The sequence below is a fragment of the Schistocerca serialis genome, chromosome 1, assembly GCF_023864345.2.
Source record: "Schistocerca serialis cubense isolate TAMUIC-IGC-003099 chromosome 1, iqSchSeri2.2, whole genome shotgun sequence".
NCBI lineage: Eukaryota > Metazoa > Arthropoda > Insecta > Orthoptera > Acrididae > Schistocerca > Schistocerca serialis.
The window spans coordinates 547,837,403-547,909,491 of NC_064638.1; the positions used below are offsets into that span (position 1 = coordinate 547,837,403).

At 42.1% G+C, this 72,089-nt stretch overlaps 1 protein-coding gene and 1 non-coding gene across 2 annotated transcripts; one reads left to right on the plus strand and one right to left on the minus strand.

Annotated features, from left to right (window-relative positions):
• The first annotated feature begins 6,952 nt into the window (after positions 1 to 6,952).
• On the plus strand, positions 6,953 to 21,093 carry LOC126413107 (odorant receptor 2a-like). The gene is made up of 3 exons (XM_050083035.1): positions 6,953 to 7,008; positions 10,668 to 10,823; positions 21,034 to 21,093. Exons 1-3 carry the CDS (start codon positions 6,973 to 6,975, stop codon positions 21,091 to 21,093), a joined length of 252 nt encoding a protein of 83 aa, XP_049938992.1. The 5' UTR covers positions 6,953 to 6,972.
• Trnas-cga (transfer RNA serine (anticodon CGA)) lies at positions 11,630 to 11,704 on the minus strand. Its single transcript has one exon. It is a non-coding gene; the product is annotated as a tRNA-Ser (tRNA).
• Positions 21,094 to 72,089: the final 50,996 nt, after the last annotated feature.

Sequence of the window (72,089 nt, forward strand, 5' to 3'; positions counted from 1 at the left end):
AGCGATACTAAAAGAGTTTTCTGAAGAGCCCTGGGGATTTCCAAAGGCTCTCCGAGGGCTCCACAAAACAATATCAACTTAAAGAACAAAGTACATCTTGTCTTGTCATATAAAGAAAAAAGCAGCTCTTATAAATATCAGGTCGGTGTGGGTTGTATAAAGGTTATTTTTTTCTCGGTGCGACAAACACCACAATAAATCTCAATACCACTACACTACTAACAAAAGAATTTAGCTTGTACGAAAAGGTATGTGGTGACTTGATACACGTCACTATACATATTCTTTCTCTCTTTCTCTCTCTCTTCCTTGCTGGCAAGGCACATCTCTCGGCTAGAACAAGAATTCGTATTTAAACATTTGTACACAGACCCATCTCAGACTTCTAACCACGCCTGTGACGGTGTATGATTGTGCTGCTCTTGGTCTGTTCACTATAGCACTTCGTGTCTTAGAGAAGTACAGGGGTTATTACGCCAGTCAGTGATACCACATCAACTAGTTGGCGTGTTTAGTATATGTGTATCATTATTGTGAGACATAAACAGCAGAAATGAACGAAACCATTAATGCTCGGAACGTTTTAAATACTGGGGCCTCCAAGTTAACAAGACGGTATCCGAAGAAAGACGATGTAGGACAGGATTATGTCACATTCGCAATGTTTTCAGTGGCTCTGGTTATTCAGAAACAAGAATATCCATTTGAATGCTCAACCGAAGTTAACATTGGGCAGGATAATGGACGAAGAAAATGGCTTTATAGGCGTTAAATCGGTTAATACTGTTTGAGATTGTAGTGCTAACAGCAGTGGCGGAAACAGTACTCTTCGAAGAGATGTTAACAGATCTGGTGACTATGAACTTCACCAGAAAATAAACCTAATACTAGTATTTTAACAAAATTTTCGGAAGAACGTATTGAACGTATATGTGACGATTATCATACACCTTCACTTAAAGTTGCATTCTACAGCTATTTATTGGAGAGGAATATAAAAAAAGGAATATATAAAAAATATATAACAAGGAAAACCGAATGTCAAAGGGTATTGGATTATGTTTAGGAAAAATGACGTAATGAAAATCCATTTCGAGGGAAAAAGGCAATCAAAATGCGTCCATTAATGGCACCTGAAATTCTGGGCAAATCAAACAGCAAGAGAAACTGGGCACACAGAATTTAAATGTTCCGCAGCTTTCATCTGAAGAAAGAGTGCAGAATGTGTCGTAGATTCATCACAGCTCTCATGACAGAGAGAAATATACAGGAATATCAAGATATTCGCCAGTCGGGGGCTCTTTATGCCGAAGAAGAAATCCAGAAGGCTGCAACTTTTCAGATACAGCCACAGTGCACTCGGAACACTGATCAGAGTGGACTCAATTACAAACTATCTTCTGGTGCGATACTACATAAGAAAGGGAAAAAGTCAACAGTTACCCTGGTCCACTCTGCACGCAATAGAACTCGCAGTTATACGATAGACGTTGAACTTTCAGTGCGTAGACACGTTACAAAAACTGTATATTTGTTTTCAGGAAAAATTTGTGGCCGAAAGTTAAAAACGTTATTGAAGACAATCCTGCACCAAACATAAGTTTGGAGGCTAGCACAAATCGAAATGTCAAAGGGTTATTTAAAATCCTTTCTCACGAATGCTGTTAATGACAGTGTCGCAAATAACCACGAGAGTATACTACTTTGTAATTCTTGGAGTGCTCACAAGGACACAACAATACTAAATGATTCATTTACGGGAAAAGACATAGAATGCATGATCATTCCGTCAAAAACAACTAAGCAATTACAACTTTTGGATGTAGATTTCTTCCTGCAATATGAAATGTATCCAACAATAACAACAGACTTTATGCGGTGACTTCGAAACTAAATTAAGGAATAGTATTTTCGTAATGAAATTGAATTCCATTTTTCCTAACCAGGTGCCTGCTCCAGTGTATCATCCTATGGTTCAATGTTCCTGGCAAGCGGATAGATACAATACTCCCACACATTGATGGTGGAAAGAATGTGATTGAAGTGACACTGGATTTTGTAGCTCAAGAATGTTATTCTGAAGATTATCCAGATACTGCTTTCGCCAAATGTACCTGCTACGATCTTGCATATTTTTCGTGCATAGCCCGATAGTGGGCAAATGGAGGGTAGCAAAATCGAGTGCTTTCACCGTCCTAATGTCGGTGGTACGTGAAGCATCTAATAGAATGAGAACACCGAATTCCTATCCGAGACGAGACGCGTTCCATTACGGTCTCCTCTCCATCTCTCTCTGATCCACATACACCCCGAACCATATCGAAGGAATTTGTCGCTTCACTATCTATGCTGTACTGCCAGAGGCTATATAATGCAGGGCAGCACAGCACAGAGTACAGTTCCTACTGAATTTTGCGATTCAAAGTCCAGTTTGGCAAAGCGAAACCGCGTACTGCGCTTACAACAGAGTATATTTATTCGTGTTTCATACTGACTACAGTTGTAACATTCAATATTTAGTTCTGATAATATTTAACGTTTATCATATTTAGCTGTTAATTTTAAAGGGTGTTCTTGTTGTTGCGGTCTTCAGTCCCGAGACTAGTTTGATGCAGCTCTCCATGCTACTCTATCCTCTGCAAGCTTCTTCATCTCCCAGTACCTACTGCAGCCTACATCCTTCTGAATCTGCTTAGTGTATTCATCTCTTGGTCTCCCTCTACGATTTTTACCCTCCACGCTGCCCTCCAATACTAAATTGGTGATCCCTCGATGTCTCAGAACATGTCCTACCAACCGATCCCTTCTTCTAGTCAAGTTGTGCCACAAGCTCCTCTTCTCCCCAATTCTATTCAATACCTCCTCATTAGTTATGTGATCTACCCATCTAATCTTCAGCATTCTTCTGTAGCACCACATTTCGAAAGCTTCTATTCTCTTCTTGTCTAAACTATTTATCGTCCACGTTTCACTTCCATACATGGCTACACTCCATACAAATACTTTCAGAAACGACTTCCTGACATTTAAATCTATACTCGATGTTAACAAATTTTTCTTCTTCAGAAACGCTTTTCTTGCCATCGCCAGTCTACATTTTATATCCTCTCTACTTCGACCATCGTTAGTTATTTTGCTCCCCTAATAGCAAAACTCCTTTACTACTTTAAGTTTCTCATTTCCTAATCTAATTCCCTCAGCATCACCCGACTTAATTCGGCTACATTCCATTATCCTCGTTTTGCTTTTGTTGATGTTCATCTTATACCCACCTTTCAAGACACTGTTCATTCCGTTCAACTGCTCTTCCAAGTCCTTTGCTGTCTCCGACAGAATTACAATGTCATCGGCGAACCTCAAAGTTTTTATTTCTTCTCCATGGATTTTAATCCCTATTCCGAACTTTTCTTTTGTTTCCTTTATTGCTTGCTCAATATACAGATTGAACAATATAGGGGATAGGCTACAACCCTGTCTCACTCCCTTCCCAAACACTGCTTCCCTTTCATGCCCCTCGACTCTTATAACTGCCATCTGCTTTCTGTACAAATTGTAAATAGCCTTTCGCTCCCTGTATTTTACCCCTGCCACCTTCAGAATTTGAAAGAGAGTATTCCAATCAACATTGTCAAAAGCTTTCTCTAAGTCTACAAATGCTAGAAACGTAGGTTTGCCTTTCCTTAAACTTTCTTGTAAGGTAAGTCGTAGGGTCAGTATTGCCTCACGTGCTCCAACATTTCTACGGAATCCAAACTGATCTTCCCCGAGGTCGGCTTCTATCAGTTTTTCCATTCGTCTGTAGGGAATTCGCGTAAGTATTTTGCAGCTGTGACTTATTAAACTGATAGTTCGGTAATTTTCACATCTGTCAACACCTGCTTTCTTTGGGATTGGAATTATTATATTCTTCTTGAAGTCTGAGGGTATTTCGCCTGTCTCATACATCTTGCTCACCAGATGGTAGAGTTTTGTCAGGAGTGGCTCTCCCAAGGCTGTCAGTAGTTCCAATGGAATGTTGTCTACTCCGGGGGCCTTGTTTCGACTCAAGTCTTTCAGTGCTCTGTCAAACCCTTTACGCAGTATCATATCTCCCATTTCATCTTCATCTACATCCTCTTCCATTTCCATAATATTGTCCTCAAGTACGTCGCCCTTGTATAGACCCTACCCCTAGTGAGATAAGCCTCTACATTCTTACATTTGTCCTTTAGCCATCCCTGCTTAGCCGTTTTGCACTTCCTGTCGATCTCATTTTTGAGACGTTTGTATTCCTTTTTGCCTGTTTCATTTACTGCATTTTTATATATTCTCCTTTCGTCAACTAAATTCTATATTTCTTCTGTTACCCAAGGGTTTCTACTAGCCCTCGTCTTTTTACCTATTTGATCCTCTGCTGCCCTCACTATTTCATCCCTCAAAGCTACCCATTCTTCTTCTACTGTATTTTTCCCCCCATTCCTGTCAATTGTTCCCTTCTGATCTCCCTGAGACTATGTACAACCTCTGGTTCTTTCAGTTTATCCAGGTCCCATCTCCTTAAATTCACACCTTTTTGCAGTTTCTTCAGTTTTAATCTACAGTTCATAAACCTGATTCCTAAATCTCTGTCTTACCATTATATAATCTATCTGATACCTTTTAGTATCTCCAAGGTTCTTCCATCTATACAACCTTCTTTCATGATTCTTGAACCAAGTGCTAGCTATGATTAAGTTATGCTCTGTGCAAAATTCTACCAGACGGCTTCCTCTTTCATTTCTTAGACCCAATCCATGTTCACTACTATGTTTCCTTCTCTCCCTTTTCCTACTGACGAATTCCAGTCACCCATGACTATTAAATTTTCGTCTCCATTCACTACCTGAATAATTTCTTTTATCTCATCATATATTTCATCAATTTCTTCGTCATGTGCAGAGATAGTTGGCATATAAACTTGTACTACTGTAGTAGGCGTGGGCTTTGTGTCTATCTTGGCCACAATAATGCGTTCACTATGCTGTTTGTAGTAGCTTACCCGCACTCCTATGTTTTTATTTATTATTAAACCTTCTCCTGCATTACCCCTATTTGCTTTTGTATTTATGACCCTGTATTCACCTGACCAAAAGTCTTGTTCCTCCTGCCACCGAACTTTACTAATTCCCACTATATCTAACTTTAACCTATCCATTTCCCATTTTAAATTTTCTAACCTACCTGCCCGATTAAGGGATCTGACATTCCACGCTCCGATCCGTAGAACACCAGTTTTCTTTCTCCTGATAACGACGTCCTCTTGGGTAGTCCCCGCCCGGAGATCCGAATGGGGGACTATTTTACCTCCGGAATATTTTACCCAAGGATAGTATGGAGAATTGCCTTAATGATGTTCGCCCTCAAGATGCGGCATCAAACCGTTGCATCACGACTATGAGGTTCGGGAAGGTGATGTAACGATTTCAAGCTCCATGGATTCAAATAGTAAGATATCTGACAAGTCCCTAAAGGTGAAAATGGAAAGTAAGATCAGTTTTACTTCATTAGAGTTTTACAAATGTTGACCCAAATATTTGGGTCAATATTTGTAAAAAGTGTAGAATGCAAAGCTGACTATTTTCGAGGGAGATATCGCCTGGTGCGACAATTAGCCCGCCACCCCCCCCCCCCCCCTTGGGGTGGGGCAGGAGGCAACTTTAAAATTTAAAATGGGAACACCCATTTTTATTGCTGAATCAGATTGTATATAAAAAACTACGTTCATTTTGTCTTAAACATTTGTTTTGATTCTTGGTAGTTGGTGCTGTAATTCAAGAAAATCCATGTTCCCATTTTTTCGTGGAAAATGGTTAAGGATAAATAAAAAATGAGTTCACTCGTTAGTAAGTAGGATGTTTGGTTAGTTAGTAGCTATCCAGATGATTTGTTTAATAATTAATAGTTGTGTGGCCTCATGACCACGAAACAAACAAAACTTATCCGAATCTGCGGAAAAAATAATATTTGGGTCAACATTTGAAAAATTGTAATTCGTTTCTCTCAAACCCCACCCTATGGAGACAGAGGGAGAGTTTTAATTATAGCGAATAAAAATTTGCGAAGTAAATAAATATTTTTTGTTTATCCGTAAACATTTACCACGCAAAAATGAGAACATGGGTTTTCTTGAATTACAGTGCCCACTACCAAGGATCAAAACAAATGTTTAAGACAAAATGCGAGTAGTTTTTTATGTATAATCTGATTCTGAAATAAAAAATGGGCGTTCCCATTTGAAATTTTAAAGTTGCCTCCCGCCCCACCCCCAGGGGGCTAGGGTGGCGTGATAATTTTAGCACCAGCAGATGTCCCCCTCGAAAATAATTCACTTTGGATTCTACATTTTTTCGTGTGAAACTTATTTTTCGAGTTATTCAGGTTTTTCAACTTAAAATTTGCACCCTGTATATTTCCCCAAGTATTTCAATGATTCTGTGCAAATGCGGCTGAATTTCTTGCTTTAGGAATTAAAGAACGTGTTTTCTCCAGTTTTAAATTCTGATCACTATGGATACGTAAAACTTTTGAAGTTTCCATCCTAGTTATTATTTCCTCAGTATGTCTTACATTTATAGTTCGTGTGGATACGATAGACGTTCAGAACTGGGCAGGCTGAACCGTTTCACTTTAGAGTGAGAGCATTTGAAGAAGACCTCTCAATAATACCTTTACAGGCATTATTAACCATTTCAGCTGTTGCATCCTTTAAAGTAGATTTTATTTCATGGCAGTGTAAAATTTCCTACCCTTACGTATGCAACTGTGTATTGCATCATTAAGAACCTATTATTGTATTTGATACCATTTATTATTGCGTTTGCGTGAGAGTGAATTACTGTAAACCTACTAATACTGTGATATTTGTCGCACTGACAGCTGTTACAGAGAGACGGAAACCTTTCAAAAGCTTCGAAAACGCTTCTGACGATACCTCCTCTCCTGTGCGAAACTGGAATGTTTTGCATATTTGGCCATGCCTTAACCGATCAGGTGAGTAGCTTATAGTAATTGTCGACAGTGGGGAAATACTACCCTGTCACCATCGTTAGCTCTAGATCGAGCTACTTTCACATCATTTTACTTGCGAAAACAGTCCTATTTATTCATAAGAAATAATGTATTTTGGGAATTCATATGCTGTCAGGTTTGCGGGAGAGGATGTGAAAGGGAAGTACTAATAAGCACTTCTTGCTAGTTTCTGCTTCTACATGTAGTCATTTTTCATGTTGGCTACTACGCCTAATTACCACATCACCATTTAAAACATTACACCACTGAAAAGGTAATGCCTCGAACAATTCGAAACGCAGACTTGAACTTCGATCCCTCACATTTTCTTCCAGAATGCACAGCGTAATCTAGACTGAAACCTTCCTACTGCGAGTTCGCTAGTTGCTGGGGTTCAACTACAAACCATGCAACCTGGAAGTCACCGGTCACAAAGACATTAGACATAATTATTATAGCTGAATAGCACTCTAACTCAAGTCCCATTAATAATTTGTTAATAGTTAGCTCATTACGCTCTCAAATGCAGCCCCACTGTCAGGCTGAGATGAATATGCGTCCGCCTCCGTAGCCGATCGGTAAACATCTCTGACTGCTCTGCGGTGGATCAAGATTCAACACCCAGTTGTGCCAGTAGTTCTTGATCGATGAAAAGGTGCACTCAGGATTGTGAGGCGAACTCATAAGCTACTTGAATGAGAAGTAGCGGCTGTAAGGACTTGAAGACTGACAAAGGCTGCGAGAACAGTTTGTTAACTCCAGTCCGCAGCTTGTGGTCGTGCGGTAGCGTTCTCGCTTCCCACGCCATGGTTCGCGGGTTCGATTCCCGGCGGGGTCAGGGATTTTCTCTGCCTCGTGATGACTGGGTGTTGTTTGCTGTCCTTAGGTTAATTAGGTTTAAGTAGTTTTAAGTTCTAGGGGACTGATGACCATATCTGTTAAGTCCCATAGTGCTCAGAGTCATTTGAACCATTTGTTAACTCCATTCCCCTCCGCACGGTATCCAAATGACGCCATTGGGCGGGTATGGACGTGCTATCAACATATATTCGTCGTCTGGGTATGATCTCGACGCTGTGTTTTGTCATTTGTATTCCAAGCACACAGCGATGGAATTTTTGGTTCAGTGATTATTATTTCGGGTTCTTTCCAAACCGTTTCCTCTGGAGAGCTGTCAGAGGACATTTAAACACTACAGTTATGTAAACGTCATGCGCATCTCCGGAGGATTTCGTGAAATATAGACCGGTAAGAAAGCTTCAGCGTACGTCTGAAGCGCTTAGGTCGAGTCCACGTGCATCAGATGGAAGAGCACAGCAGGTTTCCCCGCACGATACACATTTGTGACGTCTCAGTATCTCGCCTCGTTTAATGTGGCAGAAGGATCCAGATCCTTCTTGACAAACTTGCCCTTTCTCTACCTTCCCATTCAATTTACGCTAAGCTCATAACACATCAGTTATCGTACTATAATAGGAGCTCACTATCTCATAAACGTTGGCTCCTTTTGCTGAGGATACCTTCCAGCCTCTGCGCAAAAATGAGCTATATATTCGAGTTACTTTATTTGTCATATGACGTTTCGTTTCTTAAACTTGTGTCAAGAGCTCTAAGGCTTTCTATGACCAAGTGAATTATGTACCAGCAATAAAACAATCGTGGCAATATATTCTAGTTGTCTTTTCTCTGATTATCTGATTTATATCCTTTACTGCAATTTGGGCGTACCATGTAGACAGTGAGGATATCAAGCTGTTCTTCTCTATTCCTATCGAACCATTTTTAATATTATTTGATAATATCCTTATTTGCAATGTTACTTATAATCCGTATTAATTGCAAACATGTCACATGTGACGCAGCATGTGTGGAACGGTTACACCTGTAACCGACATTGCAGATCTGAAGATGGTTCTAGAGGAACCGAAACCGATCATGCGAATAAACATTTTTACAATCTAGACGGATTATAAGTAACATTGTATAACCAGTGATTGCTGTGTGCCATCTGACATTATGTCTGTTTTTGCAAATTCCCCTTATTTACTACAATTTAATATTTCTCCTGTATCGTACGGTCATAAATTTTCTTTGATTCTATAAAATTAAAGGAAAATCATTTTGTTTCTCCTTAGGATATGTGAGATATACCAGAGTTGTCCCCTGAATACCTACACTCTATTTATCAAACGACCTCTAACTACCTCGAAACGGGTAATAATGGCATGCCTCTCGAAACCGCTACGTGTAGCAGCCCTTTCTCTGTTTTCGCTTTTTCGTCTAATAAGTGAAAGTTTGATTTTATTTTTTACACATTGACTGTCATTGAAGGCTTTTACTTTAATTTAATATTGTCACGGCTAAGCAACAGTTTGATTACTTTTAAAACCCAATGTTAAACGTGGGTCACTACACGTATAGTCTTCCCAACTCTGAGAGAAAAAAATCTTTAGTAGCTTTACTACCAATGTTTACAGACGACGATACTTTAACATTTCCTTCAATTGTTTTAGTTACGAATCCCTAGTTTGTTCTAGGCATAGATAAAAAAAATGGTTCAAATGGCTCTGAGCACTATGGGACTCAACTGCTGTGGTCATTAGTCCCCTAGAACTTAGAACTTCTTAAACCTAACTAACCTAAGGACATCACACGCATCCATGCCCGAGGCAGGATTCGAACCTGCGACCGTAGCGGTCACGCGGTTCCATACTGTAGCGCCTAGAACCGCTCGGCCACTCCGGCCGGCGGATCATTTATAGGGGGTATCATAGGACTTCAGACTTTTTATAACAAAAACCATTTGAAACAAGATTCTACGAAATAAAAGAGAGATGGGATGCATTCCTGGGGAATGAGAATCGACAGAACAACAGTGATTGCTTGAGAATCGTGACGAAAAAGATAATGATCAATAAATCTTGAGACAAGTGCGATGTGTGACAGGCGAGACAGTGGTAAGGGTCGATGTTCGAAGGAGCTTTGCAAATTCATCATATAAGGCAATGCATTTTTCTGCTAAAATTTGCTTGGCTGTGGAATTCCGGCTCATAACTGACTGTTTGCCATCAACAGAATGGAACCGAGTTCAGGTGTTGTATCATAATTGGCCTTTGTCCCAAAAGGCGCTCAATAATGCTTGTTTGTAGATTGCAGTTACCACGATACAATTATGCAGTAAGCACTAATAGTTGAGGTTGAAGCGGCATTCCTCCGACAACATGACCTTCTGCCCATCGATTCATTCAGTCATTCATCTGAATAGTGCAGCTTTGGAAATGTCAGTGTATTTCTGCTCCGCACTATGTACGAACGACGTGACTCCGTATGATGCCACATACTAACACGAAAAAAAAAAGAAATGTTCGTCTCGTCGTTGGAAACATTGCAGGTGACTTTAATAAAGTCAAGAAAATGAACCCTAGGTAATGTGGATGAGAACTCTCTAAATACGATCGCACTCATTTGCGATATTAGAAACTAATTTCTACTAGTACTCGTTTAACACGAGCGAAATTATGAATATGAAATGTGACTCTATGAACCTGATTAGTTTAGAGAACCTTTAACTTCACGAGGAAGTTATTAGTTCTGACAAGGAAGCTCTTGCACTCCACAACAGTCAAATGTCCGTGTTTCAGAGCGAGAAGCTGATGCAGTCGGCTTTCAGCTGTGGCTGGACAGAGAGCGACGTCCGCTTCAGACGCAGCCTGCTGACCTTCATGACGGCGTTGGTTCGACCGGTCGAGATTACAGTGGGCAAGACGACCAAGCTGTCTAAGGAGACGCTGGTCCAGGTCGGTATTCATCCATCCCCGTACTAGAATAAAGACGGTCCCATTCTACTTAACAGTCATTGTACTTGTGTGTTGAAACTTAGGAAACAGCTTTCCTAAAGGTGTAGAGTTGCCATCGGTCAATCGGAGAACAGCACACTGGCTCAGTTAGTGAAAAATGTGCTGCCCGACTCTAATTATTGAGCTTTCTTCCGTCTTACATATAGTCTACATGGCATCATCTGCCTAGCAACACTTACTGAACCAGTAGCATCAACATATAGCTATTGAAATACCTCAATGGACCACGGAACCTTTTTCTGTTCTGTTGAAGTTATATGAATACTTCGAGGCGCCCAGCAGAGGCAGTGTCGCGCAGTGTTGGAAAGCGCATCCTCATCATCGCCCTATGAAAGGCATATGACACTGTCTTGAAGTCACTGAACATCTTCCATTTTCAGAATGAGATTATCACTCTGCAGCGGAGTGTGCGCTGATATGAAACTTCCTGGCAGATTAAAACTGTGTGCCCGACCGAGACTCGAACTCGGGACCTTGGCCTTTCGCGGGCAAGTGCTCTACGAACTGAGCTACCGAAGCACGACTCACGTCCGGTGCTCACAGCTTTACTTCCGCCAGTACCTCGTCTCCTACCTTCCAAACTTTACAGAAGCTCTCCTGCGAACCTTGCAGAACTAGCACTCCTGAAAGAAAGGATATTGCGGAGACATGGCTTAGCCACAGCCTGGGGGATGTTTCCAGAATGAGATTTTCACTCTGCAGCGGAGTGTGCGCTGATATGAAACTTCCTGGCAGATTAAAACTGTGTGCCCGACCGAGACTCGAACTCGGGACCTTTGCCTTTCGGGGGCAAGTGCTCTACCAACTGAGCTACCGAAGCACGACTCACGTCCGGTGCTCACAGCTTTACTTCCGCCAGTACCTCGTCTCCTACCTTCCAAACTTCACAGAAGCTCTTCTGCGAAACTTGCAGAACTAGCACTCCTGAAAGAAAGGATATTGCGGAGACATGGCTTAGCCACAGCCTGGGGGGTGTTTCCAGAATGAGATTTTCACTCTGCAGCGGAGTGTGCGCTGATATGAAACTTCCTGGCAGATTAAAACTGTGTGCCCGACCGAGACTCGAACTCGGGGACCTTTGCCTTTCGCGGGCAAGTGCTCTACCAGCTGAGCTACCGAAGCACGACTCACGTCCGGTGCTCACAGCTTTACTTCCGCCAGTACCTCGTCTCCTACCTTCCAAACTTTACAGAAGCTCTTCTGCGAAACTTGCAGAACTAGCACTCCTGAAAGAAAGGATATTGCGGAGACATGGCTTAGCCACAGCCTGGGGGATGTTTCCAGAATGAGATTTTCACTCTGCAGCGGAGTGTGCGCTGATATGAAACTTCCTGGCAGATTAAAACTGTGTGCCCGACCGAGACTCGAACTCGGGACCTTTGCCTTTCGCGGGCAAGTGCTCTACCAACTGAGCTACCGAAGCGCGAAGAGCTTCTGTAAAGTTTGGAAGGTAGGAGACGAGGTACTGGCGGAAGTAAAGCTGTGAGCACCGGACGTGAGTCGTGCTTCGGTAGCTCAGTTGGTCACTTGCCCGCGAAAGGCAAAGGTCCCGAGTTCGAGTCTCGGTCGGGCACACAGTTTCAATCTGCCAGGAAGTTTCATATTAGCGCACACTCCGCTGCAGAGTGAAAATCTCATTCTGGAAACATCCCCCAGGCTGTGGCTAAGCCATGTCTCCGCAATATCCTTTCTTTCAGGAGTGCTAGTTCTGCAAGTTTCGCAGAAGAGCTTCTGTAAAGTTTGGAAGGTAGGAGACGAGGTACTGGCGGAAGTAAAGCTGTGAGCACCAGACGTGAGTCGTGCTTCGGTAGCTCAGTTGGACAGTCTGCGTTCGGCAGGGCAGCAGTGCGCACCGCGCTCGGCCGTCCACGCCGCTGCGCGCGCGGAGTGTTTTGTTTACTTCCTCGTCACAGCGCTTCTCAGTCGAACAAGCTGTAATGGCCAACTCTTACAGGAAGAACACTCTTAAGTTCACCTTCTCAAACGAATACGCACGACCCAAAGCACTGGCCGTCGAACGCTTCCTACGCGAAGACGTGAAGATCCCGCGTGACGAACTCATCGGCATACACCTATCGATCATTAGCAGCGTCGTTTATGTTAAGATGACTTCCGACGCTGCCTGCAACGAGATCATTCAAAGGACGCGACATGGACTAAAATTCCGGCACTCCGACGGAAACGTCGGGCCTGTGGATGTCGACCATGCAGGACTTGGCCTTCGGACGATCCGTGTATTCGAACTGCCTTTCGAGGTGACTGAAGATGAAGTCATCGCGGCGCTAAGTCCGTTCGGAAAAGTCCAGAGCCACGTAGCCGAGACATGGGCACAGTTTACGACGTATCCGGTGCTTAATGGTGTGAGACAAGTCCGAATCGATCTCAAACGGCACGTTCCATCGTACATTTCTATCGGCGGCTGCCATGCGGTGGTCATTTACGACGGACAACCTCGAACACGTTCCGGTTGTGGCCAAGAAGGCCACGTCCGTAATGAATGCCTGCAACGCCGCATCACACAACTAAGGCCCGACGATACGAACACCGACAGAACCGTGACCACCCTTCCAGTCACCTATGCGGCGACACTGCACGTCCAGCCCTCACAAGGCGCCGTTCACGAGCGTCTCTCTGGTCCGATACACCCGGAGGCGTCCCAGCACCTTGACACCGGCGATGCCGCCCGTGAACATGTCCAACAGCCGGACACACCCACGCTAGAAGATCACAAGGATACCAATGAGAGTGTTCTGGAGAATGAAGACCGCATCATAGCACCCGCGGCTTTTGTACCGGAACGACGTGAATCTCTTCCTTCCTCAGACACCGAAACTCATTGCCGAAAGCAGAAGTCGCCCAAACGACGAAAAAAACGCCGCAAGACATCAGACTCGACCATTGAGCCCCCTCCGCAGGACGAAGAGATGCCACATCACTCCGACGGAGAACACGATAACACCTCTTCCTCTGCCACGGAGACACGTCATCCACAAGACGGTGAACCGTCCAACGGAGATCGTGCGCAAGCCCCGCGCCCAGAAGCCATGGAACATAGCACGCCTGTTGTCACCGACGCCATTGAGCCGACTCGGCCAGCGCTGCCACCTCTCGCCGATGTCAAACCTGTCGGACACCTTTCATGGGCGGATGACACGGATTTCCCACCCCCATCTGATGCGGAAATGAGATCTGTTTCTCCGTTAGACCAAAACTAAAATGGGGGAAGTTTCTACGGCGAATCCTGCGACTTCTATGGACTTCCAGCATCCACAACAACAATCTTCACCAGCTACGACCCTATCAACAGCACGGATCTCCCATCAGGCGTACCGAATAGCTACTATCAATACTAATAATATCGGCTCCCATGCTAAACTTCAACTGCTCCGTGACACGCTAAGAGCAGCGGACATCGACATCGCCCTGTTACAAGAACTGAGGACAGCGACTTGGACTGGGTGTTATGGATATGAGACGTACGCCGCCCCTGCAGCTATGGAACACACAGGCGCATCCATCCTCCTCCGAGAAGGAATTGCAGTTTCCGATGTCGCATACCTCCCAACAGCGCGAGGGGTGGCCATAACAGTTGAAGGACTCAAAATCATAAATCTCTACGCCCCATCGGGCACTGATAAACGGAGGGATCGCTCCCAGTTCTACGCAGAAGATATCACGCCTTTATTCCTCGGTCGATACGATCATCTCATCGTAGGTGGAGATTTCAACTGTGTTCTCGAGCGCACAGACCAATACCCCCATTTCACCACATGTCCCGAACTTCGCTTCCTCGTCCGCCGCCTTCGTCTCCTCGACACTTGGCGAGTGATACACGGCGACCGCCCGGGGTATACACACATCACGAGCCACTCCGCCAGCCGACTTGATAGAATATACATCTCTAACGCTCTAAAATCAGTTGTCCTCGACGCGGAACGTTGGCCGTCTGCCTTTTCGGATCATGACATCTATATCTGTACCATGAACCTACGTCGACAATCTATATGGCGCAGTGCAGGACCTTGGAAACTCAATGTCGCGCTACTGCGGGACCCTGAATGTCGACAACAGGTCACCGACACGTGGCACACCTGTGTTCAACGCATTATGCGTTACGAGACCACACTGCAGTGGTGGTTGCTGTGCGCCAAACCGGCCATCCGACGCACATTGACATACTATGGCAGAGCAAAAGCCAGGTGGAATCACCATACAACTGATTTCTACTATAGCGCTCTACGTGAACTCATGGATCATCCTCCATCCCCGGATCGCCTCAAAGAAGCTCAACGCATCAAGGCAAAGATTCTATCCTTGACCAGATGCCGTCTAGAGGGAGCCATTGTACGATCCCGCAGCCAAGACAGGATTAATGGTGAAGAACCTTCTATGCATCATATTGTTCAAAATGTTCGTCGACGCCGACAGGCTTTAATGACAACTTTAGACTTACCTGATGGACGACGGCTGACTTCGCAAGCTACCATTGCGGATGCATTCACAACACACTATAGACTTTTCTATCAAGAAGTACCTGCCGGTGCAGAGACCATTGCTGAGGTTGCCCATGAGACACTTGGTACTCTAAACACAGCAGCTGCAACCCTCCTGACTGCTGAAGTGACCACCGACGACGTCCAAGGCGCTGTGGCCAAGGGGTCTCTGAATCGATCTCCCGGCCCGGATGGTTTACCTCTCGAATTTTACAGAACCTTCCAAGATTTGATGATGCCACGATGGAGGGACATGTACTGGGAACTTTTGTCCGGCGCGACGAACCCGCCACCAATGTTCATGGAAGGCTTACTTGTACCAGTCCCGAAACCCGCAGGAGGAACACGACTCGACAGTTAACGGCCGATCACGTTACTCAATTCGGACTTCAAGATTTTCACACGCCTTCTGGCAGTGCGACTCAAACATGTATTACGGGACATTGTCTCCCACGAACAAACATCCTTAGGCGGCGATCGTAATATACAGACGGCTCTCAGTGAATATCGAGATGTGATCGCTGTGGCAACACACTCGCGACTGCCAGGCGCTTTAATCTCCATCGACTTCAAACAAGCGTTTGACCGCGTCAATCATGCATTCCTCAACGCAGTGATGGACCGAATGGCAATTCCCCCGACGTTCACGCAAGGGATTATGCGGCTCCTTCGTGGAGCAACGTCCAGACTTCTCGTCAACGGCAGACTTACAGAACCTATACGGATTGAACGCTCAGTACGGCAGGGTTGCCCTTTGTCGACGGTACTTTATGCCATTGCGATGGAACCACTCATTTGCGGATTACGGCGACGTTTGACAGGTATTCCACTCCGGGATCATATGTTCCGCTGCCGAGCTTACGCGGACGACTTGGCCCTCGTCGTACGTTCAGCGGCTGAAGTACAAGCTGCGATGCAGTGGATTACCCGTTACAGTGCAGGGGCAGGGAGCGCTATGAACGTGGCAAAATCATGCGCCATGAAGATCGGCCGCGGCCTTCCCGCAGACAGCGTAGTTCCATTTCAACTGGTAGACACCATTCGTTGTCTCGGATTGGTGTACACGCGAGACATTCGCCGCACCTCGGCGATCAATTTTCGTGTGCTGCTGCAACGCATCCGGGCCAACATACAAAATCACATACTACGCCCGCTGAATATGTGCCAGAGAGTCACCTTCGTCAATACCCATCTGGCAGCTCGGATACCCCATATAGCGCAGATTATGCCCATCACTGCGACAATGGCGGCCAGGTTACAGGCGGCATTCGGCTATTTCATTTGTTCTGGACACATCTTCAAAGTCCAGTATGAAGCTCTCACCTTACCGAAGCGGGACGGTGGCCTCGATCTGGTTAATGTGAGAGCCAGGACAACGGCACTTTACACCAATACTATGCTCCGGTTATGGAAAAGCCAAAATGCTAGTTTTACTGGAATGTTGACCACCGAGCTCGCGCCTGTTTCGAGACGCCCACCGACGTCTTTGGCACACATCCCACCTCCGATGTCACATATCGGCCGTTTCTTTTTGGAGTACAGCTACATATGCACCGAGCTCCCCAGGACCAGGAAGACGACCACCCGCGACATCTACCGCCTTCTCCGAAAGTCTCCACCCCGCAACCCCGTCGAAACACGTCACCCCCAGGTTTCATGGCCTACAGTTTGGAAAACGATCCACCAACCATATCACACCACTGACACCACCTCTATGTGGTACCTTCTCGTCAACGGCAAGTGTACTACAAGACAGAAACTGCATCGCATCGCACTGGTGGACTCACCCCTGTGCCTCAAGTGCAATGTCGAAGATACAGATTTACATCGTTCTGAGTGTGGGCCAGCAGCAGCTGTCTGGACCCTCGTACAGAAGATTGTGGCTTTCTACCTCCGAGTACCACCACATCACGTTTCTCCCACTATGATGATATATCCCGACACGACCTACTTTCCATCGGCTAAGTGGCACGCCATCACATGGATCAGTGGCATGGCTGTCGACTACCTCTTCCGAGACGACATCGTCGATCCGGCGGACTTTTGGACACGCCTCCAAGTGTATCACCACACCCTTCGCCGGCATCGACACTATCGGGCCACTTTCGCGAACTATTTACAGAGCGTTTTCACCAACCCGCCTCAAAGCTGGAATCTCAACGAACCGTGCCAGCCAAGGCTGGACGATCCCACGTTCCCCTTCAATGGTCAATGATAGAATGCATTTTGTTCTGCTGGCGCGCCAAAGTGGAGCATGGCGCGGAAAGTATTCCTATTTTATTTCAGTTCTCTTTTCTCCTCCTCCCCAAAGTTTTTTTTTTTCTCCTTACACATGTTTATCCCTTTCACACATAGCTCTCTATCTGCAGCCTATTTGTTTTCTTTCTCTTGTGCTCAAAAAAAAAAAAAAAAATAAAAATAAAAATGCTGCTGATGGTGAGACTGTACACTCATTTATGTTACCAAACAACATACAAATACAAAAGAAGGCCGTTGCGGAAATATAGCTACCTTTTATGTTTTACGTTTTCAAAGGATATTGTGTTATTTATGAAGAACGTCGTCTTTTATTTTCATACCCAAGAGGTTTTTATTAAAAAAAAAAAAAAAAAGTTGGTAGAGCACTTGCCCGCGAAAGGCAAAGGTCCCGAGTTCGAGTCTCGGTCGGGCACACAGTTTTAATCTGCCAGGAAGTTTCATATCAGCGCACACTCCGCTGCAGAGTGAAAATCTCATTCTGGAAACATCCCCCAGGCTGTGGCTAAGCCATGTCTCCGCAATATCCTTTCTTTCAGGAGTGCTAGTTCTGCAAGTTTCGCAGAAGAGCTTCTGTAAAGTTTGGAAGGTAGGAGACGAGGTACTGGCGGAAGTAAAGCTGTGAGCACCGGACGTGAGTCGTGCTTCGGTAGCTCACTGGTAGAGCACTTGCCCGCGAAAGGCAAAGGTCCCGAGTTCGAGTCTCGGTCGGGCACACAGTTTTAATCTGCCAGGAAGTTTCATCCTCCATTTTGTTTTCGTTTCATTTCACGTAGTGTAAATTGTCGTTATAAAAGCTTTCGACGATGTAAGATGGTGTAAGATGTTCGAGATTCTGAGAAAAATAGGGGTAAGCTATAGGGTGGGGTTAAATACAATATGAAGAAAATTTAGGATGTGTTAGTTGACGATCAGTTTGACTTTAGGAAAGATAAAGGCACCAGGGAGGCAATTGATAATGGAAGCAAGACTAAAGGAAAATCAAAACACATTCATAGGGTTTGTCGACCTTGAAAAAGCGTTCTACGGTGTAAAATGGTGTGAGATGTTCGAAACTCTGATAAAAAGAGGCATAAGCTGTAGGGAGAAACGGGTAATATATAATATGTACAAGATCATATAGGAACTAATAAGAGTACATCACAAAGAACGGAGTGGTCGGATTCAAAAGGGTAAGACAGCGAAGTCATCTTTCGCCCCTGCTGATCAACCTGAACATCGAAAAAGCAATGGTGTAAATAAAAGGAAGATCCAAAAATGGAATTAAAATTCAAAGTTGAAGGATATCAGTCACATGATTCGCTGATGTCATTGCTATCCTGAGTGAAAGTTAAGAAGAATTACATGATCTGCTGAATGGAATGAATAGTCTAACAAGTACAGAATATGGACTGAGAGTAAATCGAAGAAACACGAAGGTAATGAGATGTAGCATAAATGAGAACAGCGAGAACCTTAACATCAGGATTGATTTCAAATGGTTCAAATGGCTCTGAGCACTATGGGACTCAACTGCTGTGGTCATAAGTCCCCTAGAACTTAGAACTACTTAAACCTAACTAACCTAAGGACAGCACACAACACCCAGCCATCACGAGGCAGGGAAAATCCCTGACCCCGCCGGGAATCGAACCCGGGAACCCGGGCGTGGGAAGCGAGAACGCTACCGCACGACCACGAGATGCGGGCGATTGATTTCACAAAGAAGATGAAGTTCAGGAATTTTACTACCTAGGCAGCAAAATAACCAATGACGGACGGACCAAGGAGGACAACAAAAACAGATAAGCACTGGCAAAAAGGGCATTCCTAACAGAGAGAAGTCTCCTAGTATGAAACAGAGGCCTCATTTTAAGGAAGTAGTTTCTGATAGTGTACGTTTGGAGCGCAGCATTGTATGGCAGTGGAACACGGACTGTGGGACAACTGGAAAGAGAGAGAATCGAAGGATTTGAGATGTGGTGCTACAGGCAAATATTGAAAATTATGGGGACTGATAGGATAAGGAATGAGGAGGTACTATGCAGAATCTGAGAGGAAATCAATGTGCAGAGAACACTGACAAGTAGGACAGGATGACAGGACATCAGTTAAGACATGAGGGAATGACCTTCATGGTACTAGAAAGGAGCTATAGAGGGCAAAACCTGTAGAGGAAGACTGAGATTGGAATACGTCCAGAAATTAAGAAAGAACGTAGATTGCATGAGCTACTCCGAGATGAAGAGATTGGCACAGGTGAGGAATTGGTGGCAGGGCGCATCAAACTCAGACGCCCAGTTTTGCTGTCACTAAGTGGACGTTGTCAACCACCTTGCTGTTCTTTTAATTTTTTGAGTGAAAGGGAAATAGACTAACTGGTCCTTCAGGCACCAGAAAGGTTTCTTGGGAGTATGAATCTTCCATTTATAGGGGTAGATCACAATTTAACAAAAAAATTTTCAACCTATCGTTTTGTTGCTGCGTTCAAAATCATCACAATTACGTGCAAATCGTGCAGCTTGTTCTTGTGGTCTTCAGTCCTGAGACTGGTTTGATGCAGCTCTCCATGATACTCTATTCTGTGCAAGCTTCTTCATCTCCCAGTACGTACTGCAGCCTACATCTTTCTGAATCTGCTTAGTGTATTCATCTCTTGGTCTCCCTCTACGGTTTTTACCCTCCACGCTGCAGCTATAGTCTAGATAAATGATAACGTCTATATAAGAGTGTGGTACAGTCAAACATGATTCCTTCAGTGCGGGTTCACGTAGGGTTTCGTTTTCGCTCATGGGAAAACAGGGCGCGCTGCAAAGTAGGGGCCGCCGTCGGAAAAATTTCCCTGAACATTGACTTCAGTAAAAGGACGATACACTAACACTGAAACATTTTTGACAAAAAGTGGTATAAAAGTATTTTGTGTTTTGCTCAAACAGGTAGAATCCCATTCCCATAACTGTTTTATAAACACGGTTGCTGTGGCACCATCTAAAAACGAAACGATGATGCGTTCAGGAGACATATTCTGGCAGTTACATGCGTGTTCGTAGAAGCAAAGATAAGCTAGTATGAGGAGCACTGACTTTGAGCAATTAAACTTAGGATGACATGTAAATGGCATTTGAAGTTTTAGTAAGAAATAGCGTATTATGTATATGTACTTGATATGTTATTGTCAGTATATGGTGCTTAACTGTTTGAAACTTCTGTTCCTTTCTAATTCAAATAAATAGATCAATGTTTAACCATCCTACTTTTGCAGAAATCTGAGGCAGACGTTAGAATATCTATTACAAGTTGTATTATTTCCAATAGCTCATTATCACTTGGCTCTCATAAATGTATGACATAGTCTTATACTTAACTTTCCCTACAACAAGTAAAATCTAAATTACCAGAATGTAATTTTCTTTCTTCCACAGGTCCTTAACGGAACGTACGGGCTGTTGAACCTGCTTTATCATTTCCATAGCAGTGTATGAAGGATTATCAGCACAATAGGCACTGCCAGAATTCCAGGTCCGCGTTTCTGTAAAATCATACAAACTATAATTTGTTCAAAGATTGTAGATAACTTACATTACATAAATATAGTAACATTTATAAGCAAGATTTACTTCGTTAAAAATACATCGCAAACTATTAAAGTGAGAAAATAAATTTGCTCCACATAATATTTACACCTTCTTCTGTCCCCTGCCTCGATGGGGCATAGTGATTCAGTGATGAAGATACAAGGCCGAGGATGGCCGACTTTTAAATTGCTTTCGTATCACATCATTTACGTGTGTGCTTGGCGACATCTTCTTAAAAACGTCGATGGTGATCCTTGGACAGAATGACGTTAACTGCAGCAGCCTTTTAGTACTACTCGATAAAATAAGAGCATATGCTGGAGTGTTTCACCAGTTCCACATTTATGGCTCTATATCATTATCCTAAAAGGTACGAAAAGACATAATGTACACACTTGTCACTCCAATACTCGAAACAGTCATTGTTAAGGACCTATACTTACACTCGGTAGTTTCTTAGGAGGTTTCCCAACAAACAGTTTTACCTACGCTAGGTGGATATTCTTCAGAGATGATCTCAGGGAAACTCTCCTGGAAATCGTTTGCCATCATTCTTATGCGAAAGGAGACGGTGTTTCCTTTGTGGTCCTTGGTGTACCAAGAAAATTAACAGACAGCTTAGGAAGAAAAAGTATTTAGGCAGTACCTCATACAGCTGTACAAGGAACAAAGCTGAAACAGCGACCAGCAAAACAACGTATCTGTTGCTGAGAGTGACTTTCCATAGGCCTCCAAACTCCGGAACATAAAGCGACATGCCAACCATTATGATCACTGCGGTCGCTGTGTGAGTGAATGCCGCCTGGTGACCTATTGCGTTCCGATGGCGCAGGAGTAAACGCCAGAACAGAGGCGCTCAGCTTGTTGCTTTCGTTAAGTTCCGTAATCGGTTCCATGATTACGTCTGTTGGGTGCATACCTGTCTCTGTGATGCCCTCTCTGTTGTTGTGGACTGCCTTCTATATTTGGCAGGGTTACATGAGTAAATGATATCAGTTCAAAAATGAACATTGTCAAAGAGGTCAGTCACTTGTTGCCATTAGATCTAACATATCTCCATCATGAGTGGGCTTCTGAACTATGTGTTGTAGATGGTTTTCAGAGAAGGAACTTAGTAACGATTCTTAATGTTTTCGCTAAAGTATGCAGTGGCATTTGGGAGTTTGTCTGGAAGTCGATAAAATGATCCAGTTACAGGTTTAGGCCGAAACAGCCATGCATGGAAGCTTATTTTCCATTTTGGGGCCTTTGCGATGCTTGTCTCCTGTTGCAAATACACAACCTCCAATTTCCATTTATCCTATCATTTCGATATACACTTACATTTACACCAAAATTCTCACTACTGTGAGTTTATGAAATCAGTCATCTTCCTGTATCTAGTATCATATGAGCTCCATTGCTTTTAGGACTGCTTCAGACTCCAGGACTATGTTGTGATTGTTTCAGCAATTGATCACTAAGATTTTAAACATGTCGTCTGTAGCGCAACTGCATTGGGTATTATGCTAATACTATTGGAAGAAGAGTTGCCTATGGCAGAAAATCCATGTGAGCAGTCCACGTAATGTCAGCCACCTGGATAGCAGTCCAATGTGCGGTCCATCCCTGACCCGTGTAGGGGGACCCTACAGCTCTCAACCCTCTGACGTAAGTCAGGGTGCTCACAGCCAGGCTTGTCCCAGAGAATTCAGAGTCTGGCTCAGATCTGCTCGGCTCATAGCAGAGGCCTCAGACCAGTTCCGGAAACAATACTACAACCTGTGAGCTGTACTGCGACCCTGCTACCAAGGCTGATCTTCTCAATCCCACGTAATAGTGCTTGAATCACAGAAGTATGCACCTGGGGCCCAAAAAACAGGCATAGTTCGCTCTAATGCGCGTGTCAAACTGCAGTTTATTGCTCCCTGCTCTCTGAATGGCTGCCGTAACAGTCTCTTCAACATGAAGGATGAGGATTAAAGGCATTCACACAAAGTGCCATCCCAATAAGAAGAACCATTATTCGCCATATGCTCCAACCGTAATGATTAACTGATCCCCCTGCACTTTAGCGCTTCCTTCTCTCTGACACAAGTCACACAAAGTTTCTAAACTTGTGAAGCATATCTCCCTGGCACAGTTTCAATTTCAATTGGACAGAGAACTTAAAACTTGTTGCATACAGAGGTAGGTATAACACCAGAAGTTCTACAAGGTCCTTTCCTCTCGTCGAAAAGACTTTTGTACATACCACTGACACCCCACTCACAGTCAACTGGACGAGCGGTGACAAGCCCTGTACTTTCGACAGAGGACACAGTATCTACTGGAAAAGATAGTGTTAGAGGCATCTTTTGTATCTGTGGTACATGACCCTTGGCATTTTGCCCAACATATTCTACGCTATTTACGACTACATGACGCCAGTCGGAACGATTGACAGCTGCTGACGAAGAACAATTAACTCGTCTAGTGCCTGAGAATAGCATTAACAGTGGGCTGCATTATGAATGGTACAGTGTTTACCTGAACACTAGAAATATACTTGCTTATTCGTGCTCGCTAATTGTCTCGTACTGTTGAAGTCACTTCCTATAAAGTATCGTCGTCGCTGGCCTCAAATAAAATTAATTAGATCATATATCCTTAAATAAAATTAATTAGATCATATGTATATGATCTAATTCATTATACATACATGTGATCTTGATCTAAGAATAAGGCGCTGCGGTCGGCAACCAAAATATAAGGCAACAAGTGTCTGGCGCAGCTGTTATATCTGTTACTGCTGCTGCAATGGCAAGTTATCAAGATTTAAGTGAGTTCGAAAGTGGTCTAACAGTCGGCGCACGAGCGATGGGGCACAGCATCTCCAAGGTAGCGATGAAGTCGGGACTACGACTACGAATATTTCACGAGTGTACTGTGAATATCTGGAATCCGGTAAAACATCAAATCTCCTGCACGCTGCTGGCGGAAAAAGATCCTGCAAAAACGGGACCAATGACTACCGAAGACAATCGTTCAGCGTGACAGCAGTGCAACCCTTCCGCAAATTGCTGCAGATTTCAGTGCTGCGCCTTCAACAAATGTCAGCGTGCGAACCATTCAACGAAACATCATCGATATGGGCTTTCGGATCCGAAGGCCCATTCGTGTACCCTTGATGACTGCTCGACACAGAACTTAACGACTCACCTGGGCCCATCAACACTGACATGGGACTGTTGATGACTGGAAACATGTTGCCTGGTCGGACGAGTGTTATTTCAGACTGTATTGAGCAGATGGACGTGCACGGGTATGGAGGAAACCTCAAGAATAAATGGATCCTGCATGTCAGCAGGGGACTGTTGAAGATGGCGGAGGCTCTGTAATGGTGTGGGGCGCATGCAGTTGGAGTGATATGGGACCCCTGACACGTCTCGATACGACTCTTACAAGCGACACTTACATAAGCATCCTGTCTGATCACCTGCATCCATTCATTCATATTCATTGTGCATTCCGACGGACTTCGGTAATGCAAGCACGGCAATGCGACATCCCACACGCCCAGAATTGCTACGAAGTGACTGTAGGAACACTCATCTGAGTGTAAACACTTCCACTGACCACCAAACTCCCCAAACACTTACATTATTGAGTATATCTGGGATGCCTTGCATCGTGCTGCTCAGAAGAGATCTCCATCCCTCGTACTCTTACGGATTTATGGGTAGCCCTACAGGTTTCGTGGTGTCAATTCTCTCTAGCACTGCTTCAGACATTAGTCGAGTGCATGCCACGTCGTAGCATTTTCTTTGGCTCTTCAGTCTGTAATAAGTGCTCAGTTTAAGGAATGCTCAACGGGTAAAATGAGATTTCAAACAAGAAGCAGTGACATGACACTACAGAAGGGAGAACATATTTAAAGCATGGAGCGTTCTTTTAATTCAGCTCCTTTTGTGACAAGTAGGGTTGCGATAATTTACTTCTGACAAATCGAGACATTTCTCTTAAACTGGCCAAAAGATGGACGTAATTTAGTAAGCAGAAGCTGGGAGAAACCAGGACACTTCATTTAAGTTTAAAAAAGCGAAAGATGCGAGCAAATTGAACCTTTTATTTGGGAGATAGCGAACCGCTGCAGTGAGCTCCTCACGGTATGAGACAAGTGGCTCACACAAGCAGGTTCGCTGCCCAGGCACCTCATATAACAGCAGCTGTACTTCAGCCAGTGAGTCACGCTATGTTCGGGGGAGAAGCGGCCGCAGGAAGAGCAGACGAAGAAAGTTGAGGAGTTACCAAATTACTCTCAGAAGACTGTACAGCATGTAACTGGATACAGGACTTAATGCAAGGCTACATTTGCACATTTATTGTTTTGACGGTCAACTGCACTCAGAAGTACTCAATTTCATGGCGCAGAACTTCGAATTTTTTGGTGAACTAGTAGGCCTAAGAATATTTTCTCACTTCTTTTCCAAAATACGAGAGACGTCTAGCTAATCAGACTTACAAAACTTTACAGGTTCGAACGTGACTGTCTAGAAGCAACTCTCTGATACCCCAAATAGCACGGGACTTAGAACTAGCATTATTACTTTGGCTCAAATGGTTCAAATGGCTCTGAGCACTATGGGACTCAACTTCTGAGGTCATTAGTCCCCTAGAACTTAGAACTAGTTAAACCTAACTAACCTAAGGACATCACACACATCCATGCCCGAGGCAGGATTCGAACCTGCGACCGTAGTGGTCTCGCGGTTCCAGACTGCAGCGCCTAGAACCGCACGGCCACTTCGGCCGGCCATTATTACTTTATTGCTAGAATTATGACACTAGCCACACTAGCGAGTTCGTTACTTATAATGGTCAACATTGGAACTTGTGATGAGTCGATTACAAGCTCGTTTGGCGAGTGTAATGCAAGTAGCACGCTATTCACTTCATCGGCCGGAAGGTAAACTTCAGAGCCAAAGCACTGCTGACTCGTGCTCCTCTGAACGCTCTTGTAAGGCTCAGTACATTGAACAAAATACGCCGGCCAGTATCCTCCCATGTGAAAGACCCAAAGCTACATTCAACTGATGTAGTAAAATAAATGAATCACAGTTAATACTATGTGTAATTAATTTAATAAAACCAAAGAAAGAAAATTATACTAATAATACTTATTACCACATAATAAAACACCCGGCTACTTTTTTAACATCTTTGAGTTATAAGACAGAAAATTAAATATTTAAATATTTAGAAATGCATAGTTTTTTGGATGTATGTAACTAAAAAAAATCCATTTTAATATTCTGCTCTCTCGTTCATTTAGTATTTATCGGATTTCTGAGGCTTATAAAGAATAATCTAACACTGATTTCACAATTTCTGTTGACCTTGTACTTTCCAGCGTCACACTATTTGCTGCTTCGGAATCATTAAAAAGTCTGAAGGTTAACCTAGAAGTGCAGTCCACTGTTTTCAAACACATATTATGTTTAACGGTATGATAGCACATTTTAATTCCGCAGCTTTCACTAATTAGCCCTTTTCAAATGAAATTGGAATAAAATAATGATTTATTTTTAAGCGCTTGCAGAGTACACGTTTGATTTGTGCTTTATGCTAGCTAAATGATATTTAACATCGGATTTTCCCGACTTCCATTATTTGCAACGGCGCCCATATGATAATCTGCATGGGGAAGGGAGGAAGGATGGTGTCTAGATCTGAGCTGTGGAGTATTTTTAATATTTTGGAAGACAAATGGTGAGTTGCAAGTAGCCATTAATAATTCCAATTCCGACCCTATTAAGAAGTTTTATAAAACTCTGAAATACTTTCCTTGAAAGAAAAACACTTGACTACACTGTATTTCTCCCCTTCGCCGAGAGAAAGGGGTGAGGGAGATAGGGGAGAGCTGCGGGCGCCCCGTGACCCTGGGTATTGCCCTCTTTCTCATGTGCAGTGGAAAAATTAACACTTAAAAACTACACATATACTTCACAGTCACTTCTCCCTCGTTTTATGAGGAACCAATTTTTCTAATATTTTTCTTGGAATGAACACATCCTCTTTAGCATTCTGAGTTCACCTTAAATAATCAAACACTTTAATAACAAACCAACGCGATTCTGCTCCAACAGGGAACCAGGTAATTTCCAAGAATGATTGCCTATCGAAGTCGCGGGGTCCAAACTATACATATTGTATGTGGGATCGTAAATCGATCATGTGACTCCGGTGGCGGGTGTTGTGATAAATTATTTGTAGTCGTCATTTTTATCTGTTTTCCGTCGTTCCGGTAGTTGCTCTAAATTACAAACCACCGCGAATTGTTTGTGAGTTGCTAGGGAAACCAAGACGATTTATGTCGTTAGTGAGAGGGATGTCTGGTGTTCTTGACGTTTCTTCGGCGGATTCTCTCAGATGGAAAAATCTAATTCCATGTTTATCCGGCGTAGAGAATTGTTCGACTTTTTGTCGTAAATATGGAGTACTACCGGACGAGGAAAGAAGGTACTCTGTAGATAGTGGTGGTGCGATGTGTGTAAAATTCGTAAGAACATTTTCGATGCTGAAATGCCGTTACAATTTCATTGCGGACAGTGCGGAAAACGAACAGTATCAGGATTAATACATGGTTCGACTCTTCCAAATTATCCATCCAGACCACCGTAGTGGACTTCCACATGACAACACCGACGACGAGTAAGGTAAGTCGTCTCCTTTGCAATTACAAGTATTTTCGTAACGCTCTTCTTTTGTCGTTGCTGCAGTGACCACGGTAAACATACTCACACACCCACCACCGGAGTCGCATTATCGATATACGATCGCACGTTCGATATGTATCGTTTGGACCCCGCGACTTCGATGGGTAATCATTCTTGGAAATTATCGACAACTATGTTGTCCCAAAGCTTAAACTGAACTGATATAGGGCCACAGAAATAATACTCCTTGAGGGATTATGTAAGGTGCGATAGTAAAATGATTCCGTTATCCAGCTCCACGCTAGAATTAGAATAAAAATTAGTTAGTATGAGAACATTTCTCTAAAATCCGAAATCCGTAACAAACTGCCGTATTTTTCGGGACACCGATTTCTTTGAAATCGGGGCTGTCTCAGAAAACCGGGACATATGGCAACCCTACTTACACCCAACCTCCACCTGAGCAGCTATTACCGATATGCACGTATGAATTCCGGGAATGGGACAGTATATTCCCTGGTGTAGCTTGTTCAAAATGGGGTGCTTTTACCCCTTTATATATAGTTTTGTTATTCCAATCTTGTAATGGATGATAAAACTTAAACACAGAGTTAACATTATCTTATTAATAGCACATAAAAGCATATGACCAGCTTAGTCGTCCCTACTCGTCTGAATTATATATCCATAGGAGCCATTAATACGAAAAAATAGTACACGCAAAATGTACCTACAGTCCAATTGCTTTAAGATGATTCCTCACAGCTACAATGGGCTCGGCACAGGAGCTTCGCGCACCTACTGGAGCCGATCACGTTACGCGATTTTGTGAACATCTCTATAGCAACGCCTCGAGTGTTGCCGGAGCACTTTACACTCCTACTGCTTTTACCTGCAGCCGTTGGCACTTCGTAGTTGAAAGCTGGCAACAACATTACCAGCTGTCAGGGATCAAGTTACGCCGATTTTACTGTAGGTGCTTACGACGTGGAGCAGCACCGTAAACTATGGGAAATTTGGGAGGGTGTATGAAAGGGTGAAGCGATGGACAAAACAGAACGACCCACTCATTAGTTCATACACGCAATATGAGGAAAACAACTCTGTTCACTACGATGAAGAATCACATGACCATAATAAATTAAGCAGATAAATTGTGTCCTCATTACATGGGCAGGTACGAGCTTACAGAATACGTTAAATCGAATTTTAAACGAACTGGGGGAAATTACACAGGCGCATAGTTATAAACCCGGTATGGAAGGTCGCTTATTATTAGCTGGATACACTGATTCAAGCACTCAGTAGCAAGATAGAGAAATACGTACACCCCTCTCCATATAGACGTCACACAAAAAAGGGGCAGTAGATACAACAGTAGGTATTCGTTAACCTGATTATAAATTCTTGCTAATGGTGGCAAATATATAGTAACACATCCTTAAACCAAAAGAGAGCCTGAAGAACTTGTGATTGCATGTCGAGACCATGAAGAAGAAAGAAAATTCATCTATTAGGAAGATCCGCAAAACTCAATTAGAAATTATGAATAAACGCTTTGTTAGACAATCTCTGAAAGCGCGTATTCTGATTGGAGGAGCAGAAGTCCCGGGTTCTATTCAACAGGATGTGGTAAATCAGCGAACTAAGCGCCAAGCACTAAGTACTTCACAATTTCGTTCAAATTATACAGAGGCAAAATGGAATTATTGTTGCACGAACTACTGTGCAAACAGTTCAGAAATGTGTGAATCCGATGTACTGCTGGTTCACGTGACAGCAGCTGAGATTTGAACCAAACACCCTTTAATTATTCATACTCGCAAAAATTAAAATAAGAGGAACGGTAACAATTTCTTCCTTACACCAAAAAGCTGAGAGAAAAGCTTTAACCGTTACGAATGCTCAAGGATAAGACATGCGAATATCTAAACGCTACACCCAGGAAAAGTACTCGTAAAAAACATCCGCTGATACTCACCACCGTTGAAAGATCTTCATCCGTTCGCAGCAGAGCTTTTGGGGTTGCAGCAGTGGAATAGTAATGCAGGTAATGCAAAGAGGGTACCTTAATGCCAGTGGTCAACCAAACAGTCTGAATGCTCTATCACGTGTGCCCTATCTACCAGGTGTAGAAGTATGAAACCGGAATTTCCCTATCGATGGTGCTAGCCGTCAGTGTAGGGTCCGTGAGACCACATCTGTAGCGCCTTCTGCTTCCTGTAACAGCTGACGGCGAATGTCAACACACAGTAACCCAATTTCCATACATCGGTATCTGTTTCAAACCCGTAAACATGCCGACTTTTGTGCCAACGAATTACGATTTGCGGACAGTGGTGGTTTTCTGTTATCAGTTGAAGAAAACTGCTCCAGAATCGCATCGAATGCGTGTCGAAGCTTTCGGCGAATATGCTCTTGGGAAAACACTGTGCTTCAAGTGGTTCAAAAATTAAAAAGTGGTGTTTTTGACGTGCGAAACGACGAGCGCGGGAAACCACCGAAAGAGTTCGACGACAAAGAATTGTAGGCTTTATTGGATGAAAATGATACTCGAACTCAACAGGAACTCCCGGAACAGTTGAATGTGACGCAGAAAGCCGTTTGTCTTCGGTTGAAAGCCATGGAAAAGGTGCAAAAAGTGGGAAAATGTGTTCCTCGTGAACTGAATGAAAGACAGCCAGCAAATCGAAAGACCACTTGTGAAATACTGCTCGCCAGGTACAAAAGAAAGTCGTTTCTTAATCGTATAGCGTTCAGGTGACAAAAAACGCATATATTTTGAGAATCCTAAGCGTCGTAAATCATTGGTGAATTCAGGCAAACCATCGACATCCACTACAAGACCAAATAGCTTTGGAAAGACGACAATACTCTGTGTTTGGTGGAATCCGAAGAGTGTCATATATTACGAGCTGCTAAAACGTGGTGAAACAGTTAACACTATTCGCAACCAACTGCAAATGATCAAATTAAAATCGAGCATCACGAGAAAACCGGCCGGAGTATGAAAAACACAATACAAAGGCATATTACTCCATGATAAAACATCATCGCACAAAACAAAATGGGTCAGGGAAACGATCGAGGCGTTCAGTTGATATTAGGGCATGCGCCAGGGTTGGCTTCGTCCGATTATCATGTTTGCAGCAATCTGACACGCTCTCGCTGAACACCGCTTCAATTCGTATGAAAATGTACGAAAAAGGCTCGCTGACTGGTTCGCTTGAAAGAACAATTTTTTTTTTTTTTTTTTTTTTTTTTGCGTGGCATTCATAGCCTGCCGGAGAGGTGGGAGAAATGCATAAATTGCAATAGAGATTATTTTGAATAAAATATTGTTTTTCAGTTTCAAACAACAGACGTATGATTATTGCAAACAAATTCTGTTTTCATGCTTCTACACCTGATATATGGACAAACGTCTCTGCTCTTTTCCTACACCAGTTCAATTTGCCAAAACTATTACAACACGATACACGTCACAGTTGCTCGAAAGTTTGATACTAGACTTAATCGTACCCGCATTCGCCCTTGGCTTCATATATAGAACGGCGTATGGGTACATGAAATATATACATAATTGGTGGGTACTACAGGTCCTCTCCCTTCCAGAGGCTTGTTACCATGAGAAGCAGGAGAATTGTGATGTAGATTATTGAGAAGAATCGTATGGAGAGCCTTACTGTACGAAATGGTTCTGACTGACGTGTTTCACGCTAAACCATTGATCTTAAAATATCGTCACTCACATTTCCAAATAAATAGCTTGATAGCATCACCAAACTCGGAAATTACACAGAAAGAGCTGCTAATGCACAGCACATAAGGTAGCTGACAGAAATACGCAATGATACGAGACAAGAATTACGCTGAAGTCATCGCCTTTTATGATAGTCCCCTGGAGATTACAAAAGGGGGGGATAGTTCTTAACAGCATTTGTGCTTACCGTGGACGGCAGTGCAAGCTCGTAAAGTGCTCTCAAGCTGACTACAAGGTTGACTGGGAGTTGTTGTGAGAAGGCGTTCCATTCCCACATCAGCGCTGATGACGAATGCTGGGTAGTCGATGGTGGATGTGGACGTGCTGCAAAAGGTCTGCCCAACGCTTCTCGCACATTCGCTATGGGAAGTAAGTTGGGGGAAACGTGAAGGCCAGTCCATTCGCCGGATATCCTCTTTCTGCAAGAGCACTTCCGTCTGATAATCTCTACTCAGTCCTGCATTGTCCTCCACAAAAATAAAGTCAGGGGCTCATGGAGAAGAAGTAGATTGTCCTCACACCATAACATCTGGACCACCAGAACTATCATGTTCGACACTATTCCTGGGCGGACTGCGTAACCTCAAACGGCAAGATGTGAGAACAAGTAATACACCCAGGAACAACGTGTAGCGGAACTCTTGGAACATGAGGATATTCGGTGAATGGACTGGCCTGCCCGCTTCCCCAACTTAAATCCCATCGATCACATGTAGAATGCGTAGGGGAGTAGTATCACAGCACGTCCACACGCACCAGCGACCATCCAGCAATTGTCAAACGCACTGGTGAGAGAATGGAATGCACTACAACAAGAACGCCTTACCAACCTTGTGGCAATCATGGGAGCAAGTTCCGAGCATGCGGTGCCTTCCGTGGTGATCAGGTCCCTCCTTTTATAATGTCCAGGGTCCATCATAGATCGCGGTGATTTCACTGTGATTAGTGTCTTTGAATAAAAGTATCCAATCTGTTCGTCTCTCTTCGTATTTATTTTAGCTCATGTACTAGACTGTAGCAGTTCTTTCTGTGCGTGGTCAAAATTTCATCGAGCTACGTCACTTTCCAGTGACCCCTGACGCCAAAGTTACTTTCGTCCTTAAGTTTTGCACAGTAGTGTAGTATCTATCTCATTACAAGGAGAGCAAGTTCTCTTTCACATCTGAATCTACAACACCCAAGCAAGTGGTTTCTGTAATAATAAGAGAAAAACCTTGATCCCATGAACCTAACTTAGTGTCTCGAATTTTATCCAGATTGTGATGATTAACACACTAGTGTATCAGTACAAAAAGCAGATATAATGTGAGACAAATGTCGACAACATGTATCACTGTTGGAGTGGTAACCTAAATGTAACACGATAAAACAATTGTGTGCGCAGTACATAACAGCATTACAATGTTGCGGTTTAATTCGTAAGAGATACAGGATGACAATTATTGAACTACATGAAATAAAATCGTCATAAAATGATAATTAAATGGACACCCTAGCTGCAAACAGGCGATGATATACTACATTGGGGACATGTTGAAAATGTGTGCCCCGACCGGGACTCGAACCCGGGATCTCCTGCTTCGAGTCCCGGTCGGGCACACATTTTCAGCATGTCCCCAAAGAAGTATATCATCGCCTGTTTCCAGCTAGGGTGTCCATTTAATTATCATTTCATTCTAGCAAAGCTGCATGTTCATCAACGTTAACTGTTCTTTCCGGAACAGATACTACCGTCATATAGAGTTTTACTGACAACATGACTCGTGCATGTGACGTGATTTATATGTATTTGACGATGCTGGTGCTGATTCCTAATTTAACGTTTGACGATACTACTATGGCTGCAGTACATTAGGACTTTGTTTTTATGAAACAGATCTGATGATGGTCATTAAAGACCGAAACCGGTAATCTGTTAAACAAAAAAGATTGTGATCATAGACGTACATTAAAGAAACTTATTATATATAGTTAAAATCGTCATAACTTCTGAAAGGCTTGCGTTAGGACGTTCAAACTGCGCGGTTTGCTGAGGGACATGATCGGAATTAGCATACTTGTGTGTTTTGCTTTCGCGACGAAGCCCACGTTCATTTGTATGGGTTCATCAATAAGCAAAATTGGCCCATTTGGGGACTGAGATTCCGCATTTTGCGATCATGAAATCTCTTCACCCTCAACGAGTGATAGTGTCCAGTCACGGAATAATCGGTCCGGTATTTCTTGGTGGCCCGGTGAATACCGAAAGGTACATAAGTGTTTTGGAAGATGATTTCATCCCCATTATCGAAAGTAGCCCTGATTTCGACAAGTAGTGGTTGATGCAAGACAGAGCTCGATCCCATCCAAGCAGAAGAGTGTTTGATGTCCTGGAAGAGTACCCTGGGTACCACATTCTGGCTCTGGGGTACCTAGAGGCCACTCGCATGGGCCTCGATTGGCAACCATATTCTCCGGATCTGAACACATGAGACTCCTTTTTGTGGGTCTATATTAAAGACAAGGTGTACAGAAATACCCTGAAACCAGTGCTGATCTGAAAACAGCCATTCAGGAAGTCATCGAAGCATCAATGTTCCGACACTTCAGCGGTTCATGCAGAATTTCGCTATTTGTCTGCACCGCATCATCGACAATGATGGGGATCATATAGAATATGCCACAACATAAAACCTAATATCTGTAGTGACGTTTACATGTTGAATAAAGTGTGTGCATGCCGTAGTTTGTAACAAATTTACGTTTTTTTTCACATAGTCCAATAATAGTCAGCCTTTATGATATGCTAACTTAGAACAAATAGATCAAAGAACGGAAAAATGGAAATATTGCGCTAATAACACAAGCACTTACACTGCAATGAGGGAAAAATGATTTTTTGAGAAGATACCGTACGGAGCACACGACTGTAACTCACAATTTATTACGAAATATGCAATGTGCAACACTTGCAAGCACTTTAAAATTCTAAAAACATACCTTTTACCCATAAATACATTGAGATATTACAGATTTTCTTGTTCATTAACTTTTCTTAATTGAGGAAGTGTCATAACACAGTTTCCCTGTTAAATTTCCCATTCTATTAAACGATCTGAGGTTAACTTTACTTTCACTATTTATTCTCACCAGCTGTGATACGCGCTTCTGGGAGAATGACAAGCAACTTTTTTTTAGATTTCGATACCCATGTCAATAAGGTATGTAAGAAAGCAACAAAAATTATTAGGAAGATTTCCACAACGTCCGTTCCTAACTACATCATTCTTACAGGCTGTTTGGCTGCCCAATAATGGTTTGGTGCCAATGTTTGCAAGCATAGACGATTTATCCACAACAGCCTAAATAAAGAAGTTTTCGAGCAGGCATGAATAATTTATTGATTTTAGAAAGGTAAAAAATAAGTGTAACAATATCCTAAAATACAAGCTCTGTTGGATGGCGAATACAATGGAAACAATTGGTACACAGGGATTCCTAGTCGGTATGGTATGCAACTAAAAAAATCTGAAAAGGTTAAATATAACAGAGCAATAGGGACGGTGAAGAGTAGTTACGTGAGATGCTAGTCAGCTGCAGTAGACTGCTCATAACAAGCTTATTTCATGTCTGTTTCAGTCGGTCGTAAGACTTCATAAACTGGTCGACCGGTGCTGCAGTCATAGTACGAGTAGAGACTACTACTAAAAAAATAAGGTCACTAGATAGTATCACTCAAGATGTATGCAGTTTACTGCTAGGAGAAGTTTCATTGTTGCATGCTCTTCCTGTGACCTTTGTACTGTAGACCAGTACATAAGGGTGAGAAAGGTAGCAGCTATGTAAGGGGCACATACACAGTGGGTGATCAGTCGTTGGTGGGCCAGTCAGAGAGAGCAGGAGCTGTGAAAGTAAACTCACTAGGAATGTTGTGTGATACGAAACAAAGAGAGCATTATTTTTCAGTGCCAAGGTCACAACATAAATGGCCATAAGGGAAGTATGACACAAAAATCAAAGTTAATGTGCAGAACACAGCCACTTATGTTCATGGTAGTACCAAGTGGTTATTTAATTTGTAGCTCTTTATCTTTTTTTATTGAATTTCAGCTCCCAATCCAGGGCGGGCTGGCAGCAGCACAGGCGCCACTCTGCAGTAGAGAGACAGTAGGTACATAACAGAGAGACATGTAAAACAACATAAAGGAGAAAATACGGCGAAACAGAGATATATGTAAAAAGGAGTAACATAATGGGAGATATCATACAAAATAGGGTGACTGTAAAAATGTAGATAAAAACCTAAAAAAGTATTGTACACAAAAAAGCACACACAGTGACAAAAGAACGCAAGTCGAAGTACGGCTGGAGCGTGAAAGTTGCGATGGAAGGTATAGCACAGAACAATCATGGAAATGATTAAAATCACAGCACTTGACGTCACTATAGAACAGCACCGAACACAACACTGTCGTAGTACACTGATGACGAAGAAAAAACTGGGAAGCCGGCCGCAGTGATAGAGTGGTTCTATGTGCTTCAATCCAGAACAGTGCTACTGCTACAGTCGCAGGTTCGAATCCTGCCTTGGGCATGGACGTGTGTGATGTCCTTAGGTTAGTTAGGTTTAAATAGTTCTAGGGGACTGATGTTAAGTATCATAGTGCTCAGAGCCATTTGATCAAACTGAGAGGATCTGCCAGTGATATGGAAACGAGGGAGGAGGGAAGAAAGGGCGGAATGTGTGGTGGTAGAGAGGGGAGAGAGGAAGGGTGACGGGATGGGGGCGTGCCGAAGGGGGCCGGGGAGGGAAGACAGGAGAGTGAAACAGCTGAGGAGGGTGAGCACAGACAGGGGGAAGGAGAAAAAACCATCCTGGGAGAAGGAAGGGAGAGGTAAACAGGTGGCCCTGGGGAGGGGGGGGGGGTGGAAACAATGCCAGGCTACAGTTGGTAGGAAGGGTAGACGTCACGACAAAGTTCATCATCTTGGAGGGGGAAGTGCTGGAAATTGCCCTGATGGAGGGTGTGGAGGTGGAGAGAGGGGGTATACAGCGATAGAGACGTGGCAGTGGGTGGGGGCTGGAGAGAAAGGAGGAAACCAGGGGGTAGGGGTTCAGGCCTGCAGACAGTGTAAAGGATGCAGATATGTTGGAGGAAAAGGAGGAGGTGGGGGGAGGAGATGATGTCATACAGGAGTCATGTGGGGGATGGAAGGTAGATACAGAAGGCAGTGCGTTATCAAAAGGGCTACATATATATCTGATTGCTGCACATTAATCACAACAGTCACTGTGTCCCTGCAATGCCTTTGATTCCAAAAAAGGAAAGAATTACAGTACATTCGACGCCAAAGAGAATTCTGTACACTGGTAAGTGTGTAAATCAAGATGCAGTCAAATGACGAATTGCACCTGTTAAAATATTTTGCTTTGCATAATGAGGCTGTTTATAGGCGCCGCTTGAACATGATTCTATAGCATTTGGTTACGAAATTTCAAGCAACAGCACAGCACCAGACACTGAAACTGAGGAGAGCGCTTTTGAAACATATGGTGAAGCACTACAAAATGAAGCTGCTCAGCAAATTTTCTCACATGAACTCATGACGAAAGATCTCTGCGTAAAAATCTTGAACAATTAGTAATTTTATGTGCTTCAAGACCAGCATACGAAGTGGGCAGTTGCTTGCTATTCAAGTAGCCCATGATTGGACAAATTTTTCATATACATTTGTACATGTCAGTCCTGGAAAAATCGACGTACACTTTGAGACGTGTGCTGAATGATTCTTTAATTGTGCAGCCGACCTTTTTGTCTCATTCACACACATTCCACAATTTTCCCTGTTTTCATATGGATTAGTAACACGTTAGCTGCAGACTAAAAGAAGTGTGTCATTAGTTTCAAAGGAACCTACGTTTTATACATAGAAACAATATTCCACGTCTTAACTGACAATTGAGTTGGTAACGGCGTTGTTCAATCTTTTCGTCACGCTCACCGCAGAATGCATTAAGCAATCCCCTGGTCTTCACCAAACATAGACGTCGACTGCTAATAACTTATCTCGACACAAAATGTATTCCTACCTCATTTTGCGAAAGAGCGATGTAGTTTTTACTTAATACTGTATATATTATTCTAAGGTTAAAATTCATGGGTGTGACTGGTTAATAGTGAAAATTAATAGAAACACCTTTCGCTCTTATTCAGAGAATAATCATGAAAAGAAGACTACTGAGACATGACATTTGATGTGGAAAGAATTTGTTATGACGTTGCTTGAGACACTAATGCGACCACCTGTCAAAGGTCAAAATAGCCACATTTTGAAATGCGCTCCACGTGTACCACGTAAGAGTGAACGGGAATATCACAAAGGCACCACTGATCCTACATCATCACTTTTCTCTTCTTTCAGTTTTTGTGCCTTGCCTTTTACTCTTTCCTAAGCGGTGGGTTGCGACACAGGCTGATGTGAAACTGGCTGTTCCAGGACTTACTTTACATGTTATCCTGCTTTTGATACGCAACTGACATATAAGACACTCATTCCTTCATTTCCCTTCCAATCTTTCTGCGTTTACCGTGCGTTACTCACAAAGTCACGGATGTAACTCATTTGTGGTTTGGATGTAGTTGCTAGCAATGTGGATGGGTGAGTTTGGTATCAAGCTTCGTTCTGGTGACATTCAGCTTTCTTAGTTCATATCGAAAAGAAATGTTACGTTGACGGCCCTGATCAAGTGTTAAATGAAAAATACGAACTACTGTGTTTCAGAACTAGTGAGCTTGATTAATTACTCTGTGACTGTGAATTTCAGATATTTTAAGTGAGCCAGTCTTGCTCCTACTGGTGCTTTGGATTTCGTGATAACAAAAATAAGCAAGTTCTAGACAACTACTATAGTTAGCAATTTTCTCAATGATATAGCCGTAATGGCACCTAAACATATCACAACCAAGCCGTCTAGTTCTGATCATAAAACAAACTCAAACTTCCAAAACATAGGCTTTTAAAATACAAATTCACCAGTTGTGTGAAGGTAATAAGCGCAATGCAATGTGTCTGTCTGACTGCACCTACTACCGTCCAGAATGGTAACTTACATAACTACACATACCCATATAGATAGAGGCTAGGAGGAGAACAGATAACGAATGAAGTGGCAAGACAAGGTAGCAAGACAAAAAAGAAGATATTTCCAGGTAATCAGTGTTGCTGGGTGGTTTCGAAAAGGCTGCCAGTGATCGGATAATTGGACTTCGACCTTTGGCCACATCTTTCCAAAATTATTCTTTAACTTCTATCCAATTTAGAGATTATTCATCCTCCTCTGTATCGAGAAGACGGTGAGTTTAGCTTCACACAGACAACCTACTATAACCAGTGGCATAGTCTATTAGCACCTATCATGCCTCAGTGGTCGGCGCCACCACCTTCGGCCATGGTTACTGCGGCAACAGTGAGACTGCAGAGTCCGATGCGCGCTTTCAATTTCAGGTTACGGAACAATATGCCAACCTCAGTTGAGAGAAGATCGATTGTGGTGCGTGGACGACACGTTTGCCTGTTCTCAAGACATGATAAAGACCTTAGTTGACTTGTAAATTATAGGAATGATTTGGAATCTGTTACACGGCCGACTTCGGTATTCTAGAGTGGAAATATCAGTTTACTCTATTTTTTTTCTAGTTACTGAGTGGTTTACAGTACGCTGGGCCTCGCTAAGGTTTGGCGTTTGTACAGAACCAATTTCCAGTCTATATCTTGCGAATTATGTTGCGCTAGCGATCGGTAGGATGTTTAGGATGTTGCCTAGTGCTTTATATCGAGAAGTACGGAGAAAATGTTATAATATTATGGTGAAAATAAGTGTGTTATTGTAATACCCAAGTCTGAAGAAGTCTGTAGAAACGGGATCAGGTTCGGAGCAGAAAAATTAACTCGTTTGTGCTTGTAACACTACCGCCCTATCGGACGTAGGTTAGCTCTATAAAGCCTGTACTGTAATAAGTTCACGGGCTTCACCTTATAAACAAGGATTTTAGTACATTAGTTGACCGCGTGTACCTAATAGAAGCAAGATCGGACTTATTCTCAGTCAATAACTACAGTGATGCATCAAGCAAATGTACAGTATAATTATTCTTTCGCATGGACAAGAAGTACACACAGTAGATGCTACCTGTAATTAACAATTCGGTCGCCAGCCTACTTAGGCAATTAGTGAGTCTTTCCTTGTACAAGTGGGTGCATGTGCAAGCATAGTAACTCGTAGTAATGAAGCGTTATATGGCAACGTTTGAAACCGGAAAAATCCACTGAACTAAAGTTTTCTCTTTTTGGTACTAATTTGGACGAGCTACATTTACACAACACCACACAGTAATGATTACTACGAACTGCATTTTGTATGTTGAGCAGACTGAAATCGGGCATAGATTGCCCTAGCGTCGACAATCTTAAAAGTACACACACAATATCACTATGAATAATGGAAAAACACTAATACATTTAGGATTAATATAGAATTTAGCCTTACTGGTCAAATTTGATCAGTACACATCAAGGTTTGAATGAATGAACAAGAGCAAAAGGGGGGGGGGGGGCCCTGAAACTGTTATAGTCGTTATACTGAAACTATCTAGTACTGAAGGCAAATTAACTCACAAATTTATCAATCTCTGGATAACTACTCTTTTGTCTTACTTCTGAATAATTTAACTGTCATTATTTCTGTCTCAAATTAATTAAATAACATCGCTAACTCAATCCAACAAAAACTCTTTTGTTCTTTACCAATATTTGCAACAGCACACAGAACTATAGATTCCTTTATGGCATAGATTAATCTGCTGATAATTTTCATTAACACAAATATCAAACTTTCAGTTTAGGATACTCGGATTGCACAATACGAGGTAAGGATCCTGTCTAGGTCAGTGATCAGGATAAGTCATGGCTAAAGCAATTCTGGTGAAAGTCACGTTATTATTGAACCATTAGAAACAGTTTCGACACTGGTCCACACAGATACACTTCTAAAGATGAAATAAATGTTTGACCTGTGCAAGTCGGTGCGGCGGTTGGCGGGCAGCGAGCTAGCGGGCAGCACGGCACACATGCAAGCACGGCTAAGGCTCACACAACATCGGCACTTTCCATCTTCTTAGCGTCGTAATCTTTCCAATTTTTGCCTCAGAATATAGCCATGCCAAATAGTCGTCGGAATCGGTTCATCCGAGGCTCAATGGAATCCACTTTTCCTGGGTAGCCTCCTCGGTACAGTACGTGTACTTCCGACTGTTGCTCGCCTCCGACTGTGTTACTGAGCCCGTTGTGCCGAACCGCGCCCAGTGTGCGTTTTCCCGCCTCGCCTGCCTCCACCTTTTCCCTCTCCCCTACAGGTAGGGTATTCACCACAGGTTTTCTACTACACATATCCTAATGCATTACCTACGTATGGACCAAGTGTATAAATTACAATTTTCACATCTTACAATAGTTTTAACATTAAATACACTTTCCTTTGATTACCACATTATTTGAAATCTGACATAAATAATATTCGTTTCAAAAGTTACTCACAGTTTCTTTAACATGACACGAAAAGAATCGAAAAATAAATGCAACACATTGCTATTATTAATTTATCTAAATTCAGAAAGAAAAAAAATTCTTATACGTATAATTCTCGTTACACATGCCCCTGTTTCCAGAAAATTTTCTTAAGTCCAAATTTTATGGGAACACTAAATCTTACAATTATACAGTGGTTCTGAATTTTTACTTAACTGTCCAAAAAGATTTACACTACATATTTCCTTTTGCTCACTGTATATAGGTTTACACTTTTTTAACACTTCAAGAATACTGACTTGTCATTTACTCAAGTGCCTTTTGCACAGTCCAACTTCCCATCACAACCTCACTAAAATAGCAATTTACTTATTTTTTCTAAATTTCTCAAAGAAATAATTTAAAATTCTGAAATACAAACATATAACTACAAAAACAATTTCATATTTTGTATACAATATAAGATAATTTGTCGCTGCTTGCTTTGAATAGCAGTCCATTTTCTTACTTACTAAACAAAACACACACACATATATTCAAAAAAATTAATTACACATATTTGCTGCCTATTATGCGGATTTGGGCAGTCCTTTTCACTTCATATTGTGACATCTCCTGGATCATATTCACAATTTTCCATCGATTATTTATCTGCCCTCATTGGTATTTGGCAGTCCTTCATATTATGGTTCATACACTGCCCATTTTCATTTTTGACAGTCCCATCTTTTATCTGGCTGATAGCATTTATCCTTTCTTTTCAGCCCTTTTCTCCATACATTTTTACAGTTACAGTACAATTGGTAATCTGAAACTCACATAATTACATTAGCACACTTTCAAGGGTATACAGACATTTACAAAGATTAGATACATTTAGGATAACTTGGGTTCAGCATAAGATACAGCACATTTACTCGTTCCTAGGTACATACAGTTTCAGGTCCACAATATTTCTTACACCTAAAGGTCTTTTGGATTTTGGGTAGATCAGGTAGTAAGCATTGTCGTGTGGAATATTCTGTATTAGATATGGTCCATTATAAATATATTTAAATTTTGAAATTTCATGGTTTAGTTCACTAGACTTTTCGTGGGTTTTTAACAGAACATAATCTCCAATTTTAAATTTTGAAACTTTTAAATTTTTATTGTGTCTTTTAGATCTAGATTCAGCTTTTTGCTTTGCCCTTTTTATCACCAATTCTTTCTTTTGATCCAATCCCAAACTTGTACAAGGTGGAAACTCTAGTTTTTCTTCAATTAAACTTTTACTACTTCTGCCTAACAAAATTTCTTCCGGTGGAAATCCTGTAGTTTCATGATGTAAGGTGTTCATGACATTCTCAAAATCCAATATAAATCTGCCCCAGGCTCTAATTCAACAAACAATAATTCACTTTCAGATAAAACTGAGTTACAGTAATAATAAAGTCATGCATAATATTAATAATATATAAAATTACAACATCCTGCCCCCTAATCTCTTTATTAACAAGGCAGTCTTTTCTGGTTCATAAAACAGTCACTTAAGTCTGGTGGCTTCTTAGGCTTCTGGAGTTCAAAGTCTTTGCTTACTTGAACTCTTCGCAAAATAAACACAGAGTCGTCAGGTGGCTCTTTCTTTCTTTGTTCAGTTTCAACGTCTGGATTTTGTTTTGATACGTCGTCATCGTTAGGTACAATATCGCAATTAACTGCATCCCCCTTATTTTCACTGATTTTCTCATATCCTCTTTCAGTAAAAGTATATTCATTTTCCTTTACACCTGAAAATTCATCTTCACTAGAGTCATCACTACTCTCTTCCTCAACATCAGATTCACTTAAGTACGCTACTTTTGAACAATAGGGAGCGTGAGTACATTCATTTTCGTCTGTATTTGCGTATCTTTCATCATCTGAACTATCGTCGGAATCCGACCATTCCGGATCGCTTTCAGGTTCTAACATAAACGCTTTTCTGAGACAGGCACTAAGTTCTTCCTCTGTATTGTCGTCAGGCTTGGATTTTAATTCAATCTCCTCTTTTGGCAAAACGGCCTCATCCTCAGTTTTATTCACATCCACTGTGACTTCATATTCGGTGTAATTCTCGTGGACTTTAATTACTTTCAGGTAATCATCTACCCCTTCTACACGGTGCCTCTCGGTAGCAGCTTGTACTATTGGCGGACTGTTAGCAGAAGTTATTTCTTCGTCAATGCTGAGGATTTCATCCTCCAAATCCTTCCTATCATTAACCTTCCTCCTATCGGCAGCACGCGTACTTTGCGCGGCGCTATTTATTCTCCCCTCTTCAGATTTGGGCCACGTCACTTTATGGACGTCCCTACTATCTCTCTTTCCACCAACTAATTTCTTCGCCTCATACTCCCTTTTAAAATCCTCCCACTCACATTGCTTTAGGCCCTTGTACAGATCGTCGATCTGCACACGCCAATCAGTAACTTCTGCTAATTCATTATCGCCTTTTACTTCATTGCAAACACTGCTAACCGCACCTCTCTGTGTACTCACAGTCTCATTTATTGTTTCCTTTGCCACGGAATTATCACTCGTAAAATTTTCATAAGCTCTGACTGCTACGTTCGTACCTACTGCTGCCGTATTGCTAGCGGCTTCTTTCCGAACAGATGTTCGGCTAGGCTGGGCCGTTGCCCTCTGATGCTCCACTCGACTGTTAACATATAGCGCTCTGTGCGGCAGCGATGATTCATTCTGGCTCGCACCTGACGCTTGTTTCGCCACAACACGTCGCGGCGTTCCATGCTCGTCCCTAGCCTGTCTCATTACATTACGGTCGGTCCGGTATCTTTTCTTGAATCGGGGCCGGTATGTATTGTCCGCTTCCGTTTGGCCCGCAACGTTCGCGGAAATTAGTTTCCCGCGTCGTTATTGTTTTGCGCGGTATACCCTCTACCGCGACCTGGATTATTTCCTCTGCCTCTTCCTCTGCCTCTTCCTCTTTGTATTATATTGACGCGAAATCCATCGCCGTCATTTCTTTCGTCATTGTTCCGGTTATTACGGTTACCAAAATTTCGATAATTGGCACGACTTTCGCTCCAATGATCTTCGTCTTCGACTCTTTCGATAAATGCTTGGAAGCTGCGATGATTGCTTCCCACATACCTCTTAGAATCTTCTGGAAGCTTTTTATATAGCTCCCAGATAATTTCTGAATCTGATCTTCTACCTCTTAAGTGTGTCAATTTCCGGTACCAATGCTCACAGAAATCTTTCAAAGAATTTCTGCCCCTGTTATCATGCTTTTTAGCCATGATGAACTCCCGCCATAAATGGTCCTGCTTTTGTTCAGACGAATATTCGTCCGTAAATCTCTGTCTAAATTCCTCGAACGTCATTTGTTCGGTATTTAAATTTATCCCCCAGCGCTTAGCATCACCCGCTAAGGCGCTAATTACAACGTTTATCTTTTCCTGATCAGACAAGTGCTCAGGAAATACTCTCTCGCAATTTTTGATAAAATCTAACGGATGCCACCCGTTATGTTTCTTGGCTGGATCGAAGCGTTCCTCGCCTTCTAACAGCTTCGTAATAGGTGTGCCATTACAGACAACACCAGGCCTATCTTTAATTTTGCTCTCCAGATCGAAAATTTTGCCTTGAATTTTCGTAGTATTTTGTTCACAATTTTGAACACATCCGGATACTTTTTTGCTTAAATCCCTTTCAGTGTCTGAAACTACCTTTTTCAATTGCGATATCCCGTGTTGACATTCGTTTACGATCTCAGTTTTAAGACCGAAAACTTTTTCGTCTACCTTAGTTTCAACCAGAGGTTCTACTTTCTCTTGGATGTTGAGAATTTCAACATCAAATCTACTATTAATGTTTCCAATTTCCTCCTGCATAGTATCCATATTTTTGTTAATGGTATCAATTTCAAATTTCAGAGTATTTACCACAGAATTTAAATTACCCACTTTTTGTTCTACTTGTTCTATTTGTTTACTAATTTTAATTCCCTGTCCTTCAACCTGTGCTTTAATTTGATCCACCTGTGTTTTGAGTTGCTCGTTAACGTGTGTTTTGAGGTGTTCATTCTGTGTTTTTAGCTGCTCGTCAACGTGTGTTCTAAGCTGATTAACCTGATTGCCGACTTGTTTTTGAAGTTGCTCATTTTGTGCTTTTAGCTGTTCGTCAACGTGTGTTTTGAGCTGATTATCCTGACTACCGACTTGTTTTTGAAGCTGATCATTCTGTCCTGCAATTTGTTTGGTTAATTGTTCAAATAAGTCGTTCATACTTAAAATTTTTACACTGTTTTGTTCTACGGAATCCGTGTGTTCCGGTTCTACTTCATAAGTTTCTTTCGGTTCTTTCTTTATCTGTGGTGAATCAAACATGTCAGAGGATTCATTCACATACCCACTATCATCTACAAAGTCACCCTCTGCTTCCTGTTTTGTCCCTTGTTGTGTCCGATGCGATCTCAACCTTTCAATCTGTTCATTGACGTGTTCGTGGTATTGTATTTACGCCAACTGTCTTTCGCTAACGCCATCTGTTATCTGGCCGCGTAAACTCCGGCTACTGCCAGCCGCATTCTCCATTTCACTTGGCGCACCTACCCCGTCTACGTTTCTGTCCATACTAAATGCCAACTACACCACACTATTATACTTGGCTCACACTGCAGTTTCTTTTACTAAACTTTATTGTAATTCGTGCCACTGAACATCCACTGTTCGGTATTTACATTAATTTGTAACCGACAACAGATGGATGTCCTGTCACCGGGAAGCCACTTGTAACACTACCGCCCTATCGGACGTAGGTTAGCTCTATAAAGCCTGTACTGTAATAAGTTCACGGGCTTCACCTTATAAACAAGGATTTTAGTACATTAGTTGACCGCGTGTACCTAATAGAAGCAAGATCGGACTTATTCTCAGTCAATAACTACAGTGATGCATCAAGCAAATGTACAGTATAATTATTCTTTCGCATGGACAAGAAGTACACACAGTAGATGCTACCTGTAATTAACAATTCGGTCGCCAGCCTACTTAGGCAATTAGTGAGTCTTTCCTTGTACAAGTGGGTGCATGTACAAGCATAGTAACTCGTAGTAATGAAGCGTTATATGGCAACGTTTGAAACCGGAAAAATCCACTGAACTAAAGTTTTCTCTTTTTGGTACTAATTTGGACGAGCTACATTTACACAACACCACACAGTAATGATTACTACGAACTGCATTTTGTATGTTGAGCAGACTGAAATCGGGCATAGATTGCCCTAGCGTCGACAATCTTAAAAGTACACACACAATATCACTATGAATAATGGAAAAACACTAATACATTTAGGATTAATATAGAATTTAGCCTTACTGGTCAAATTTGATCAGTACACATCAAGGTTTGAATGAATGAACAAGAGCAAAAGGGGGGGGGGGGGGCCCTGAAACTGTTATAGTCGTTATACTGAAACTATCTAGTACTGAAGGCAAATTAACTCACAAATTTATCAATCTCTGGATAACTACTCTTTTGTCTTACTTCTGAATAATTTAACTGTCATTATTTCTGTCTCAAATTAATTAAATAACATCGCTAACTCAATCCAACAAAAACTCTTTTGTTCTTTACCAATATTTGCAACAGCACACAGAACTATAGATTCCTTTATGGCATAGATTAATCTGCTGATAATTTTCATTAACACAAATATCAAACTTTCAGTTTAGGATACTCGGATTGCACAATACGAGGTAAGGATCCTGTCTAGGTCAGTGATCAGGATAAGTCATGGCTAAAGCAATTCTGGTGAAAGTCACGTTATTATTGAACCATTAGAAACAGTTTCGACACTGGTCTACACAGATACACTTCTAAAGATGAAATAAATGTTTGACCTGTGCAAGTCGGTGCGGCGGTTGGCGGGCAGCGAGCTAGCGGGCAGCACGGCACACATGCAAGCACGGCTAAGGCTCACACAACATCGGCACTTTCCATCTTCTTAGCGTCGTAATCTTTCCAATTTTTGTGCCTCAGAATATAGCCATGCCAAATAGTCGTCGGAATCGGTTCATCCGAGGCTCAATGGAATCCACTTTTCCTGGGTAGCCTCCTCGGTACAGTACGTGTGCTTCCGACTGTTGCTCGCCTCCGACTGTGTTACTGAGCCCGTTGTGCCGAACCGCGCCCAGTGTGCGTTTTCCCGCCTCGCCTGCCTCCACCTTTTCCCTCTCCCCTACAGGTAGGGTATTCACCACAGGTTTTCTACTACACATATCCTAATGCATTACCTACGTATGGACCAAGTGTATAAATTACAATTTTCACATCTTACAATAGTTTTAACATTAAATACACTTTCCTTTGATTACCACATTATTTGAAATCTAACATAAATAATATTCGTTTCAAAAGTTACTCACAGTTTCTTTAACATGACACGAAAAGAATCGAAAAAGAAATTCAACACATTGCTATTATTAATGTATCTAAATTCAGAAAGAAAAAAAATTCTTATACGTATAAATCTCGTTACATGCTGAGGTGAAACGATCTCGAATTTGTAGAAGAGTGCCCAGTGGTACTTCGGTCTGTTGAGGGTGTTCTGATGTAAAAGGGATGATTTTGTGTGGCGCCGAATGTCACGTCTGTAGAATGAAAGAAAAGGCTGACGGTGTCTCCCTAAGACTGGGGAGCATCGTGAGGGTAGGCATACGATAATTTTTTCAGGTGCTGTACAGTTATAAAAGATAACTGCACTGTTTGTGTAAAATGTGTATATATTGTATTGTAAAGTTACTGTGGCTTATGTTGTGTAAAATGTGTATATATTGCATTGTAAAGTTTCTATGGTTTATGTTATGACAAGAGTTGAAAGGATGACTGTGTGTTCTTCGTAAGAGTCTTTGCTTATTTGACGATATGTATGGTAGTTTGTATGAATTAATTGTCAGTGTAATATGGCGATCTGTGTAAAATAAGAGCTGAAAGTCTCGTCTGCAGAAGGAAAAAAAGGTGGAGAGTGCTTCGATATCGGCGGTATCAGTAATTCGGCGGGTGAATTGAATAATAGCTAAACATATTGCTCGATTCATTCACATGCTTTGTACTGGGATATAGGTGAGAACACTTGCGTATGTTGAGAGCAGGAAGGGTAGCACGTGATGGAGTGGGTACCACGCTAGGTCCGCAAGGAAGACTGCATTCGACGTTATTGTGCGTTGTTTTCGTAAACAGGTTCTGTTAGGGCAATAATTTCCGTCCATAAAAGCTGAGACAAGAAGAAAACTCATACAAAAGCGCACGTTAAGTATTTCTGGTGGCCTATGAAATTTACTAGAGTTCAACTTGGTTATTATTTTAGATAGCAATGTGGCTTTAGTATGACATTGAGAACATTGCTAGATGCGCTTGTGATGGTATGTAGCTACGTGCGGCAAAGCGTCAACCACACCTCAAGTACGGTCTGTTAGAATTGCCAAGGAGAAAGCAGCTTGTGCTATTCTGGAATGGATTTCCGCAGCGTTTTCGCCGGACAGCAGTTATAGCGAGGGCAGTGACGAAACCACGCACGCGGCCAAGCTTAGAGCGTCTGTGATCTGTAAATGAGTCTTCTCTCCCGTCCGATTGCGTCATCAATGGAGCCAAGATGCGGCTTTCACCTGCTTTCAGCGGGGGCTCGCGACTGCGACAGCACGCGGGTCCCTGGCCGGTCGTGCCAGGACCTGTGTCTAGGTGAACAGGCATTTGGATAGGAATTTCTCGGAAATAAAGTATGAAGGGGATGCGGCCGCCTCATGCTTGCAAGACACGAGCGGGGGCCTGTGCATGGTTTGACAGCTGGCGGCCGCGTCACTTCGCGGTCCAGTGGACACGGCGCGGAGGGGGCGGTGCTTGTGCGCGTTGATTGCAGTATTTTGCGAGCTTACCTGTAGGCCGTGCCATGCGCTACCTGGACAGTTTATGAGTACTGAGTGTGTCTAAACACCACTGCGCTGCACTATTTAGGAGCAGTTTGCAGGCTGGCCTCTGTGGCCGAGCGGTTCTAGGCGCTTCAGTCTGGAACCGCACTACCGCTATGGTTGCAGGTTCGAATCCTACCTCGGGCATGGATGTGTGTGATGTCCTTACATTAGTTAGGTTTAAGTAGTTCTAAGTACTAGGGGACCGATGACCTGAGATGTTAAGTCCCATAGTCCTCAGAGCCATTTTTGAGTAGTTTGCAGGTCTGTACTGAAATTATTTGGTTAATTTAGGAGTTGTTAACGTGTCTGGAGAGCGTTATTTAGAAGTAGTTTGCAGGTCTGTGGGCTGAGTGTGATGGCCCCAAGAATGTGAGAGCGTGTGTTTTGTATACGTGTGATAAATGTACTCAATCGCTAAATAAAATGTTCAAAAATAAATAGAGTGCACTCTTTCCTTACTCTCGCCAGCAGCCCAGTGCAGCCTGAGTCATTCTCGCGCCATTTTCCCACTACATACCACCAGCTGGGGTTTTATGGCGTAGAATCACGTGACTAATGCAGTAGCCAATAGGAGTGCAGCATTCTAAGGGTGGGGGGGCGCTACGTAATGAATGAACACTGTGCTCCTATTGCGATCTTGGACACATGTCGAACAAAATGTATGCAGCCATATTGAGTAACGGTACTTGCGTCATCACCTGACGTCATAAGGGCGCCCTCTGCTGGTGGCCATGTGTACTAAGCCAGTTGGGCTCTGGACACAGTGGCGAACACACCTGCATGAAATTGTTTAAATAATAAAGACAAGTCCTTTTTTCCCACCAATGATTTGGAGGAGGTGGCGAGTGAGGTTAGTACAAGTGTGCTTTCCTTCCTACAATTTTTTTACCTTAGCAGCGAAACTTCAAGTGAGCTTGGCTTACCTCCAAAATTCGAAGTTGATGCCAGCTCGTAGGAGGAATTGGCGGTCGGTTGACTTAGGTTAGTGGAGGTAGCCCAAGTGAGCTACCTTCCCGCGATTTCCTTTACAGAGATAACAGGGGTGCAGTGCAGTATCCTGTTGGAATTCAAACTTGGCGCCAGTTCGCAGCAGAAAGTAGTGGTCGGGTGACTTAGGTTATTGCAGGTAGCCCAAGTGACATATCATCCAGCGATTTTCATTGCTTAGTAGAGATAATCGTGGTGTGGTGCATTATCCTGCTGGAATTGGAACTTCACACCATTTTTCTGGGGGAGGGCAGGGGTGTGGCACTTTCCTGCCAAAATTCAAACTTCCCACCATCTTGAATGATGTCATGGCTGCCATCTTGGATACATCTGGCAACAATGCAGAGTGGACTCGTACTGGCGTCTTCCCAATACTTACGCATCCTGTTCCCCACGTGGATCCCCTACAACCTGATTCCTTTCCCACCTCTGCTCGTTTTCCTGGAACATATCCACGTCCTCTACACCTCCCACTGCCTTGATCCCCCTCACCCCCTGGTTGCTCCTCTCCTCTCCAACCCCTGCCCTCTGCTGCGGCTTCACTGTTGTGTCTCCCCTACCCTCCACCTCCACAACCTTCATCTCCTATCCCAAAGTGGCTTCCGTTGACTCCCCCTCCTGGATATCTTCGCATTTTATTTTTTTTCAGCAATCGCCAAAATGTGCATGGCGTTTGTCATCTTTTACTGAAAAGCACATAAAAACAACGAAAATATTCGCATGTATGCAATAAATGAATGCTATCATTATAATGTCAATAATTGCTATTATTTCTCAGCTCTAGAAGAATTTCTGTTTTAATAGATACTCGTTTTTAATAAACGCTATAACGAAGGAGACATTGGGAATGAAGAAGGGGAAAAAAACACACTTTTTGTGCACTCTCCCATAGGGCATACCGAATTGGTACAGCGATATCTTTTATGCCAGAATTCCGCTAATTTCATCGCCATTGTGGTTGCTTTGGTGTATATGATAGAAAGCAACATGTTTCTTATCTTGTCTTCGAACCAAGTTCGACTGACGGAAGTGGAAATGAAGATTCAAAGAATACTTGTAGTATTTGTTAGGAAATGAAGATCGCGGTTTAGCTTGGCGTCGATACGGGATCGTTAGAGGTAGAGTACAGTCTAGCGTGGGGTAAGATGGGAGAGGAATGTTCCGTACTCCCTTCGAACAGGCATTCCCGGCTACTGCCTTAATCACTTTAGGGGAACCTGAGAAACACCAAACTGTGATGTGCGAACGGGAATTTGGGCCGTCATCCCCCCTAATGCGAGGACGTTGTATCACTACAATGTCACTTTGCTCCGTTATTCGTCACGAGATACTATATTCAGAACGAGAGCGCCACAGAATGTTACAGTATCGTAAGGACGTGCTGCAGGAATTAAAAGCGACGATGACGAAATTCACTCACGGAAATAAGAGACCAATTACTGATTTATAAATCAAGGCAGTCATTTACTGTTTCACTGTCGTAGGTGGCCAAATAAGTGCATATCAGATCACTGGACAGTTTCTGGGATCTCCTTCTGTAGGTCATGCAGATTTACAGGCTCTGCGCAGGTATATCGCTATGACTGGAAAACCACAGCGATTTGAGACTATGTAAAACGCCCCTAAACGGTATTATTCATCCGGTAGCACAAGACTCCCTACCAAAAGCTTGAACGACGGAAAAGAACTGAGAAGGAGAATGAAATAGATATTAATTTAGAATAGATAGGTCGAAGAATTTACGAAACTGGTATATAATTGATTATAACAGACTTCTATTAGTGATCATTTGCTATTTTTGCAGATTGTTTACTGGATCGTAAACCTCTTAATTTCTTTTATATCGTTAGCGAATTATTTACTCTACGAACGTCTGCAGAAAGTACGATACTAGCAGAAACGAGAGACGGGCAGTAGGCATTTTCATATAAGCGCGTAGTCCCCAGGAACCAATAAACATGCAAGATGAATGACGGAGGATTTTATAATCGTCTCATCACAATTCAGAGGAGTGTTATACTTGAATATTAACAGTGGTGCTTCTTCGAATCACTGTGATTTTCTCCAGCTAACAGTAGCAAATTAGGCGAACAGTAATGAGCTATGTTATGAAGCGATTGATGGTTCGCATCTTTCAAGTTTCGAAATCACTTAATACATGTGTGATGCGCAGTAGTATGATACAGGTAGAAATTTTCATGGATGACAGAAACTTGCGACAGCTATTTTACCGCGCTGTTTGCATTGGATATATGCATTATAAATGTGTCGCGTGCATTTTTCGGATACTGATATAGAGACGAATTTATAAAAAGTAGGGTTTATGTGACGAATTGAAATAAAACGTCGTCAAATAACTTAAATTTCTTGAGCATTTCCTTAAAATATTTCCATCCACGTGACCTTCAGGACATAGCTTAAATTACGGAAGAAGATACTCAGCTCCCACTTTGCTGAGAGAGATCTACAGACAGCTGGTAAGAGCACAGCGCAAGGAACAGGGGCTGCGTGTCAGTGCTGACTTCCTAACGAGTCGTTCTCATAAGGTACCAATAAAACTGGGAGCCTCTCGAAGTTCTAAGTACAGCTATAGGCACGATCTGGCAATGTTGTAGGATGGGAAAGTTTTTGAAAGACGTCTTGTCTTCTACTCTCTAGTAATGTTGTACGCGATCGTGGTCTAGGTACGACCGACGTGTACTATAGAAGCAAATTCGCAAGTTGCAGCTCATTCTTTACTTCAGTCTTTTTAAACTGCATTCCGTTTCTTCACTAAAAGTACCAGACCAGTTACCTCAAAGGAAATTTGCTTTACTTTGGAACCCATCAGTAACAACAAAACTGAACAGGAGCCATCGATAAATTACGTCACACGAATTAAATGATTTTTGGAGTCTCCTCCCCCTCACCCCCCACCATTCACACTTCTTGTCACAGGTGGACGCATTTCTGTGAACTCCTCTTCTACTGATGTGATGTAACATATTTTTCAGTTTTAAATTAAGAAATTGTTAAATTAAAACTGCATTCCCGAAATTACTTATATATTTCATAAAAAGTCTTTCTTTCCAAATATCGATAATAAATTAAAACTTCTAGAAAATTTACAAAACTTAACAAATAGAATGAACGATACCAAATTTAATCATCTTGTGTGCAAGGACTTTGAACCCATCCCTTTATTATCTATGACTGGCATCGCAGTCACTTCGTTCTCGATTTGTGTGTTAGGAACGTCCACAATCACATAGTATCCTTAACGTTTATCAAACAAAGAGCTTCCCTCGCACCTGTAGCTGCAATTCTTTGAGGATGGGTCTTCGTGATGCGCAAAACCTTCTGTTGGCCCTGGTGTGAATGAATCTGTCGGTTAGTGGATTTGTATGATAGAAAATTACGCCACAGATGCTACACTCTCGTTTAATTAAGTAGGCCTCGACACTTCATATAGAACTTGCTTCAAATGTGATGTCGTTCAGAGATTCAAATGTAGCTGTAGTAATGGCAGAGCAAATTTGTCTCCAAAGTCATCAATTCCTACGGTTACATACCCACCTGAAGCCCATTTGATCAAAAAAGGTGGCGGTGAAGACCCTCTCGTAATTATATGGAGGCTAGATCGTCGCACACCGTAACACGCAACAACCTCGAATTTTACAGTATGTAAAAATATTGTGTTTTACGTAAGTGATTTGCATACCAAGTAGCATCAGTTTTCATTAACCTACTTCGTGCTACATCCAGTCGGCACAATGTATTCAGCAGACACAGGGAAACCGTCGATGACCAATTGGCTCCAAATATTAACCAGCACCTTGACTGTTCTCTCAGACTACGTTTTTCTATCTTCAATTAATGGAATCAAGATATGAATGGGAACTGTCACGTTTTAACCCTCCAGCAGTAAGTTTACGACTAAGAGACGCCATTCGTTGTTCCACTGTGTTAAATGGACTTCTTCCTTGAGCATTTGTGCCAATATAAATAGCATCAAAGTCAAAATCTTCAAAATGTTGTACAGCTGAAACTGTAACTCACTCGTATCGTGGGTTTCGTCAGGACCACAATCGCAAGTAAAAACAAGCGATGATCTTAGAAAACCTTCTGCAGTTTTCATTAACTTTTCGAAAGCTGGTACATCTTTGGCATGGCTCCCTGCACTAGAGGAATAATGGTTTCCGCTTAGAATCGCTACGAATGTAGGTCCACAGTGTGGCTTACAACACCTGCATAAACATAGTTTATGCTTTGCAGCAACCACTAAATCATGATCCGGTAATTTTACACGGTAGTCAACAAGCATTAATATTGGTGCTTGAGCATTTGCTGCTGTAATAGAAAGAAAGAATACTTGACCAAGGCCCAAAATTGAGCTAAGGATTCAAGGTTCCTTACAGTAGCTATACAGAATTTGTCATCTTCATGCTTTACATGAAGCGTAGAGTCTAGTTAGCACAGTTCAACAGGAACAGTTGCCATATGTCATTTTCCCAGTTCTGTATTAACTCGTTTGGGAAGGAGTCTTAAATATAATCGTGATCGACTGATAGCATAGGCTTGTTTACCATGCTCGGCTTGTGAGTCGTCCATTGTTTTGAAACACCTTATAATTTCAGTTCGACGTCGATCATCAGCTGCTCCACCAAAAACTGCAATCTCCTTCATGAATTTAGGTAAACCGGAATCACTTTGTTCTGCCCTAGGCCGACCAGGAGTATATAAGATGTTATGTCGGAATTACTTTCAAAAATTTCTAAACTTTTTTTTTAGAATGACAACTTTTTTTCTGTCATGTGGCTGCGCTGATGTATATTTCTTTCTTGTTGAATGTCTTTTCCCTTAGTCCTCATACTGTTTTTTATGTTCCATGTGTCGCTATGCCAGTATGGCGTGCTGAGAGCATGCTATTAGGCTCAGATTCTAGTACTAAAATGTTATTCCTAGAAATTTTTTGAGTAGGCGACGATTCAGGTACTGTTCGAAAGTAACTGGTTTCCACTTGATTGCATGCTAATATCGTTAGTCTCTTCTGGTATGACCTGTTTGCTATGCCCTTTACTCAAAAGTGAGCATGTAAAATGTTGAAATGGACATTTCACGCAATATGTGTAGTAAATCACCATGAAGAACCCAGTACACGATAGTGAGAACAGCACTGAAGTCGACCCTGTACCCTCCAAGATTAACTCCAGTAGACAGACAGAAAAATATGGGTGCCGATTTTGCTGTATAACAAGTGAACGTAATTGAGTGGGTTGCTCTGTTTTTCAGTTTGTTCGAAAAAACACTTTCTTTATTGAGTTTTATTTAATTTTTTTTTTTAATTTTCGAATCCAGTTCATTTTCAGCATTGTTACTACTTTTGAAACTTCTCCATAAGCTGTTAATGGAGAGATATATGTATATACAGAGTGGATAAAAACTGTGGCACGAAATTTTAACCCTGGGTAGCTGATGCCAGTAGGAACCAAAATTACTAATGTTGTGTAGGCCGACAACGCACAATTTTTAAACTCCGTAAGTTAAAGGCGCTGCAGTCTGGAACCGCAAGACCGCTACGGTCGCAGGTTCGAATCCTGCCTCGGGCATGGATTTTTGTGATGTCCTTAGGTTAGTTAGGTTTAACTAATTCTAAGTTATAGGGGACTAATGACCTCAGCAGTTGAGTCCCATAGTGCTCAGAGCCATTTGAACTATTTTCTTTTTAACTACGTAAACTTGGCACCACGCGCTCTGATTGACCGCGGGATTGCCCTGTTGCCGGATGCTCTAGACAACGCTTGAGCGTGAATGCTTTGCCTGCCGGAGATCGCGATGTTTCCAAGGCGACCCGCACGCTCGGTGTTAGTGCGCCAGACTTCCACTCTGGGGGGCGAATCCGCCGGGGTCCCCACACATGCGCCGGCCGAAGTGGCCGTGCGGTTAAAGGCGCTGCAGTCTGGAATCGCAAGACCGCTACGGTCGCAGGTTCGAATCCTGCCTTGGGCATGGATGTTTGTGATGTCCTTACGTTAGTTAGGTTTAACTAGTTCTAAGTTCTCGGGGACTAATGACCTCAGCAGTTGAGTCCCGTAGTGCTCAGAGCCATTTTGAACCCACACATGCATTGTAGTCTCATGATCAGACGAACCGGGAACAAACACGTCAACAGCTCTTAGTGCGCATTAGAAAGTTTTTTACAAGGTGTGTCAGCCCTGATAAGGGCCTTTCTTGTACCTACGACATTGTTTACTTATAGCATGAGCTCGAACTCACGACCCCTGACGCGACAGAAGCTTAGTAACGTCGAAAGGTGTTTTGCAGAACTCTTTCAAAGATTCCTGGCATTCCCGTTATGTGATTAGTTGCATGTTGATAGCGATCCATTAATTCAGCCCATCATGCTGCAGCCGTATGTTCAGGGGAACACCTTCCAGAAAGCCGGATAGAGTTTCTTGCAAAAAGTGAAGGTAATTTGCCCCGGTAAGTGGAGGAGGTAGACGGACTGGCCCAATCAGATGGTCACCAACAATGCCTGCCCAAATGTTGAGTTAAAATCGATCTCGGTCAAATAACAACAGTAAAATCAGATATCGAATCCTTCCATAAACTACAAGCCTACAAACGACATCTATCAGAAATCCATATACAAGATTTTTCAAAAGAACTAGAAAAACAAAACTGGGATGAGGTGCATAAGGAAACCAATGTGAATTGGAAATTCTCTAAATTCTCCACATTGTTTAAATTGAATTTTGAAAAGGCATTTCCGAAAGTATGCATGTCTGTATCAACATCTCACAAAAACAGATGGGTAACTGCAGGTATTAAGAAGTCCTCCCAAACACTTAAACACCTCAGTTCCATGAAAAAGATTCGGAATGATCCAGAATTCTTAAATTTCTATCATAGATACAAAAAGATCTATAGGAAGGTGCAGACTGCTGCAAAAAAGTCGTTAAGTGACAAGGTAATGTATAATGCAGAGAATAAAAGCAAAGCAGTCTGGGATGTTATAAAAAAGGAAACAGGGAGAGGCAAACAGACACTGAATAACATACTGCTAAGGGAGAGGGATGAGGTAATAAATGATCCACAACACTTAGCAAACTATGTAAAAGAGCATTTCTCAAGTATTGCAGAGAAGTTACAGCAAAAATTCCCCAAAACAAATATAACACCTGTAAATAATGTTGCACTAAATACAATGAAGTTACTTCCAACCGCAGAGAATAAAATTAATAAAAGTGTATAAAAACTAAAAGATAAAAAGTCAGTGGGCTTAGATGAAGTACCAATGTATTTACTAAAACAATGCATAGGGATCATACAAGCCCCTTAACAAATGTAATAAATGAATCCTTCACGTCAGCGACATTTCCAAAGCAGCTAAAACAGGCAATAGTTGTACCTTTGCTGAAGAAAGGTAATGAAGAAGACATAGAAAACTACAGGCCCATTTCCCTGCCGTCAGCATTCTCAAAAATAGTAGAAGCAAGTATGAAAGGTAAATTAATGAAATGCCTGAATAAATACAGTCTTTTAAGCGATTCACAGTTTGGTTTCCGAAGTGACAAAAATACAGAGTCACCCATAGTAGAATTCACAAAAGTTGTTCTTGATGCTTTTGATAAAGATGTGTGTGTCACAAGCATATTTCTGGATCTTTCTAAGGCGTTTGATACAGTCGACCACAAGATTTTATTAAAGAAATTGGAAGCATTAGGAATAAGAGGGGTAGCTAATGACTGGTTTCGATCATACCTAACAGATAGCGTACAAACAGCAGAGATTACACACACTTCAAACAGGTCTAAACATTTAGTACAACACTTATCAGGATCAAAATACATTAAAATAGGGCTTCCGCAAGGAAGCATATTAGGACCAATACTGTTCGTGATAGACAGCAATGACCTTCCTAGTAGTGTTACTAATGGTGAAAAAATGCTCTTCGCTGATTACAGCAATACTATAGTCAGTGAGAAAACAAGAGAACTCCTTGCCGAGAAAGCAAAGGATACTCTCAAGGAAGTTTATGGTTGGTCAACAAGCAATAAAGTGTCATTGAACACAAAGAAAACTAATATCATGAATTTCAGTTTGAAGAGGGAAAACGACAACGTTGAATTAAATGTAGATGGCACCTCTATAGATTGTGTAACAAATGCAAAATTTCTAGGAATAAATGTTGATACTCAGTTGAAGTGGTGTGAACACACAAAGGTACTTGCAAACAGAATATTATCAGCATGTTGTGCCCTTAGAAACCTGTCATCAGTGTGTAACATGCAGTGTCTTTTAGTTACATATTATTTATATGTACACTCAGTTCTTAGCTATGGCATTTTTTTGGGGGGGAACAAACGCTCAAAATACCAACACAATTTTCAAACTCCAGAAAAGAACCATAATATGAAAAAATACTAGTGGAGCTCATTGTAAAGATCTTTTCAATACATGGGGATTTTAACTGCTCCATGTGAATACATTTACCATCACTTGTACACATCAAAAATAACATTGGTAATTACTGCACAAACAGCTCAGTCCATAACCATGCAACAAGAGATAGACTAAACTTACATTTATCAAGAAAAAATAAACATAAAACTCAAAACAGCATTTTCTACCAAGGAGTAAAACTATACAATAAATTACCAAAAGATATTAAAGAAATGGCAAAAACACACTTATTTAAAATGGCAGCTAAAATGTACCTGTTATGCAGTACATTCTTTACATTGAAGGATTACTAAGGTAAGGCAGAGTTGGGGTTTGATAAAAAAAAATTACACAAATAAATGATAATAATAATAATAATAATAATGATTATAAAAAATCCGACATTCTACATAACACCTTCACTTTATGTTTTTTTTCCCTTCTTTTTTGCTTTCTAGGAATACTTACCCCCAAGCTATGCATAGCACAATAGTAACAACTCTTCCTCCTTCTGAGCTCAACATCTCACTCATTATGGAGGGATGCTGACCTTTTTCTTTCAGGATAGCAAATGGGAAGTTGCGGTAGAGAAAATGGCCCATAGATCACCGGTGTGTGTGTGTGTGTGTGTGTGTGTGTGTGTGTGTGTGTGTGTGTGTATGTGTGTAGTGAGTGAAGTGTTACGAAACAATGTGTGTATAGTGTGTGCAGTGACTGATAGTGAGATATTAGTAACAGTGTGGCATTAAGTGATTTAATGAGTCATTTGTAAAAAGGGTATTGTATACCAGGAGTAAATCTAATGATTGTCTCTAACTAGAAGTCTGTAAATATATGTGTATACGAATTAGCTTATTTTAAATTGATCTAAAGTTGTAAATACTTTGACATGTCCTATATTCTTGTAAAAACAGATCTATGGATGAATAAAGCTACTACTACTGCTACTACTACTACTAGTAATGCCTCTGACCTGAGGTGGAGAGACGTTGGGGCAGTGACGGGGCGAGGGACGTTTGTATGTGTGAACCGTCAACCATAGAGCTGCCCGTCAACCGACGAACGGCCACAGGACAATCGCACGGACGATCGGAGAGCATGGTGCCAAGTTGCCGTAGTTTAAAAATGGTGCTTTGTCGACCTATACAACATTAGTAATTTTTTTTCTTGCTTGCATCTGCTATCCAGGGTTAAAACTTTTTAATACAATTTTTCTCCACCCTGTGTAGGCTATGCTGTACCTCTACACTTCACACATAGGATGTTTCACAGTTCATGTTACACACTTCTGGAGGTTGTAGAGGTGACAACGTAGATGAAGTTTTACGTATGAACTTCTTCCAGCGACCGTGCAGAGTCAACGTTATAGGCCCAGCGCAAGTAAATATATGAATATACCGAGTGGTTCCGTGATGACGTTACAAACTTTCAAGGATAATGGGGAAGAATAAATGTATCAATCGAGGTGGGGGTCACTGTACCGGAAACAAACGAGACCAAAGTTTTTAGCGAAAACTGTGTTGACACATCTGACGGTGTAATATATGTACTGGTACTGTTGTTGCTAGGGTTGTTACATAGGAAACTTTCAGAGGCGGATAATACGGATCGAAACAGTGAAAAGTCTTGTGAACGTGGCCTTAAAAATGCGTACGTTAAGAGCTATGAGAACTTGCTCATCGTCAATACTGTGAAACAGCTCGCCTCTGTTGAATATGTGCTCGTAGTTCCTAAGGCATGCACCTTAAAGCAATGCCAGTACATGTACTCCACGGTCAGAGGTTTTCGCTTATAAGATTCGTCTCGTTCGTTTCCGGTACAGGGATGCTTATATCAAATGGATACTTTAATCCTCCTCCATCATCCTAGAACAACTGTAACATCATCACGGACTCACATTGTATACACACAAATTTACACACGCCAGCGCCTATAACTTTGACGCTTTGTAGCGTTTCCGAACATGGGTTCATATGGAAAGCCTGATCTGCTAACTTACCTCTACAAAATTTAGAAGTGTGTAACACGAATTCAGAAACACACTGTTGTGTGAGGTATAGACTACCTAAATCACTTTTTTTCTCATTTTAAATTTGTTAGGTAAATTGAAAATCACGAAATTGTTCAAAAATGGTTCAAATGGCTCTGAGCACTATGGGACTTAAAACATCGGTGGTCATCAGTCTCCTATAACTTAGAACTACTTAAAGCTAACTAACCTAAGGACATCACACACATCCATGCCCGAGGCAGGATTCGCACCTGCGACCGTAGTGGTCACGCGGTTCCAGATTGAAGCGCCTAGAATCGCACGGCCACACCAGCCGGCATACGAAATTGTAGAACCAAGAAAAACGCGTTCATCACTCAGCGAAAGTGAAGTTCCGACTGAATGATATGAAAATTCAACGTAGACGAAATCAGAATGGTGGCGGTTTTTTGCAGAATCTCAAAGGCAGTATTGGCCTTTCGGCGAGTGTCGAAGGCGGCCGATGTGTAGCACAGTAGGTACAGCGAGCGTGAGCAACAACAGCGCCGCGCGGCCACCACGTGGGTACCAAAAAAAAAAAAAAAATGTAAATCTTAGTAAATAATAATGGTAGAATTGGTAATGTTTAAAGTTTTTCATTAGAGTTGAAGTTTAGAGATGTATTACAAAACAGAAAAAAATATTATGCATGTAACGTCACGTCTGACTCGTCACCCCCCTAACGCCATGTCGCACTTTGTTGAACCCCTCGCTCTTCCTTAACGTGTGACGTAATTTATGGACGACCCCATTGTGAGAACATTCTGCGCTGGACAGTCTCCACGTCACGAAGGAATCACAGGTCACCAGCCGCTGTCCGCTCAAGTTACTCAGACTCGCCCCATCGTGCGCAAGTCCTGCTGTCGTTTGGGAAGCGTAAAATTATTTACTATCGTAGTTTGATTTTCCGCGCAAAATAACTTTGATAAACCGAGTGAAAATGAACACCGAGCACAGAAGAACCTATCAACACAGTTAATAGTCACCTTAAACAGTAGTGTGCTGGTATACGTGACCAAGTCGTTTATGTTGACGTATTGGCGGTTAGGTTACTACGAGTCTATTTATCAATTTCGTTAATAAAGTTCGCGTAATAGCCTCACAGTTACACACTGGGTATGACAATTCGATTCTTCTGAACTTTGCATAAGCATTACAAAATAGATTCTTTAATGGCAGGAGGTCTATCATTTGCGATAGATTTAATAACGTATGAAGGCAGCGTAGTAGGCCGGTCGAAACGTTTATGCTGTGTTCGGGGCGAGTTCTATAGAAAAAAGCACGTCAGAAGTTGGGTTTCCCGATTCAAGAAAAATTGTTCGACAGAAATGATTTTCCATTCAGGAAGTCCCAATAATTGGGAAATGTGACGAACAGCTACCATTTAACATTCGTGCGATATTTATATTCAGTGGACAAGAATTGTAAGTTCGGTGCAGGATTTCTGCATAGTAAAATTCAAATCAATAATACTATATCTGCATTTTCGGTTGAAAGTCTTCTGTTCGTACATCGAGAATTACTAAACAATGTTGTTACTAGTAATTACCTACGGTCCGATTGTAGTAACTGCATAAGAAGAAATTAACATCTGAGACTTAACGAAAGACATGTCCTCAAGCAAAACAGCTAAATTGAAGCGCAAAAGAAATTATTCAGATACAGAGATAATGTAAGCAGGGTGAATACGGGGTTGCGGTTGGCAACTCCTATATAAAAGTGTCTTGCGCAGTTGTTAGATCGGTTACTGCCGCTACAATGGCAGGTTATCATGATTTAAGTTAGTTTGAACGTGCTGTTATAGTCGGCGCATAAGCGATAGGACACAGATTCTCCGACGTAGCGTGAAGTGGGGACTTTCCCGTATGACCATTTCACTAGTGTACCGTGAATATTAGGAATCCGGTAAAACATCAAATCTCCGATATCGCTGTGACCGGAAAATGTTCTCCCAAGAACGAGACCAATGACGACTGACGAGAATTGTTCATCGTGCAACCATTCCGCAAATTGCAGCAGCTTTAAATGCTGGGCCAACAACAAGTGTCAGCGTGAGAACCATTCATCGAAACATCATCGATGTGGGCTTTCGGAGCCGAAAGCCGACTCGTGTACTCTTGATGATTGCACGACACAAAGCTTTACCCGTCGCCTGGGCCCTTCAGTACCGACTTTGGACTGTTAATGACTGGAAACATGTAGCCTGGTCAGACGAGTTTGGTATGAAATTATATCCAGCGGAATGACGTGTACGGATATGGAGACAACCTCATGAATCCATGGTTCCCACATGTCAGCAGGGGCCTGTTCTAGCTGGTGGAGGCTCTGTAATGGCGTGGGGCGCGTATACGTCTAGATACGACCCTGACAGGTGAAGCATATTTAAGCATCCTGTCTGATCACCTGCATACATTCGTGTCCATTGTGCATTCCGGCGGACTTGGGCAATTCCAGCAGGACAATGCGATATCCCGCACGTCCAGAATTGCTACAGAGTGGCTCTAGGAACACTATTCTGAGTTTAAAAACTTCCGCTGGCCACCAGACTCCCCAGACATGAACACTGTTGAGCATATCTGGGATGCCTTGCAACGTGCTGTTCAGAAGAGATCTCCACACCCTCGTACTCTTACGGACTTTTGCACGGCCCTGCTGTATTCATGGTGTCAATTCCCTCCAGCACTTCTTCAGACATTAGTCAAGTCTATGGAAGGTCGTGTTGCAGCAGTTCTGCGTGATCGCGGGGGCCCTACACGATATTAGGCAGGTTTACCAGTTTCTCTGGCTCTTCAGTGTATTACTATGTATCTGGTGACACAGAAATGTTACTATATACTAGAAATTGCTCTGCAGTGGTGTACCCATCGCAACTAACATCAGCTGTCAATAACTGAGAGACTTTTGGGTGACAGTTTATGAAAAAGTACCAAGAAAACTGTATCATGTCTTGCTGCTGCATGATAACGCCCGCTTGCAGTCTGCTTACTTCACAAAAGATGTTGTATTGGAGCTTGGTTTGGAAATAATCTCTCCACGCACTTATCCTTTTGCTCTTTCACACCTTTTACGCTCCTTATCGTACAGGCATCAAGAAAAATCTTTTTCCGGTCGAAAATGCACTTTTAACCTGACTTGAAGACATTGTTAATTTCGAATCAGTACATTTGTACAAACTTGGAAATGGTAAACTGCCTAGGAATAATATGACTGTTTTAAATCATGCGATATGTTGTTGATAACTCGTTTCTCTCTTACAGTTACTTTTGTATTCACCAAAGAAATAGAAAAACGCTAGAAAAATATGCAAAACACTAACACAAATAAATTACAGTTTGCCATTACAAATGCAGGGCAAAAGTTTACATGAATAAAACATTAAATATATGTAACAGTAGCGTGCCTAAATCGTTACAAATTAGTAACACATTACGCTCATTGGACTCCAGAATTGTCATTGTCTTGCGTCATTCACAAGTAATATGTAAATGCTGTTGGGAAGACGCCTAAGGGTACCAAGATAAAAAAATTTTTGCCATAGTTATCAGTTCACTACAGACTACAAATTATCCCGGTGTACGCAGAAAAAATAGGCGTTATGAAGTGTGCAGTAACATAAGCTTTTAACTGTTGGACTACAGCGTGCTGAAAGTGACGAGAAGCTGTATAATAAAGAAGTTTTCTTAAGGTTGCCTGATTCAATTACGATCTGGCTGTCTGCAGATGTGTCACAGAAGACGTCAAAAACTTGTCACCATTCAGACTGAAACGCGTGGCTGCCGCAGCTTTCGCTTCACTGCGTGACCACATTACCACACATCTAGCAACTAACACTCGATATGAACACCATGAACACAGCAATCCTCCCTTCAACGTAAATCTAAGGAGTTACTGGGCAGTGTTTCTCACTGATGTGGGATATGTAACAGTGAGTCTGATACTAATAAGATGAGGATTAACAATAAATGGTGGAACGTAAAACCCTAATTCAGGTAGTAAGACATCGAAGAACGGAAGTGCGCTCATGTAGACGAGAACTATACAGACAATGGAAGGGTTCTCGGGCAAAGGCACGAAAGGAAGTATGCTCTTCAAACAAATTCGTTGATTGTATCGTTGAAGATTACCACACCAGATAGTGAAATTTATGAGGAAGAAAACCAAAATAAGGTGATTTAAAAGAGAAACTAATAAATCGAGGCTGCCAAATAGTTGGGTGAGATACGAAAGAAACATAGAAAAAAAAGAGTTGGAAGTTGATGTCCCGTGAGAATGTGATAATATTGCTCAAGGATTAAGATGGAAAAGTTGACGCAGTCCTTATATGTTCGGAACGATACAGAATGGCTGCTAAGAGGATACGTGTTCTATTTTTTTGCATGATTCGCACTTTTCGACATTTTTTATGTTTGGTAGTAATGAGATACAATTCTATCGTCAAATGACAAGTATGTAAATATGGACGGGCACTCCGTGCCTTCACTCCTGATACAGCTACGTCGGTTATTTGTAATTTACAGTGTTTTCGGGTACCGTGTCACAGGTGCAGTCATGAGACGCTACAGTACGAACCGTGATTCGCTGGTGGGCCCCGGTGAGGATCTGATGCGGCTGATTGGGATATGGCAGCCACATGGAGCCACCCCCTGCCTACTGTCTGTCGCACGCGGCTGCCTGACACTCGTCTTCATCGCTTTCGTCGCTGTCAGCGCAGGTCTCAAGCTATACGCTGACACTCCACAAGAATTGGAAGAGCTCGCACACTGCTCGTTTGTCGCTCTCATTTGCAGCTTATTGTGGATCAGGGCGAGTATTTCAGTTATGTTAGTTTCAGTTGGATGCATTTTGAGACAATTCTTGTCTACATAATCAGTATGTTGTTCCCTTGATCTTCTTTGTAACAGTATCTGATGAGCCAGTGCTGTAACGAGATATGCTGGTTATAATCATGTGGTATCACCAATCACTTCGCTTAGATTGCAGAAAGATGCAAAGACGTGCCAGATACGTCGCTCAGGTAAGTTCAGCCGGTGTTCATTGGAGTCGATATCTTGTGGAGGCCGGAGGTCACTTACGACTGGATTGAGGACTTTTTGGTAGGGAGGACTTTTTGGTAGGGAGGACAAAGCATGTTATCTAGGACAGAGAATCTTCGTCAGATGCAGAAATAAATTTCGGGTGCGCCCAAGGGAAGTTTGTTGGGTCCGTTGCCGTTCACTATTATTTTAATAACCTTGCAGACAACATTAATAGTAAAATCAGGCTTTTTGCAGATGATGTAGTAATCTGTAATGAAGTACTATCTGAAAGAAGCTGAATATATATTCAGTCAGCTCTTGATAAGATTTCAACGTGACGCAGAGATTGGTATCTTGCTGTAAGTGTTCAGAAATGTAAAATTGTGCACTTCACGAAACGAAAAAACCTAATATCCTATGAGTATGACTCAATGTTGGAAACGGCAAACTCATAAAAATACCTGGGAATACGAAACGGAATGATTGCATAGTTTCAGTCATAGGTAAAGCAGGTGGTAGACTTCGGTTTATTGGTAGAGTACGGAGGAAGTGGAATGATTCTACAAAAAAGATTGCTTACCAATCACTCGCGCGACCAGTTCTAGAATACTGATCAAGTCTGTGGGACCACACACGACTAACAAGGGATACTGAACGTATACAAAGAAGGTTAGCACGAATGGTCACAGGTTTGTTTACTCGGCGGCCGAGTGTCACAGAGATATTGAAGGAACTGGTAGACTCTTGAAGATAGACGTAAAGTATTCCGAGTAAGGCTATTAACAAAGTTTCAAGAACCAGCTTTAAATGAGGGATATACTACAACCCCTGCGTGCCTCTGACATAGGGATCGTGAGTATAGGATTAGGATAATTACTGCACCCACAGAGGCATTCAAATAATCATGCTTCCCGCGCACCATACGTGAATGGAACAGGAAGAAACCGTAATAACTGGTACAATGGGACGTACCCTCTGCCATGCACTTCAAGGTGGGTTGCAGAGCATAGATGTAGATAACGATATATGTCTGGCCATTTTATTCAAGCTATTCTGCACAGAATACGTGCAATGTCCTGGTGCATTTAGAAATAAAACGCCCAACTACACTGTAGCATACAGACAGTTGTTATTGAAAAATTCGGTGTTGTTTTGTGAGTGACAGAAGTTCAGTTTCTCGACTTATGACCATACCACTTATTATACAGTCACGCCGACCTGATTGCTCCACCGACACTGTAGTAAATTAAATTGGAGAAACTCGACCTTCCCAGGGCCGTTAACAGTCGAATCTGCTTCTGTGTTTGTACACACTGAGATATTTCCAGCGACGTTCGGGCGTGACGTGCAGGTGAAGCACTGATCGTGACGTCGTACAGACAACTCGTAAGGCTATGAGGGGGGGGGGGGGTATAGTCATGTACGATATGTGTCCGTCTTACCACTTTTATTCCTCGCTGATCCACATAACAAACATGTGTGGCCGTAGTACGACTCACTATGTCAGAGCATACAAGGAAATTGTTTGTATCCGGTGATTGATACGTGCAGACGACTTTTGTGTTCCCAGCTTTCTTGACGCGGCGGTCGCTGCTCTGAAATTACTGACTGGTGGAGGGAGACCCCTGATACTTAGTGTTGCAGCTTTAATCTATATCATTTTGTGCCTTCACAGCAGAGTAACGTGAATATTAACAAAAACAACCAGAGCTGTTGTTACAGATGCATTTATTACGTCACACCCAGTGTCTTTCTAAATGAATATTTTCAGGTGAAAAAATGTGCCTATTTCATGAATCGAAAATGACTAATTACCAGAGCTCTTGATATCAGCCTTGTTGTAATGCCAGATACGCCTGGCTTACAATGAAATGTGCCAGTAACAGAATAATGGCGTTGCCAGTCACTCTGTGTGGATTCCAAAGAAATGCAGGGGACATACCAGATATGTGGCTCAATGATGTTGCACAGGTGCTCATTAGTACTGATCTCTGGCCAGTACCTGGTTGTGCTGAAAAATAATTTTTAAGAAATAAATTCGATACGTTGAGCCGTTTCCGAGTTAATTAGCATTGAACTTAGTCAGCCTGCTTCCCGCGCAAATTCAAGCGGCCCACTGGAGACGATGTTGCCAAGCGTGTTTTTCGTCAGGTTTCTTAAAACCCACCAAGAGAGAGGTACAAAAATTGGACATGAGACCGTAGTAAGAATCCAACCCCCGCCAAAGGCTGATTAGCCTCGTGCGCTGTCATCTACCCTATGAGAAAAGCTGGCAGACCGCTTGAATTTACCGGCGCAACTCCCTGATTCGCTAACCTCACTGCTAATTAACTCAGAAATGGCTCAACGTATCGAACTCTATTTCTTCCCAAATGTTTCCCAGCACAACCTACACCCTTGCAAGCTTTTCGTACTGTTTCGTACCACTCCGAGAAGTTGTACCTGACCTCTACGTCACATTTAGCCTCGCTGCAATGCTCTGTTAATCTTTTACATTTTAATTTACTGTCAGTTAAATATCACAACGAATACTTATGAATCACAAACAGGATTTTGCAATCGTACTGCACTACTTTTTCACCTGATTAATTAAAATTAATAATAGAATGTAGTAATTTTCTGTAAATGAATGGTCCAAACCTTGCTAATATAGACGATATTAAAGTGTCGGTGTTATTCTGATGACGATGCACTGCGGCGTTACTAAACACATCAGATCATTTCGCAGTTTCGAATAATGACTACCATCAGCTCTAGAATGCTAGCGGGCATGCGACTTTCAAGCACAACGTCTTATCTGTACGGAATACACATAATGGATGTGCGAGTACAGAGAGTAGACATATGTTTGACGACATATGGAAGTTGGGGTCTGGACTTGAGTTGTGCACGGATAGCCAAGTTGTTTCCCTGAACAAATGCAACGAACAATATCGAACAAAATGAGATTAAACAAAAAAAAGGGTAAGCCGACCGTTCGCGACGATCGGTAAATCCGGGTTGGAGTCGCGGTCCTCAACAAATTTTCACTGTCGTCGTTCCATTCTACAGCTGATGATAGTCATTATTCGCAACTGCGAATTCATTTGAAATGCTTACTAATATACTTTTGTTGTTGTGGTCTCTTTTGTACTAGCCCGTGATTGAAATGTGCACAGTCGTGTCAGCGTTATGTTCCCTTCGTCAGCTTCTCGAGGAACTGTACAGAATCCGTATTCAGTTACCGGTAATGAAAGGATGACGACTATCTGTGCCCCTCTAATACAAGAAAAGCAAATAAATCGAATGATGTAACCGAAATAGTGTGTTGTGAGAGTGGCAAGAATCTATCGTCTTTTAGGTGTTGACCCCGATCACCAACCTATGGCTCTTTTTGAGTCAGTTGCGCTACACATTAGCTTCAGCAGCTCAGGGACACTGGCAGTTAAACAGTGGTCGTTCAGCTTTTTTCCTTAAGAGGCAATATTGACAATGTAGGGCAATACGTCAGGCAGCATACGTGGTGCTGGTGGTGGGGGATGTAAAGTGTCCACTCAAAAATAAGTTCAATTTTCACCAAACCATGGTTACTTACAGAAGCTTAACACACATTTTGACTCTCGAACTCATATAGTAACACACCAAAAAGGTAAAAATAAAATAATATATTGGCACTACAGGCACTTTTCTGAAGGTTTACATAGAGGCCAATTTACCGTGCCTAAGAGGATACCGCGAACAGTGCCGTTGCAACAGGATCCGATATTTGTTTTTGTTTTTCCAGGCTCATTTTCCAGGTATTTCAGTGCCGTAGTATCTAAAAAGAAACAAAGCGGTTGCAACAGACCGTTTTCAATTTTTTTTTTACTAGGCCAAATATTACAGAACAGAAACGATTTTAGGTAACATAATTAACTGAAAATTGTCACACAGGGATAGAATGGGGGATAACAGCTTTTTTAATAATAAGGTTTAGAATTAATTTTTTTCTGTTGTATTGCGAGTGGTTTTTCGAAGTAAGTAGCACTTACTGGGATGAAGCCAGCTTTCCCAATGAATGGTATTCCTACTTTTCCCCATTGGCCACCTTGTCAGCGTTAGTGATCCACAGAGAAGATAATAAGACAGAAATAAATAACAAGGGACTACATTTGCAGGTCAAAAGACGTTGCTGCTATTGTAAACATATTACTCTCCATGCAACAAGAATAATATAAATATCTTACCTTACATCAGATGACTCAAAAACAAAAACGTTTTTGATAAAAAGTAACGTCTGTCAACCTCATTGACAACAATGGTTATGTGTTTTGGAACTAATGTTTTCAGGGCAAAAAATATGCAACGGCTGCTTTTCCCGTTCTGGGTATCTTACCACATCTTCTCTACCAATCTTACTATTAGTTAGTGACCTAAATAAATTAGTATGTTACATTAACTGATTAGTATGTTACATTAACAAATAACGAAATTTGAGTGCGAGATGCGATCACAGATGTTTACTAAATGTTTGGAATGTCGTTTTTCTGTAACTGCCTCTGAAGTTAGCGCTGCGGCAAACTTTACTTAGCTCACGGCTGAATTTACCAACGTTAATTGAAATTAAGCTATCTTAAAATATTATTCCCTGTACGTATTTTTGTTTGTTTCGGAACAAGACAAACGCACTATTAATAAGTTCTTAATGTTGGTTGATGTTTTTGGATTCTACCGTTAGTTGCTACGAGCATATTTTTATAAATTACGACTGAGAACGTCGGGCCGCACGAGCACTTGAAATGGGCCGCAGTTTGACGACCGTTGTGATAAACTGTTTGCGTCGTAGGCGCACGAACCTACTAATTTTTGTCTAGAATGGAAAAATCCGCTGATTCATACACAACAAAGAAAAATAAGAAGGCAACAGTTGATGACAAATATGTTAGGCAATAGAAATAACTGATCATTCTCAAACGCGATTTGTGGTATTTCGTAACTGTACAAATGATATTAGATTATTGGACTATTCTGTTCAATTGCTTGTAACGGAAAGAATGACAAATTGGAAGAGTCGTTCAAAAGCAAAAAAGGCAACTCATTTTATGCCAGTTTTACGATCTGATTTAAACTAAATACATTTGCGGCTAATAAGGTCACTATTTTCAGCAGCACTTACATCTGGGAAAAAAGAACTTACGGAGGTAGCTGGTTTATTGCTGTGATGTTTATGTATGTCTATTGTGCCCACAGAAAAGGAGATTGCTGTTACTATTATGCCCACTAAAATGCAATGAAGTCAGCTATTCTCGGAACAATGGTGCTTGTACTTAATAAAATATACAGTGACAATTATAGTTCGCTGTTCACTGAATTTATTAAAGCCTCTGGCAGTATAAACATTCCGAATCGCACGTCGTTTAGATTGCTACTAATCAACACAAAAATGTTCAATTTCCTTTCATATTACCGCTCCACTTAAAATACTCAAAGCTTAAACATTAAATCGCGAGCGACCTGAAAGCTAATGTTTTGCGAGCTGGTGATTCTTACTGTGACATCGCAGTGCACCAGCTCTTTCATGAAATTCCTTGTTGACAACATAGATTTATAACACACGAGCATCTGCACCACTCAGCCTACACCAGAGGAGAAAGTGAACGTTTCTGAGGAAGAAGTACTTGTGTATAGCTTCTGAAGAGTGTGCGTTTCTGTGCAGTATATCTTTCTACAAAATTTAAGATAAAACAACTGTTGATTATTTTCCATCAGTCTTGTTGTTACCACAGTAAACGACTTGTTTTTGAAATTTCAGGTTGTTCTATTTATCACACAAGGGGCCACGTTTCAGCAGCTGATACAGCTATTGGTTGACACCAGGGTGCAACACAACCAAGGAGAAGACAATGAGTGCACAAGACACCGCTGCCAGAGGCACTTGCAACGTGTGTATTTGCTCTTACAGGTTCGATTATCACAATAAAGTGCATGTTTTACGAAAATATTACTAAACTGTGACGGCCTCAACCAAAATACTTTCTTTCAGTAGAAAATAGCTCCGAAAATTCCTGTGAAACACAAGACCAGAGGATACCCTCAAACCAAGCATTATCAGAGCCCGCAATGTGACTGTAATTGTATTTGATCTACCCTAGGCACACAGAGGGAGATCCTGCCTGATGTTCGCATTTGATGTCGCCGGTCCATGTTATTTTGAAGTGCTACTGTTCACGTTGTGGCTGGTAGTCAGATCCTGCAAAGGAATCCTTCCTCTCTTGCGGCGGCAACGGTTGCTTTGAAATTTCCAGATTATTGACAGATGATTTGGACTAATTTATGCCCACTCCAGACAAACTGATATCACTTTTTGCAATTTCAGACAACCAATGGCGGCTACTTCAACGACTCAAGCGAACCCATGAAAATTCCTTCACACTCTATTCATATATAAAAGTATCCACGCACTTCTAAACATTGAGTATTGCTACAATACCATGTTATTCTTCCACGATTTATTTACTGTAAATTAAGTAGC

Coding starts and splice junctions, on each gene's coding strand:
- LOC126413107 (XM_050083035.1), top strand. CDS start 6,973: ATGTTTTGCATATTTGGCCATGCCTTAACCGATCAG. Junction 7,009..10,667: donor GCCATGCCTTAACCGATCAG/GTGAGTAGCTTA, acceptor TCCGTGTTTCAG/AGCGAGAAGCTGATGCAGTC. Junction 10,824..21,033: donor CTAAGGAGACGCTGGTCCAG/GTCGGTATTCAT, acceptor TTTCTTCCACAG/GTCCTTAACGGAACGTACGG.